Genomic DNA, 72,089 nt, shown 5'->3' on the forward strand with positions numbered 1-72,089 from the left:
CTCAAGTGATCCACCCGTCTCAGCCTCCCAAAGTGCTGAGATTACAGGCATGAGCCACTGCGCCCAGCTATATGTAATTTCTTAACTCACCTCATTTCTTGACTGGGGACCATGGGCATTTGGGCCACTTTCTCATGGAACTTACTTGTGCTTCACGATCTGTTAGGACCCAATCAGGTCCACAGCACTTCCATGACATGCTAGAGTGTTGCTGTGCACACCCACTTAACATCCAGTGTGTGATGAGCGGCTCAGCTCACACGGTAACTTCGTGGCCCCACAGTTGGGCATTTGGTTTCTACTAACAGTCAGAGGCTAGCTGAGAGAGCCTATTGCTCCAAAGAAGAATGGTTATCTGCAGATAACGGCAGGGCCTTGCTCTGAAATCCTCAGGGCCTCCACTGTGATTCGGAATAGCCTGTATCTCAAACGGATGGTCCTGTTTTTCTGCTCTAGTCTTTAGGAACGAGTGGAGCCTTCCCATGCTCCACCACCTTCTTGCATTTTTTTACATTCATTTATTCATTCATTCATGTATTTTTTAGAGAGGGGTTCTCCCTGTGTCACCCAGGCTGGAGTGTAGTGATAGGATCATAGCTCACTGCGACCTTGAATTGCTGGGCTTAAAGCGATCTTCCTCTGCCTCAGCCTCCCGAGTATCTGGGCATACAGGCACCGGGGTGAACCACAACACAGCACAATACCGGGTTAATTATCTTCCTTCTTTTTTATTGTTTTCTTGTTTCTTTTCTGAGACAAGGTCTCCCTCTGTCACCCGGGCTGGAGTGTAATTGTTCCCGGACCAAATTGAAGGTCGGGCTGCTTATTCTCGCGGCCTGATAACGAGATGCAGATGAACTAAAAAAGGAGGCAGTTTTTATTTCTGTGATCACTTACAGAGAGAAGGCCTAAAAATGTCGCCAGACTGACTCAAAATTACAAAGGTTTATAGAGCTTATATACCTTCTAAACTATCTGTCTAAGTGTAAAAGACATCTAAAGATGGAAGCGATTGACTTTTTTTTTTTTTTTTTTTTTTTTTTTTGAGACAGTCTTCCTCTGTTGCCCAGGCTGGAGTGCAGTGGTGAGATCTCGGGGAAAAACGTGGCCGGCCGGAGTCCTCCCACAGACGACAGTGCCTTCCCGGCAGCATCTCCGCCGGGCCCAAGAGGGTCGTGGAGTCGCTGGCTTCCTCCCAGGGTGCGTGTCGCGCCCACGCGGGGCACCCCAAAGCGGCAAGAAGGCCTTTGTGAGAAGGGAACAGGACGCCAGGTTTGAAAGAAGACCTTGAGGCGGCATGGGGCAAAACGCGGCCGGCCGGAGTCCTCCCACGGACGACAGTGCCTTCCCGGCAGTGCCTGCGCTGGGCCTGGGAGTGTCGTGGAGTCCCTGGCTTCCTCCCAGGGTGCATGTCACGCCCACGGGGGGCACCCCCAAAGCGTCAAGAAGGCCTCCGGGGGAAGGAAACATGACGCCAGGCTTGAAAGGGGACGTTGAGGCTGCAAGGGGAAAAAGCGGCGGGCCGGGGTACTCCCACGGACCACAGTGCCTTCCCGGCAGCCTCTGCGCCGAGACTGGGGGGGTGCGCAGCACCGGATAAAAGCGGCGAGGCTGGGGTCCTTCCATGGAGGACAGTGCCTTCCGGCAGCCCCTGCGCTGGGCCCGGGGGTGTCGTGGAGTCCCTGGCTTGCACCCAGGGTGCATGTCTAGCCCATGGGGGACACCCCAAAGCGGCAAGAAGTCCCCCAGTGGAAGGGAACAGGACGCCAGACTCCAAAGGGGACGTTGAGGCAATCCGGGGGAAAAATTCCCACGGAGAACAGTGCCTTCCCAGCAGCCTCTGCCCCGGACCCAGGTGGGTCGTGGAGTCCCTGGCTTGCACCCAGGGTGCATGTCTCGCCCACGGGGGAGGACAGGCAGAGATGGAGAGAGGAATGGAGACACGCAGGGAGGGAGTGATGGACGTTGTTAGGGTGGTAGGGAGGGACAGAGACAGGAAGTGAGGGACAGACAGGGAGACGGAGGAACACTGAGAGAGAGGGAGGGAGCAAGGGACGGAGGGAGGAAAGCAGAGAGAAAAAGCAGTCTTCTGCCTCCAGGAGCAACAGGACCCCCGGGCTCCTGGAAAATGTTAAGCGCCCAGTGGGAGTTAAGGGCTGGGCCGGCGGGGCACTCACTGGCTCTCCGGATCGCCAGACTGGGTTACTTCATCGCGGAGCGATTCGTATGAATTCCATCGCCCAACGAATGGGCGATTTCTTCCAAGACCAAAGAACCAAGACTCAGGTAGCAGCCCGTTTTTCACCCACATGGTTTACAGACTACACATCCCCACACTGAGTACTGCAACGGAGCACGAGGAGGATAGTCCCATCCACACAGGAGTCACTCAGGACGACTGAAGCGTGATTTCGGATTCCACGTTTCTTTGCCCTCTGCAAGGGGGACTGTTGCTCACCTTTCTCCGGCCCCCGAAAGCGTGATCATGTTGTCTGTTTGCTTCCCGAGCTCTGCGAGGACACAAAAACTTCCAGAGAAGCGTGGAAGACCAGCATCGTGTTGGTGCTCTGCTTTCCAGTTTCCAAAACGGCCATATTGGAGACTCCCCATGTTGCAGGAAACAGGAATCCTTCGTGGGGCCGTCATGCTGGGGACGTTTCTTTTCTCTGTGGTTTCGCTCTCGTTTTCTACATGAAAATGAACAAGATCCACATACCTGCATCTGTGAGGGTATCACAGCAACGGCGACACCCACAGGCATTGCCCCCTTCACAGAGAGAGGACCTGAAAAACTCAAGACTGTCGTGGAGGTTCTGTTCCACACTCCACCCTTCCAGGGAGGTTTCTCCCTGAAGACACATGCAAGCCCAGAGAGCGGCTTCCAGTTTCCATAGAATTCCTGGAGAACCCCAGAGAGCCAGCCCCCGAAGTCCCACTTCCTTCTCGGCTCTGGCCCCACACCCACCCACACCACAGTGCCCTGGTCCCTGTGGTTTCCAGCTTTGGGAGGGCTGCTACCCCGAAGCTCCTGCTACCCCGGAGCTCACTCGCATTCATGAAGGGGTGGAACCTGTGGGTCTTTTTTTTTTTTTTTTTAACTTATAAAGAAAAGAGGTTTATTTGACTCACAGTTCTACAGGCTGTACAAGAAGCATGGTGCCAGCATCTGCTGTGGACAGAAGCCTCAGGCTGCTTCCACTCATGGCAGAAGGCAAAGAGGAGCCAGTGTGTCACATTGTGAGAGAGGGAGCAACAGCCTGTAGGTCTTTATAAGAGCCGCTGGCGGGGCTGGCCTCTTGGCTGGACCTGCATGCAGTGCAGAGGTCGACTGAGGTGCACGGGAGCCCGCCGGCCTCTCTCTGCCCGTGTCTGTCCAGGAAATTCTGGCCAGGTCTCACCACGATGTCTCTCCCAACACCTTCCGACAGTTGTCTCCCTGCGGAAGCCCGAGGACGAGGATGGCGAAGGAGACTCGTTTGGACCCCGAGTGAAAGGGAGGCCCTGTGAGCATGCTTTTAGTGGAACCTGTACCCAGGCATCGCCACCAGAGAACAGCTGGCCCAAGCCATTGGCATTCCGGAGCCCAGGGGCCAGATTTGGTTTCAGAATGAGAGATCACGCCAGCTGAGGCAGCACCGACAGGAATCTTGGCCCTGGCCTAGGAAACGCAGCCCGCAAGAAGGCAGGTGAAAGCAGATCGCAGTCACCGGATCCCAGACCACCCTGCTCCTCCGAGACTTTGAGAAAGATTGCTTTCCAGGCATCGCCACCCAGGAAGAACTGGCCAGAGAGACAGGCCTCCCAGAGTCCAGGAATCAGATTTGGTTTCAGCATCAGGGCCAGGCATCTAGGCCAGGGTGGCAGGGCACCCACGCACACTGGCGGCCTGTGCAACGTGGCCCCAGGTGGGTGTCACCCTCCTTCCTCGTCAGTCGCCTTCACCCACACCGGGGCTTGGACAACAGCACTTCCCGTACCCCGCATGCCCTGGGCGCCTGGGGCTCCCCCACAGGGTGCTCTCGTGAGCCAGGCAGCAAGGACCATCGCCCTGCTCCAGCCCAGCCAGGCTGCGCAGGCAGAAGGAATCTCCCAACTGGGCCTGGTACTCTGGGATTTTGCCTACGCTGCCCTGGCTCATCCAGAAGCGGCGCCCTCCAACCCTCAGGTTCCTCGGTGGCCTTCGCACCCCAACAAATGCCAGGAGGACCAGGACCCACAGAACGGCGGCCTGCTGGGTGCTTGCTCAGTGGGACAGCTTAGGCCTGCTCAAGCTGAGTCAAAAGGGTGAGGTGTGCTTGTGCCACACACATCCTACCCGAGTCCGTGGTGGAGCTGGGACCAGGGGCCCCATGTCGCCAGGGCCGCGTGGGAACCTGAAGCTGGGGCACCTCCACCTCCAGAGCCCGCGCCTCCGGAAGCCTCCGTGTCACAGAAGCAGATGCAAGCCATCCAGGCACCCTCCCAACCGCTCCAGGAGCCGGAGTGCTTGTCTGCAGTCACCTCTAGCCTGTTAGATGAGCTTCTGTCGACCCCAGAGTTTCAACAAAAGGCACAACCTTTGCTAGAAACGGAGCCGCTGGGGGAGTTGAAGGACTTGGAAAAGCCCGCGTCGCTGGAGCCACTTTTTATGGAGAAAGTATGCCGGGCTCTGCTGGAGGCATTTATGACCCGGGGTTTGGGTGGATTGGGGTCAGGTTGGTGTCCTCACTTTCGCAGTGAATATCTGGCTTGGTATGGAGAGGCGTGTCTTCTTTTCAGGCTGGCTTGTCTAGGATCCCTGAGTTCTTGCTTCCTCGAGAGACTATATACAGATGAGGGGTGTCATTCTTTCCTGAGTATTCCAAGGATTTCAGAGTCCTCCCAGGTACCAGGTGGTGGGCGGTCTCCTTCACATGTGAGGGTCCGCAGGCTAGGCTTTGGGACTAGACCAGGCAGAGGTCACATTCCTATTTGTCCAGGCGTTCTTTAGTGGTGTGGGTGGAGACCTTCTACCCATGAAACACCAGCCGTGGCTGCGGTGAGACCTGCTCTCTTTTCTGCGTCTTGCCTCCTCTGCCTCCCGGCTCCACCGTCTTTCGTCCACTGTTGCCCCACCAGCCTCCTAGACTTCACCGTTGGGCAACTCCAACTAAATGTAGACCCTGAGATCTTTCACAAACCAGGTTGCTGTTCTTTCCAGGCAGGAGTGTTGGCAGGCATGAATGGGGAAAGGAAGGGAGACAGAGTGGGAGGGAGAGACCGAGGGAAGATGGAACGGATGGACGGAAGGAAGATAGAACGGATGGATGGAGGAAAAAACGGATGAACCAGAGCAACTTGGAGGGAGGGCGGGAAGAACAGAGGGAGGGAGAGATGGATAGAGGGAAGGAGGGACAAAGGGAGAAAAGGACCAAGAAATAGAGAAAGGAAGGCAGAGAGAAAAGCGTTCTTCTGCCTCCAGGACCAACAGGATCCCACACTTTGCGAATATGTTTGGCGCCCACTGTGGGCTGATGGCTGGGACCACAGCCAGGTCCGCCAGTGAGGCCCTCCAGATAGCCAGCCTGGGTTTCTTCATCCTGGAGCAATTCAGAGGAATTCCGTCTTCCAAGGAATGAGCTACTTACCCAAAGAGCAATGAGCTGAGACTCGGGTGGTAGTCTGTTATTCAACCCCATGGTTCACAGATGACATATCCCCACATTGAGCCATGCAACAGAGTGGGACGTGGATGCCCCCATGCACACAGAGTCACAGGGAGACTGAAGCGTGATTTTTGGATTACACATTTCTTTGCCCTCTGCAAATGTGTCTGTTGCTCACTTCTCTCTGGCCTCTGAAATCGTCATCATGCTGACTCTTTGTTTCCTGAGCTCTGTGGGGATCTAGACACTTCCAGGGAAGCATGGAAAACCAGTGTCGTCTAGATGCAGTTTTTTCCAGTCTCCAAACAGGCCATATTGATTGGAGGCTCCCCATGTTGCAGGAAAGAATCCATTGTCAGGCCATGATGCACGGTAGTTTGTTTTCTGTGTGGCTTCGCTCTCATTTTCTACATGAAAATTAACGAGATCCACACAACTGCATGTGGAGGCTATCATGGCAACTGCAACACCCACTCTCTGGCAATAGAGTGGGCAGCCTGACCCCAGGAAAAATAGACTGATGGACATCCAGACACACCCCACCATCACCACGAGCAAACCCACCCCCTACACACAGACACATATGGGCCGACGGGTGCAGGCACATACACACACACACAGAGACACACAAAGACACAGACATCTTGAAGGAGAGCAAAGGAGAGAGGGATGGAGACATAGAAACGTAGGGAGAGAAAGAAACAGCAATAGAGAGCAGGGAGGGGAGAGAGAGAGAAGGCAACAGAAAGAGCACAAGGTGGAAGGAGAATAAGAGAGAGCTGGTCAGGGAGCTAGAGAGCGAGAGAGCCTTTAAGTGGGAGCGCTCTGCTCTGGTAGACAGGGCCCCTTTGAGCAGACCAAGGTAGTGTGGAGTTTTCTTGGGCCGGGCCAGAACAGGGGTTCAAGGCCGCCCATGTGGGAGGATCAACGGAGCCCTGAGACATGTTTTTTCTTGGATTTGTTGGTTGCTTTGGGGGTGTTTTCGTAGGGTCCTCGTTTGTTGGCTCCTCTCTGTCCTCTTGGTGCAGTGGGCCCCGAGAGTTGTAGAATGCACCAGTCCTTCTGGCGGGAGCCATGGTGCCAAGCGTGCCGATGGTGCCTGAGGCCTGGGTCTCTCTCATGTCCTCGGGATTGGAGTTTACACGAAGTCCATGGCAATGGGAATCCGGGTGCACAGGGACGTTTTCCTCATGGCTGGTGAAGGCAATGTCCTTCCCTGGAAAATGCAGCCCATGCATTCTGGAGGAGGTCTTGGCTGGTGTCTGTGGGACCCTCTGCCCCTGCCCACCCCTTCCCCAGGCTTGGATGTTTGTGGTGGCACCAGATGAGTGAATTGAATTGCCTGGGCGTTCGTGGAGCAGGAAGACAACCAGGATGGCAGGGAACCTGGGCCTGCGCCTTCTGGGTCTGGTCCTGGCCCACCCTGCTCTGGCTAGAGTGGGGGATCTGGTGGAGCTGCAGTGAGGTAGAAGAGGTAGGATGCTGCTGCCTGGCGGTGCTGCAGTGGCGGAGCCCCAGGAGGAGGTCTCCAGCTGTGGTGGGGGCGCAGGCAGGTGGAAAAGGGGTAGCAGAGTCAGGGGGTGGTTGGGAAGCAGGGCGACAAAAAAGGGAAAGAGGTAGGGAGCGGGAAGCCAAAAGCCTACAGCACCCGGTATTCCCAGTCAGTCTCCCTTCCAAGTACTAACCAGGCCCCACCCTGCTTAGTTTCACAGACCAGAGAAGATCAGGCGCCTTCAGGGTGGTATGGTCATAGACACCAGCAGTGATGCCTGGATGACAAAAGAGCCTGGCCCAGCCACGCCTGCCTGACTCCAGGCTTCATCCCCACTCGGAGGCCGCGGGGCTCGGATCAGGGACCCCTCAGCCACTCGCCCCCTGCCGGGCTGCTCTCCCCCTCCACGCCGGAGCACTGTGGGCCGCTGCGCTGCGCTTTCCGGCCTCCAAGAGCCTCCCGCCATCGCCGGCGGCAAGGGCGTGCACTGGATCACCGCAGCACCGCCCTGCTGTTGAGTGGGGACGCCAGAGGTTTCCATCCCCTGCTCAGACTTTGAGCTCTCCGGGAGGCCCCCTTTCCTCCGACGCTCCAGTCCTTCCCCAGTCTCCTGAGCTCCCAAGCCTCCACCACATCGGACCCACTCAGGACGGGTTGTGCTCCCAGGCGTGAGGGTCCTGGGCCCATGGTCCTGGGATCCCCTCCTGTCCTCCTCCTGGCCTTGGAGGGATTGTTTTGGTTCCTAGCTGCCCCTCCTGCAAGGCCCCCTCTTGCCCCACCCACCCAGAGATGCCAGGGCTGCCCAGGGGCGAACAGCCGGCCTACGCCTGCGGGCCTTTTCTCTCACAATGTCCCTAAAGGGTCGCTTGTCCCGACAAGGACATGGCCCGTGGCCAAGTGAGTGGGGCGGGGGGCAGGGGGGTGTTGCTTTGCCCCGCCCTGCCACTAGAACCGGCAGCCTAATCCCAGGAGAGAGAGGCTGACTGTCAGCCAGACACACCCCACCACTACCACGTGCAAAACCACCCCACCCCCACAGACACACATGGGTGCACGCTTGCGGGCACACAGACACACACACACACACAGATACAGACAGCTTGAAGGAGAGCAAGGGAAAGAGGGATAGAGAGAGACAAACAGCAATAGAGAGAGAGACAGAGACAGAGACAGAAAGAGCACAAGATGGAGGGGGAAGAAGAGAAATAGAGGGGTGAGAGAGCTAGAGAGCCAGAGCAATAGAGCCTGGGAAAGGCCAGTGCTCTGCTCTGGTAGACAGGGCTCTTTCGAGCAGGCTGGGGTAAGGTGCTTGAGCCAGGCCAGAGCAGGGGGGCAGGGCAGCCCATGCAAGAGGGCCAACAGAACCCTGAGACGTATTTTTTCTTGGATTGGTTGGTTGCTTTGGGGGTGCATTTCGTAGGGTCCTTCTTTTGTTGGCTCCTCCGTGTCTTCTTGGTGCGGTGGGCCCCGAGATTTGTAGAGTGTATCTGTCCCTCTGGTAGGAGCCGTGGCGCAGAGCGTGCCCATGGGGCCTGAGGCCTGGGTGTCTCTCGTGTCCTCGGGACTGGAGTTTACTCGAAGTCGGTGGCAATGGGAATCCGGGTGCACAGGGACGGATTTCCTCGTGACTGGCAATGGCAATGTCCTTCCCCTGGGGAAAGAAGCCCATAGGTCCTGGAGCAGAGGTTTTGGCTGGCATTTTTGGGACCCTCTGCCCCTGGCCGCCACTTGTCCTGGGCTTGAACTGTTGTGTGGCGCCGGATGAGTAAACTGAATTGCCTGGGCATCCCGGGAGCGTGAAGACACCAGGCACCTCAGGGAACATATACCACCCCGCCCCAGCTGGAGCCAGGCTCCTGGTGGGGCTGCAGCAAGGCGGAAGAGGTGGGATGCTGTTGCCTGGCAGTGCTGCAGTGGTGCACCCCCACAAGGAGGTCCCAGGCTGCTGTGGGGCCGCAGGCGAGGGGAAAAGTGGGAGCAGAGTCAGGGGAAGGTTGTGAAGCACGACAAAAGGGGGAAAGAGGGAGGGAGGGGGAAGGCAAAAGCCTACAGCACCCGGCATTCCCGGAGATCCTCCCATTCAAGTACTAACCACTCAAGGCCTTTGGTCTCTACAATTAGCCAGCCATGTCTATGTTCTTTCCTTCAGGGCAGTGAGTTCTCTCAGTCCCTGGCTGGGTCCAGAAGTGCCATTCAGAAGTCAGGGAGTAGAGTCAAACATTTTAGAAGTAAACCGGACATTCTATTGCATTGCAGCTGAGTTGGCATTGAAATCACAAGACACAGTCCTTCCTATTCCTCCTTTCCTTTTCCAAAGGCACAGTAGCCACCAGGACTCCAGGCCACAAGGAGTACTGCCAGGCTACCACCAATGTCCCCTTAAGGCCCAAAGCCTCTTGTCAGCTTGTGATGAATGCTGCCTGGCCTGGGACTTGTGGTTTTCAGGGCAGTGGGCTCCTCACTGGCCCTGGGCAGGTCCATACATGCCAACCAAGAATCAAGTCCTAGAATCAGGGATTCCAAAAGCTTGCTTGGTGTTCTACCCACCTCTGGCCTTGCTGGTACCTAAGTGGCAAGACAAAGTCCCCTTTACTTTTTCCCTCTGCTTTTCCCAAGCAAAAGGAGTTTTGCCCTTTAGCCATCACAGCTTGTAATGTGCTGAGTCTCACCTAAATCTAGCAAGACTATGAGGCTCACCCAAGGCCCTTGATGTAGTATCTGGCTATGGCTCCTGGTTATTCAGGGCCCAAAGGTTGTTAAGTTTGCAGGTGGTAAATGCTGCCAGCACTGGGTTCTTTCCTTCAAGGCAGCAGGTTTCTTTTTGGCCAGGGTATGTCTAGGAATGTCTAGACAGGAGCCAGAGCCTGGAAAGGAGGCCTCAGAACTCTGACTAGTGTGCTATCTTGCTGTGGCTGAGCTGGTATCCAGTCCTCTCTACTCTTTTCCTTCCTCTCCTCAAGCAGAAGGATGGGGTCCCTTTTGGAGCCATGAGATGTGCAGCCTGGTATTAGGGGAGTGATAATGCCAGAACTCCTTTGGCTGCCCCAGCTGGTGTCTCAGTATGTTGCATGCCCTCTCCACCCCAGCCCACTGTTCCTGGGCCTAGTTCAGCCCTAGGCCTCACCTGAGAGTTGCAGTCCTGATGGCCTAGGCTGTCTTTCAAGCTTTCTTAGATACAAAGAGTGCTGGAACCCTCAGTTGCCAGGTTTCCAAACACTCAAGTTCCAACCACTGGAGTCTGATTCCCCTCTGGCTAGTGCTGCTTTAAATGATCTCTCTGTGGATGGGCATTAACAGCTTTTGGTCTGGTTTTCATTTCTGCTCTAACAGGACAGCACTGGGTTCTTTGCCTCACAATTGCTGTGTTCTCCCTCCTGCAGAACTCAGAGTTGATCTCTGCACCACGCCATCACTGCCGGGGGTGAGGAAATTCTGGCACCAGTGATTCAGCACTGTTTTTTTCTCTCTCTTCAGTGCCTCTTTCAGTGATATGAAGTTAAAACCAGGTACTTTGAGTACTCACCTGATTTTTGGTTCTTATGAATGTGTTTTCTATGTAGATATTAATAGTTGTTCATCTGGTGCCCTTGCAGGACGGATGATTGGTGGAGCCTTCTTTCTGCCACCTTGCTTTACCCTCACACCCAAGAATCAGAATGCAGAACTTTTAATAAGAAAAGCTTTCAGAACTCAGGAAGGACCAGGAAGATATTCTGGTTCTCCATGCTTAACATTGGACTGTTTCTTCAACTTAGGTGCATAGCACTGACTAATCAGGGATTATCATAGATAATTTGACTTGGACTATGGAGTTCATTCAAATACTTTAGACAATTTTAGTGCTGGCTGACTTGGCAGGAAAATCTGGCAAAGTATTTTCTTGGTATTCAATTGATTTTTATTCTGCTTGGGTTAGCAGTTTTATAAAACAGTCAGTCTCTTCATTAAAGTTCTGGGAATTCTTACCTAGTTCGAATGATAATGATTCTAAAGTTCTCAAAAATCTGTATTCAAGAGTGCTTCTCAGGACATTTTCCATCCTTTCATGAAACTCCTTAAAGATACAATATTCTAGGATTTTGCAAGCTTGTAAATTTTTAGAAATTAACTCAGAATTAAGCAATTTACACTGGACATGACTTTAAATTGTCATAGTTAGACACAATTGACAAGAAAATTTTATTTACAGGCGTGAGCCACTGCGACTGGCCTCTGAAGTTAATTTAATAAAACTTCATAAATAAATGTATCAAATGTGTCATCTTTTCATCCCAGATTTTTGTGAATCTATGCCTTGCATTTTCCCCCAACTTTCTATATTTATCTAGTTTTATCTAATTTTTACTTCTTCAATTTGAAACCTTTAAGTAACTTCAAACAAAAAAAATTAAAACAATTTTTTTTGAGATGGAGTCTGGCTCTGTTGCCCACGCTGGAGTGCAATGGGGTGATCTCGGCTCACTGCAAGCTCCGCCTCCTGGGTTGACGCCATTCTCCTGTCTCAGCCTCCCCAGTAGCTGGGACTACAGGAGCCTGCCACTAAGCCTGGCTAATTTTTTTGTATTTTTAGTAGAGACGGGGTTTCACCGTGTTAGCCAGGATGGTCTCCATCTCCTGACCTGGTGATCCACCCGCCTCGGCCTCCTAAAGTGCTGGGATTACAGGCGTGAGCCACCGCACCCAGCAAAACACATTTTTATACCTTTATAAGTTTTCTCATTAAAAGCATATCTTCACAAGCCTGTAATCCCAGCACTTTGGAAGGCCAAGGCAGGTGCATCACTTGAGGTCAGGGGTTCGAGACAAGCCTCGCCAACATGGTGAAACCCTGTCTCTACTAAAAATACAAAAATATGCCTGGTGTGGTGGTGAGCACCTGTTATCCCAGCTACCTGGGGGGCTAAGGCAGGTGAATCACTTGAACCTGGGAGGCGGAGGTTGCAGTGAGCTGAGATCATGCTACTGCATGCCAGCCTGGGCAACAGAACAAGACTCAGTCAAAAAAAAAAAAAAAAGGCCGGGTGCGGTGGCTCACGCCTGTAATCCCAGCACTTTGGGAGGCCGAGGTGGGAGGATCACAAGGTCAGTAGATCGAGACCATCCTGGCTAACACGGTGAAACCCTATCTCTACTAAAAATACAAAAAATTAGCCGGGCATGGTGGTGGGCGCCTGTAGTCCCAGCTACTCGGGAGGCTGAGGCAGGAGAATGGCATGAACCCAGGAGGCGCAGCTTGCCGTGAGCCGAGATTGCACCACTGCACTCCAGCCTGGGCGACAGAGCGGGACTCCATCTCAAAAAAAAAAAAAAAGAAAGAAAAAAAAAAAGAAGAAAAGCATATCTTGCTTTTTATACACCCTGTATGCAGAATTGTTAATTAATTAAGTCTTAGTAACCCCAATTTTCAGTGAAAACCCTAAAGAGTAATTTTCAACTGTCTTATATTTGTGTTTTTAAATAAAAAACCATTTTATAATTTTTAAGAAATATAATTCTTCAAATTATTTTTTATTAACAGAACTAAAGATATTTCGGTTTTCTATACCATATACAAGTAACATGTCATGGTATATAGACCTAATTTTTTATGGTGAATATTTCATTATTTTAGCTTACAAATGACTCAAGACATTTTATAATTACCTGTTACTTAATTTAACATGACTTTAAGGTTTTAAATTACTGAACAGAATTTTGAAACTATGACACAGGTAGCATCCCTAATGTCTTCCCTCAGTAATTCTAGATCCCAAGTAGCCACATGGCACCCAGGCAAACTATGAAGATCAGGGCCTGCCTGAGTCCATTAGGACTAAAGACAGAGCTGTGAAGTCTATACCTGTAGGATCCAACCCCTCCTAAAACAGCAAGGAGGCAAAATAGGAAAAGCAAAGAAAGAAGGTGCCAATTGGGCTTGATTCTGGCTTGTAGCTGCTGGTCTAGACACTGAGAACATGTCTCCAGACTTCATCATGGACACTTATCAAGACCCCCTGAAACCAGAAATTCTCAACAAAAGACATAAGCTCACAGCTAAATCCAGCAAGTATCTAATTATATTTAACAGATAATTATAAAGCCATTTTTATTTTAGTAACAATTTAAGAACGAGTTTTATTTACAAAATATTATCACATACATGTGACACATATAGACATACAAACACACAAGGAGCAGATCTTATAGCTTTCATAAAGTATTTAAAAATTTTTTTATTTTAGGTTCAGGGGTACATGTGAAGGTTTCTTACTTAGATAAACTCATATCACAGGGGCTTGTTATACAGATTATTTTGTAACCCAGGTATTAAGCCCAGTACCCCATAGTTATCTTTTCTGCTCCTCTCCCTCCTCCCACCCTCCCCCTTCAAGTAGACCCCAGTGTCTGTTATTTCCTTCTTTGTGTTCATAAGTTCTCATTATTTAGCTCTCACTTATAAGTGAGAACATGTAGCTGCATAGTATTCCATGGTGCATATGTGTGTTCTGCGAGAGAAATGTGTGAGGAGAGAAGGAAAGAAACACCCAATACTTTTAAGGCTAAACAGACTTTATCCGAATTATATGGCAATACAGATATAATAAGCAAATTATCTAATAAGCAAATGATATAATAAATTGTAATGGGAAGGGGAGAAGGGAAAAGACATATATATAATATATATACATATACATATATACATACATATATATTTACACTCACCAGACGATGGAGGATTCATCACCAGACTGGGAAGCAACAGCTTGTGCTCCAGAGTTGACCAATAGTCCATGCACAGACAAGGAGAGGTCCCATGAAGCTTCGGTGCCATCTGGGAACCTAGCTCTTTTTGTAACATGTTGTTCGACATGAGGCCCAGTTATGAGGGCCCTTCTTGACTGGGCTCAAGGAACACAAAAAGGTCAACTTGTTTTTGCAATTGTTGTTTTTCAATAACTATTTCTCTGAAACAGTGCTGAATGAATGCCTCCAGGGGCTCACACAACTCATTCCGGGACTTAGTGACCATTGTTTGTGTCCATGTTCAATTGAGTTCAAATTTAATATTTAACTTTTCCTCTAAAATTTGCCACATTACCTTTATCCCATCTGTCATCGATGGGCATTTAGGTTGATTCCATGTCTTTACTATTGTGAATAGTGCGGCAATAAACATTTATGTGCTTGTGTCTTTATGATAGAATAATTTATATACCTCTGGGTATATACCCAGCAATGATATTGCTGGGTCAAGTGATGGTTCTGCTTTTAGCCCTTTCGAGGAATTACCATACTGCTTTCCACAACAGTGGGACCAATGTACACTCTCAGCAACAGTGTATGTGTTGTCTTTCTCCACAACCTTGCCAGCATCTGTTATTTTTTGACTTTTTAGTAATAGCCATTCTGACTGGTATGAGATGGTGTCTCACTGTGCCTTTGATTTGCATTCCTCTAATGATCAGTGATATTGAGCTTTGTATTATATGGTGGTTGGTCACATGTATGTATTCTTTTGAAAAGTGTTCATGTCTTTTGTGCACTTTTTTTTTATTTCCATAGGTTTTGGGGCCACAGGTGGTGTTTGGTTACATAAATAAGTTCTTTATTGGTGATTTGTAAAATTTTGGTACATCCATCACCTCATCAGTATACACTGAACCCAATTTGTAGCATTGTATCCCTCACCCCCTTCACCCCTTTCCCCTGAGTCCCCAAAGTCCATTGTGTCTTTGCATCCTTATAGCTTAGCTCCCACTTATAAGTGAGAATATTAATTCATTCCTTTTTATGGCTGAGTAGTATTCCATCGTACATATACACCACAGTTTCTTTATCCACTCATTGATTGATGGGCATTTGGATTGGTTCTACATTTTTACAATTGCAAATTGTGCTGCTATAAATATGTGTGTGCAAGTATCTTTTTTGTATAATAACTTTTTTTTCCCACTGTGTACATAGCCAGTAGTGGGATTGCGGGATCAAATGGTACTTCTACTTTTAGTTCTTTAAGGAATCTCCACACTGTTGTCAATAGTGATTGTATTAGTTTGCATTCCCACCAGCAGTGTAGAAGTGTTCCCTTTTCACCACATTCACACCAACATCTGTTATGTTTTTATTTTTTGATTATAACCATTCTTGTGGGAGTAAGGTGGTATCGCATCATGGTTGTAATTTGCATTTCTCTGATTATTAGTGATGTTGAGCATTTTTCCATATGTTTTTTGGCCATTTGTGTATCTTCTAAGATTGTCTATGACCATGGTGCCAAAAGCAATCTATAAATTCAATGCAATTGCCATCAAAATACCACCATCATTCTTCACAGAACTAGAAAAAAAATTCTAAAATTCATACGGAACCAAAACATTGCCCACATAGCCAAAGCAATACTAAGCAAAAAGAACAAATCAGAAGGCATCACATTACCTGATTTCAAGCTATATCATAAGACCATAGTCACCAAAACAGCATGGTTCTGGTATAAAAATAGGCACATAGACAAATGGCACATAATAGAGAACTCAGAAATTAACCCAAATATTTACAGCCATCTGATCTTTGACAAAGCAAACAAAAACAAAGTGGGGAAAGAACACACTACTCAACAAATGGTGCTGGGATAATTGGCAAGCCACTTGTAGGAGAATGAAACTGGATCTTCATCTCTCACCTTATACAAAAATCAACACGAGATGGATCAAGGACTTAAATCTAAGACCTGAAACTATAAAAATTCTAGAAGATGACATCGAAAAAACCCTTCTAGACATTGGCTTAGGCAAGGATTTCATGACCAACAACCCAAAAGCAAATGCAGGAAAAACAAAGATTAATAGGTGGCATTTAATTAAACTAAAGAGCTTTTTCACTGCAAAAGCTTTTTCACTCTTTACTCTGCGCAGTCAGCAGAGTAAACAGACAATCCACAGAATGGGAGAAAATCTTCACAACCTGTATATCTGACAAAGGACTAATACCTAGCATCTACAACGAGCTCAAACAAATTAGCAAGAAAAAAAAACAATCCCATCAAAAAGTAGGCTAAGGACATGAATAGACAGTTCTTTGGCCACATTTTAATAGGGCTGTTTGTTTTTTCTCTTGTGAATTTATTTAAGTTCCTTGTGTTGAATATTAGACCTTTGTCAGATACCTAGTTTGTAAATATGTTTTCTCAGTTTGTAGGTTGTCTCTTCACTCTATCGATAATTTCTTTTGCTGAGCAGAAGCTTTTAAGTTAAATTAGATCCCACTTGTCAATATTTGCATTGGTTGTAATTGTTTTTGGTGTCTTTATCATGGAATCTTTGCCTGTTTCTACGTCTAGGATGGTATTGTCTAGGTTGTCTTCCAGGGCTTTTATAGTTTTGGGTTTTACATTGAAGTCTTTAATCCATCTTGAGTTGATCTTTGTATACGGTGTAAGGAAGAAGTCCAGCTTCGATCTTCTGCATATGGCTAGCCAGTTATCCCAGCACCATTTATTGAATAGGGAGTCTTTTTCCCATTGCTTGTTTTTGCCAGATTTGTCAAAGATTATATAGTTGTAGGTGTGTGGTCTTATTTCTGGGATCTTTATTCTGTTCCATTGGTGTGTGTGTCTTTCTGTACAAATACCATGTTGTTTTGGTTACTGTAGTGCTGTACTATGGTTTGAAGTCGGGCAATGTGATGCCTCAAGCTTTGTTCCTTTTGCTTAGGATTGCCTTGGCTAATTAGGTTTTTTCTTGGTTCTATATGAATTTTTAAATAGCTTTTTCTAGTTCCATGAAGCAAGTCATTGGTAGTTTAATAGGAATAGCTTTGGGCAGTATGGCCATTTAAATGATATTTGTTCTTTCTCTCCATTAGCATGAAATGATTTTTCATTTGTTTGTGTCTTCTCTCACATGTTTGAGCAGTGTTTTGTAATTTTTATTGTAGAGATCTTTCACCTCCCTGGTTAGCTGTATTCCTAGGTATTTTATTCTTTTTGTGGAAATTGTGAATAAAATTGCCTTTCTGATTTGTCTCTCAGTTTGGCTCTTCTTGGTATATAGGGATGCTAGCAAATTTTGTACATTGATTTTGTATACTGAAACCATGTGGAAGTTGTTTATCAGCTTAAGGAGCCTTTTGGGTCACAACTGTACGGTTTAGCTAGAGAATTATGTTGTCTCCAAACAGAGGCAGTTGGACTTTGCTTTCTATTTAAATACCCTTTATTTCTTTCTCTTATCTGATTGCTCCAGTAAGAACTTCTAATACTATGTTGAGTAGGAGTGGTGAGAGAGGGCATCCTTGTCTTGTGTGGGTTTCAAGGAGAATGCTTCCAGATTTTGCCCATTTAGTATAATGTTGGCTGTGAGTTTGTCATAGATGGCTTTTATTATTTTGAGGTATGTTCCTTCAATAGCTCATTTATTGAGAGTTTTTAACATGAAGCGTTGTTGAATTTTACTGAAAACCTTTTCTGCATCTATTGAGTCAATCATGTGGTTCTTGTCTTTAGTTTTATTTATGTTATGAATCACATTTTATTGATTTGTCCATGATGGACCAATCTTCCATTCCAGGGAAGAAGCCTACTTCACTGTGGCGAATTACCCTTTTGATATGCTGCTGGATTTGGTTTGCAAGGATTTTGTTGTGGATTATTGAATGAATGTTCATCAAGGATACTGGCCTGAAGCTTTCTTTTTTTGTTGTGTCACTGCCAGGCTTTGGTATCAGGATGATGCTGGCCTCGTAGAACAAGTTGGGAGGAGTCCCTCCTCCTCTATTTCTTGAAATAGTTTTAGTAGGAATGGTACTGGCTCTTCTTTGTACATCTGTTAAAATTTGACTGTTAATCTGTCAGGCCCTGGGCTTTTTTTTTTTTTTTTTTTTTTGGTTGGTAGGCTATTTATTACTGATTCAATTTTTTGAGCTCATTATTGGTCTGTTAAGAGACTGAATTTCTTCCTGGTTCAGTCTTGAGGGGTGTATGTGTCCAGGAATTTAATCATCTCTTCTAGGGTTTCTAGTTTGTGTGTGTAGAGGTGTTCATAGTAGTTCCTGATTATTATTTTTATTTCTGTGGGGTCAGTGGTAACATTCCCTTCATCATTTCTAATTGTGTTTATTTGAATCTTCTTTCTTTTCTTCTTTATTAGTCTAGCTAGTGCCTATCTTATTAATTTTTTTCAAAAAACCTTAAGTGATCTTTTGAACAGTTTTTTAGGCTCAAGTTCTTTCAGTTCAGCTCTGATTTTAGTTATTTCTTGTCTTCTGCAAGCTTTGTGGTTGATTTCTTCTTGCTTTTCTAATTCTTTCAGTTGTGATGCTAGGTTGTCAATTTGAGATCTTTCTAACTTTGATGTGGGCATTACTTCTTATGCCCTATTCTAACTTTTCTCCTTCTAGAAAACTCACAACCATGCTTTCTAAAGCAATTCAAACTTTCTCAGTGAATCAACCTGGTCTCCCTGAGGCAAAGTTAGCAATTTTCCATTACACATGGTTCTCTTTCTCTGTAAGAATATCTAATGCAACAATGCAAGTGTTTCATTCCCTTCTGGATATGTGGGGAACTCCTTTTGGCTGAGACCAAGACTTAAAACTTTGTTCTTTCAATATTAATGAAGATCTATTTAGAAAGTCTCCATTTTTACAGAAAAGATATATAAATACCAATGAAAGTAAATATAAAATTATATGACATACAATTATATCGTGGAAAGACTGAATAAATAAGTGTACTAAGCTCTAAGAAAAAAAAAGAAGGTGATACAAAATGATACATAAATGAAAAACCTCGGCTGGTATAGCATAATTAATGTACCAGTAAAGTATGTACATTGCAGAAGTGGCAGGAAAACTGCATGCAGAGTGAGACGTGACCAAAAGCTTTAAGGAAAGGTCAGATCTCTGTTTGGAGACTGGAAGGGGAGACAAGGAGAGGCCAGAAAATATAAATTGTTTGATCTATACCCTTAAAAAAAGATTAAAGTGGACTCAGGAAAACATGGTCCACTTTAGGAGAAGGACACATGTTCCATGCTGGCCAAAGCTCAGAGCATCCCTACCTTCTCCAGGCGGAAAGGGGGAGGCAAAGGAGCAGGCAGATGGCAACATGGCCAGGTCAGCACAGGGTACCTAGGCCAAGCCAGGCGGGCTCCACTCTACAGGTAGTGAGGAGCCACTGCAGGGTGGGCTTTATTCATTAGTTTGTTTTCTTTTCTTTAGTAACTAAGACACATGATCAAAGTTTACCTTTGTAAGTATTGCTGCAGCTCAACATAGGATGGATAAAACTAGTGTTTTAAAAATTATGTTGTGTAGAACACTAGCCCCAGTGAGATATTAGTGAAACACACAGGCACACACACACACACATGCACACACTCACACTGAGCCCAGATTATTCTGGCAAATGCTGGGTTAAGCAAACTGAAAGAAACATCTTTAGTGCTGGACTTCTCAGAACCTAGAATGTGGCTATGTGACTCACAAAACAGCAAGTTTAAGACAGAGCATGTGATTTTTTTTCCAGAAATATTGAAACACTTTCCTTTCCTTGGCTTCAGTATCACCTTCTTTCTCCTCATTCTCCATCAACCTCTTTGGCTGCTTCTTCTTGGTTTCCTTCTTGACAATCTGCTGCTGCTCAGCCATTCTCTTTTCATTCCCCATGGATTTCTTAAGTGTGTTTCTATTCCTGCAGATTAAACTTTCCTTGTTTTTCCTGACACCTCTCCTTGTTTGAACCTCCACCGTTCTAAGACAGTTGTTCCATCTGTGTGCACTTTTGGCATCCCGGGATGCTCCCAGCATGTTCCCTGCCGCACTCCATCAGGTTTTCTCCCCCAAACTCTGCAAGGGCAGCAGGCTTGTCTCCACTGTTCCTTCAATACTCTGCATATAACACAGAAGCCGACTCCATAACATTTAGTTGGCCAACTGAGACTAAATATATGTTCCTCCAGATCTTAAAAAGTTACAATATTCTCACTCATAGGTGGGAATTGAACAATGAGATCACATGGACACAGGAAGGGGAACATCACACTCTGGGGACTGTTGTGGGGTGGGGGGAGGGGGGAGGGATAGCATTGGGAGATATACCTAATGCTAGATGACAAGATAGTGGGTGCAGCGCACCAGCATGGCACATGTATACATATGTAACTAACCTGCACAATGTGCACATGTACCCTAAAACTTAAAGTATAATAATAAAAATAAAGAAAGAAAGAAAGAAAGAAAGAAAGAAAAAGTTACAATAAAAAACATAGCACTATAGTCAAAAAAATTCCCTTTAGTCAGGAGTTCTCTATATATGCATAACAGTTATAAGTCATTATTAGGCAAAGTTGAGAAGTTGTCACAAAGTTCCCTAAGATAAATTATTTTGCTTTAATCTTCAATTCATCATGTGAGATAATCAAGACCATGTGTTGTTGTAAATATTTCTAGCTTACAACATAACAACCTGATTTTTATTGTTCAAAATAACCACATTATAAATCAGTTAAATAAAAATTGCATAAATAATCCTTTCAAATAAAATTCTGTCTAAACTTTACATTACTCATATGTTCAAATGATAATGAGCTCATAGGCTTTTCCAATACCTCAGTCAAAACATTGTACTGATTCCAGCTGTGGGAATAGTAGTTGAGAGTTATGTTACAGATGGGGAAAAGGTACTTACGTGACATTGGCCTTTGCACTACTTTGCCCTTTTGGGTCAGGAAAAAGCTGTTCCCTTAAAATTCTAAAATCTCTTCTGTCAGGTTTGAAGGGTGGGTGGGAAACAGTTTTTAAAATTTTAGCCACAGATGTTTTATTCCTTGCTTAAAGCAGTGACTAGATAAAGGCCACTAGAAGAGCCTCTAATGTTTCTTCAGAAGCAGTGTGCCTGAGAGCATCTTCCTGAAACACTCCCTTATCTGTGCTCAAAATCACCTAGGTAGGAAAGTCAAAACTTAGCAGGCCGAGGAGATCCAAGGGAATCACTGAGCTCTGACGCTTATGAGAGAAGAGAGAGAGTTCTGAGACTTTTCGTGTATAAATTTATGGGTTACAAGTCCAATTTTGCTGTAAGCGTGGATTGCATAGTGGTGAAGTCAGGGCTTTTAGGGTATCCATCACCTGGATAGTGCACATTGTACCTATTAAGTAATTTCTCACTATTCACCCCTTCCATCCCCTCACCCTGCTGAGTCTCCATTATCATTCCACTCTCTATATCAATACCTACACATCTTTTAGCACCCACTTATGAGTGATAAAACATGTTTACTCTGTGTCTGGCTTGTTTCACTTACAATAATGGCGTCCAGTTCCATCCATGTGTCCGCAATAGTTATGATTTTATTCTTTTTTATGCTTGAATATTATTTCATTGTGTATATTTTCTACATTTTCTTTCTCCAATCATCTGTTGGTAGACATTTTGGTTGATTTTATATCTGTGATACTGTGAATAGTATTGCAACAAACATATGAGTACAGGTATCTTTCTGATACATTGATTTCTTTTTCTTTGTGTAGATACCCAGCGGTGGGATTGCTAGATCAGACAGAGCCAATTGATGATCAGCAGGGCCTGAAAACGCCAAAATCCTGAAACAACTGATCTTTGAAAACTTCAACATCCCTGAACGAAACGTCCAAACACATTTATCCACCAATCAAAGACCCTTTATAGTCTGTGCTCTGTGCATCTCAGAAGTCTCTCTTTACCACACTGTCTATATACTGCATGAGCCATTATATGAAACTCCAAAGCATCTTATACTATATATTCAACCATGTATCCCTAGTACCTAGTACAGTCCTGCCATATAGTTTGCTACTAAACATTTGCAGAATGAACTAATTATCTTGTATCCAGGTTCCAAGTTTTAAGGTGATTTCTCACTAAAAATAAAGCATTACAGTTCGCAAACAATGTACTTCCTTTTTTACAAATGAGATCGACTTTAATCTTATCCCCTAATAACATTATTTTCATTTACTTCCATCTAAATATACTGTCCTAAGAGAGCAATAAGAAAGAGAGTTAGAGCTGGAGCTTGAAGAATTGTACATGGTCCACAGTGTGGCCTGACGTGCACTGCTCACCTGAGCTTCATCTGTTAGGTATGTCAGGGAAGATAAGCAGGGCGAGAGTGACCCCAACAGAGGACTCCAGCTCTCTGGCTTCCCCATCTGACAAGTACACTTCAGTGAACAAAGACTTCAGAGCTAGATGACAAGAATAGCCAAAGCAGTCCACCAGGGAAACCTGGGCCCAGTGTACATCAACGCAGAGCATCAAGCACAGCATAACAGGTGTATAGTTGCCTATTCCCGTTCAGAGATAACTGCATCCCACACACTGTAAAATGAGGAAATGCAGAGAAGCAGATGTAACTGAAGAAGACAGCAGGAGCAACAAGGAGGGACAACCATGACCTAGGAGGGCACCATGCCAGAGACGCCTGGACCCCATGCTAGGCTCAGTGCCCATTATACTGTTGGGACCCAGTGCTTCCCTCTCCAACACTTGGCATACTTGGCTTTTTTTTTTTTTTTTTTTTTTTGCTTAAAATAATGTTTTTAGTGTTCACCTTTCCTAGGAGACAGGCCGATCCTGTGACACTACAGTTTCTGGCACACAATAGGTGCATCACAAACATCTGCTGAGTTCACACACTCTTCTCAAACCTTGTCAAGTCTTCAGTGAAAAGGAATTGCTGATTGAGCAAAAATTAAACCTAGAAACTCCTGGATCCACTGAAGTTTGAGAAAAGGTGAGATTTGTTTACTGCCATATTCCTAGCTTACTGTAGTCACTTAATAAATGTTTGTTGAATAAGTGAGTGCATTGATTCATACATCTTACTTAGCTATAAGTTTTCTGAGTAAAATTGATAAATTTAATAGTTTACTTCTGGTATAATTTTACTTTAATTATTCAACAAACCTGACAATTCAGCTAGGTGCCAGGCACACTGCTGCTGAAGAAAAAGAGGTATAAGATACAATTTCTGTCTACATGAAAGCCACAGTCTAAAAAGTAGAAACATATGAACAAATTATAACAATAAATTGGCTAAATTCAAAATCAGAGGGGTTTGTTTCTATTTTAAACAGCTCTAGTCAGGAAGTGTTAAAATAGAAAGTTCTAAACAGGAAATGTTCCAACACACCATCTAAGCATGAAACAGAATCCACCTATAATTGAGTTTGCTACTACCAACCCCAACAGCAAGAATTCCAATACTTCTGCTGCAAAATAAGTGTCACTCTGATTTTATTACTGCTATGCAACCCAGTTTTAGACTCTGGTTGTCAATGTTCTAAAAAAGTATTAAAGAGAAAATATTATGATGATAAGCCTATTCACTGCAGCCATCTCAACATCGTACCAATTATAAGGCCTATGATTTAAAAAGAAAACTGTTTGTTTAACTTATTTATCCAAATATCAGTGTAACATAAACATATTTGCCATCAGACTTTGGATTTGTGGGTTAAATAGCATATAAATATGATTAGAGGCTTAAAATTTACATTTTTCTGGTTCTTTTAATTTTTTTTTCAAAATAGCATATGCCTTTCTAAAAAATTGTTAGTGTATTTTTTAAAATGAACATTACAGGGTATATTTTCCAATAGCAAAATACCCATTGGTAAATGATGGTGTTGAGATACAACAGGCAATTTCTCTTGGGAGCCATTTAATCAGTGCTCACTTTTACACTCTGTCCAAAAATGTCAATGGCTTTAAAATATAGAAGTATATTACACAACTAAACTTACACTTATTTAGTATTGTGCAACATTTAGTACTTATTCTAGCTATCTCTTGATGAATAGTAAGCCATCCCAAAACTTAAGGAATTATTTATTGTTTAATATTGTTTATTGTTATTATTTGTTTAGTAATTTTAACTACCATTATTTCTCATGGTTTTGTGGGCGCTACAAAAGTTCTCTTTTGGAGTCTTTCTTGCAGTTGAAGTTGGTTGGCTGCTGCTGAAGTCACCTGAAAACTCAACTAAGCTAAAGAGCCTAGACGGGTTACTCAGATGACTGGCAGTGCATATTGGCTACTGTGTGTGATGCCTATCTGACCTCTCTACATTACCTGGAGTCCTCACAATGTGGTAGTTAGTCCCAAGACACACAGGCAAATACTATAAAGCTTCTTATGACCTACCCTTGGAGGTTCTAGAATATGACTTCTGCTGCATCCTATTGGTAAAGCAAGTCATTGTGACCAGCACAGGTTCAAGAAATGGGAGAGTAGACTCTACCTGTCAATGTAAAGAGCAGCATGTGCATGCAGGGAGGAAAGAAATTGAGGGCATCATCTTGAAGACTATCATATCACACCATTATTCCAACTAATGAACATCATGTTTTAGATGGGTTGTACTAGCTACTCATGTCTCTCCCAGAAACCCAAGCTAGGCATTAACATACTGAAAAGAATGTCAGTACCATTAAAAAAACTCTAGAAAAATCACATGTGATGACTGAGGTTAATTCAGTCTCTCAATTACATCAATATAATTCCCTTCTAGTAACCCTAAATATGTTAAAACAGAATTGAATTCTACAAAAGCCTTTTGTCTGTTTTCCTATGGAATAATTAACAAACCCAATAAATGTGTAAAGAGTATGAAGTCCAATTTAGTTTAGATTTATCCCTCTTAATTTCAAAGCTTATAGAAATCCAGAGAACAAATCATCGTAATCCATAATGCCTGGACCAGAAGTCATTGTTCTAAGAGTATCCTGTGGCATGCTAAAAATATATTACTAATTAGGAAATTTAAACTCTTTTGTTGGTGATTTTAAGAGAGCTGACTAGCTCATCAGCACAATTCACACATATTAAGAATGGAGGTTACTCTGCTGAGTGGATTCATAATGATCAGAAAAACATTCACAAATGAGAAAAGGAGATAGAGAAGGGGAAACATACTGTCAATCACTAAAATTAAAGTGACTTTTCAAATGGTTTGATTTTGTATTTTTTCAAAGGAAAGGCAGCTTATTGTGACAGAATAAGAATTCCACTTGTATGTCTTCTTTTGAGAAGTGTCTGCTTATGTCCCTTGTCAATGTTTTAATGGCATGGTTTTCTTAATGTTCAACATCACTAATTATCAGAGAAATGCAAATCAATGTAAGACACCATCTCATTATTCAGTATGGCTACTATTAAAAAGTAAAAAAATAACAAATTCTGGTTAGACTTCAGAGAAAATAAAATGCTTATATACTGTGGTGAGAACGTAAGTTAGTTCAGCCACTGTGAAAAGCAGGTTGGAGATTTTTCAAAGAATTTAAAACAGAAGGGCCATTCAACCAGCAATTCCATTACTGAGTATATACCCAAAAGGAAATTACAAATTCTACAGAACAAAACCTTGTATATTCATCATATTGCTATTCACATTAGAGAAGGCATGGAATTAACTTATGTGTGAATCAATAAAATGGATAGAAATATGTGCCACATAAACACCGTAAGATACTATGCACACATTAAAAAGGATACAATCATGTCCTGTGCAGCAACATGGATGCATCTGGAGGCCATTATCCTAAGGAAATTAATACAGGAACAGAAAACCAAATACCACAGGCTCTTGCCTATAAGTGGGATCTAAACATGGGGTACTCATGAATATAAAGATATCAACAGAAGACACAGAACTACTAGATGAAGGAGGGAAGGAGGAGGGCAGGGGGTGAGAAACTATTGGTGCTATGCTCACTACCTTGGTGATGGGATCAATTATATCCCACAATATATGCTCACTACTGTGGTGATGGGATCAATAATATCCCACATAGCTCAGCATCACACAATATATCCATGTAGAAAACCTGCAAATGTACTCCTTGAATCTAAAATTTTAAGGCAGAGACCGAGTAACAAGGCAGAATAGAAGCCTACACCACTCATCCCCATACAAAAACACAAAATTTTCACAACTCACTACATTCAAGAAGCACTGTCAAAGGGACCAAAAATTAGGTGAGCACTCACAGTACCTGGTATTAACTTCATATCACTGAAAAAGACATTGGAGAAGATTAAAAAATGACAGTCTAGAAACACCGATGCCACCTCTTTTTCAACCACCAGTAGTGGCCACATGGTGCAGACATTGTATGTTTGGGAGAGGGAGAGCACAACTTGTGAGGCTTTGCAACAAACTCAGTACTACCATGTCACAGTAAAAAGCAGAACCAAATAATACTCAGCTGACATCTGCCAATAGAGGGAGCATTTGGATTGGCCCTAGCAAGAGGAAAATCTCCCATCTCAGTGTTGGGAGTTTGAGTCTTTACAAGCCTTGCCATCATGGGTTGAAGTGCTATTGGACCCTAAGAGAACTTAAGGGGCAGTCTAGGCCACAAGGACTTCAATTATTAGGCAAGTCATACTGCTGAGCTGAGCTCTGAGCCAGTCGAATGTGGAAGGTGGGGAGAATGTGGCCTACTGAGACAGCAGCCAGAGCAGCTAAGGGAGTGCTCACAACCCCACTCCCCCACCCCCCACCCAGCAGCAGCCACACAACACAGAGAAACCTGTGAATTTGGGAGAGGGAGAGCATAGTTACTGGAGACCTTTACATAAACTCAGTGCTGCCATGTCAGTAAAGACCTGGCAGAATTCATCAGCTGCTGACTAAAGAACCCCTATACCCAGAATAAAAAACAGTGATACCCAGGTAATATACCATGGATATTGGGCTCTGAGAAGTGCTAACTTCAGGTGTGACCCAGCACATTTCCAGCTATGGTAGCTATGGTGAAAGACTTCTGTTTGAGAAAAGCAGGGGGGGAAGTAAAAGGAACTCTGTTTTGCACCTCATATACCAGCTCAGCCACAAGATAGAGCACCAAGCAGATTCTTAGAGTCCCTGAGTCCAGGCCTAGGGTCTTGGTTAGCATTTCTGCACTTGCCCTGGGGCAAAGGTCGAGTCCCAGGCATTGCAGAATTTATCATAAGATAACTAAAATGTCCTTGGGCTTTAAGTGAGAAATTGATGATTTGTCAGAACTCCCCCATGGGCTGGTGGTGTTGGCAGTCATAGAAGAGGCTCCTTTGCCTGCAGACAGGGGAAAGAAGATTAGAAAATGCTTTGTCTTATGCCTTAAGTGCCAGGTTAGCTACAGTAAAATAGAAGAGCAGGTAAATTGTGAAGATTCTATACTTTAATCTCTGGCTCCCAGATAGCATCTATGGACCCACTCATGGCTAGGGGAACTTGCCACCTTATAGGCAGAGACACAAACTTGGCTGGCTTTGCCATCTATTAATCATAGAGTCCTAGGGCTTTCAGTAAACTTATACAGTAGCCAAGCAGTGGTTACAGTGGGCCTTGGGTGAGACCAAGTTCTGTGCCTACTTCAGGTGTGAATCAGCACAGTCTCAGTGGTAGTGGCCACAGGGGTGCTTATGTTACCCCAACTCCAGCTCCACATGCCTCAGCACAGGAAGAGAGACTCTGCTGGTTTGAGAGAAATTAAGGGAAGAGAACAAGAGTCTCTACTTGATAAATCAAGAGAATTTGTCTTCATGTTAATCCAAGGCCACCAAGTCAGTACCTCTATGTGTTTGCATAAACTACTGTGTTATTGGGTTGGGACCCAAGTCTCTTTGAATACCTGGAAAGTGTTCCCAAAAATAATGGGCACAAACAAGCCCAGACTCTGAAGACTACAATAAAGACTGAAGTCTTCAATGCTCAGATATAGATGAACGTCTACAAGTATCAAGACCATCCAGGAAAACATGACCTCACCAAACAAGCTAAATAAGGCACCAGGGACAAATCCTGGAAAAACAGAGATATGTGACCTTTCATACAGGATATCCAAAATAGCTGGTTCAGGTAATTCAAAGAAATGCAATATAATACAGAGAAAAAATTCAAAATTCTATCAGATAAATTTAACAATGAGATTGAAATAAAAAGAATAAACCAGAAATTTTGAGGTTAAAATGCAATTGTCATAGTGAAGAATGCATCATAATTACTTAAAAGCATTGATCAAGAAGAAGATAGATTTAGTAAACTTGAAGTCAGATTATTTGAAAATACAAAGTCAGAGGAGACAAAAAAGAATAAAATATAAGGCATGCCTACAAAATTTAAAAAATAGCCTCAAAATAGCAAATCTAAGAGTTATTGGCCTTAAAAAGGAGGTAGACAAAGAGGTAAGAGTTAAACATTTATTTAAAGAAATAGTGTTAAATAATATTAAACAATTCCCCAACATTCAATATCAACATTCGAGTACAAGAAAGTTACAGAACATCAAGCAGATTTAACCCAAAGAAGACCACTTCAAGGTACTTAACTGAACTCCCAAAGGTTAAGGATAAAGAAACGATTCTAAAAGCAGTGAGAAAAGAGAAACAAATAAAATTCAGTGGAACTCCAATACCTTTGACAGCAGACTTTTCAGGGGAAAATTTACAGGCTGAGAGAGTGGCATGATATATTTAAAAAACTGAAGAAAAAAAAGACTTTTACTTTAGAATAATGTATCTTGCAAAAACGTCCTTTAAACTTGATGGAGAAATAAGAACTTTCCCCGATGAACAAAAACTGAGGGATTTCATTAACACCAGACCTGTCCTACAAGAAATGCTAAAGGGAGTTCTTAATCTCAAAGAAAAAAAGTGAGTGAGCAATAAGAAATCATCTGAAGGTGCAAAACTCACTAGTCATAGCACACGGAAAAACACAGAATATTATAACATGGTAATTATGGTGTGCAAAAATCTCAAATAGAAAGAGTAAACAATAAATCAATAAAAAAACTACAACATATTTCCAAGACATAGACAGCAAAATAGGGAATGAAGAGAAACAATAAAAAGTTTAAAAGAATGACAATGAAATTAAAGTGTAGAGTTTTTATCAGTTGCTTTTCTTGTTTCTTCGTTTATGCAATCAGTGTTAAATTGTCCACAGTTTAAAATGATGTGTTACATTATTTTCAAGCCTTATGATAATTTCAAATCAAAAAGCATGCCACAGATGTACATAAAGTAAAAAGCAAGAAATTAGATTATATTATAAGAGAAATAACCTTCATTAAAAGGAAGACAGGAAGAAAGAAAAGAAGGATAAGATGACAAAAATCAATCAGAAAACAAATAACAAAATGGCAGGAGTAAGTGCTTATCAATAATAACATTGAATGTAAATGAACTAAATACTCCAATCAAAAGACAAATAGTGGATGAATGGATAGAGGAGCAAGACAACAATTTGTGACCAAAAAAAATAAAATATACTTTACCTGTAAAGATACATTTAGACTGAAAATAAAAGGCTGGAAAAAGTTATTCTATCCAATAGAAACCAAAAAAGAGCAGAAATAGCTATACTTATACCAGACAAAAATAGATTTCAACAAAAGACTGTAGGAAGAGATTAAGAAGGTCATTCTATAATAATAAAGAGATCAGTTCATCAAGAGGACATAATAACTGGAAACATATACACACCCAACATTAAAGCACTTAGATAAATGAAGCAAATATTATAAGAGCTAAAGAAAGAGACCTCAATACAATAATGGCTGGTCACATCAACACCCCACTTTAGTCGTTTTATAGACCTTCCAGACAGAAAATCAACAAAGAAACATCAGACTTAATCTGCCCTATAGAACAAATGAACCTAATATATATTTACAGAAAATTTCATCTCACAGTTGCAGAATACACATTCTTCTCCTCAGCACATGGGTTATTCTCAAGGATAGACCATATGTTAAGTAACAAGTCTAAAAACATTCAAAAAAATTGAAGTAATATCAAGCATTTTCTCTGAACACAATGGAATAAAACTAGAAACAAATTAAACAATGAATTTCAGAAACTATACAAACACTTGGACATTAAATAATATGTTCCTGAATAATCAGTATGTCAATAAAAAAGTTAAAAAGAAAATAGAAAAATTTCTTGAAACAAATAATAATTAAAACATAGCATAGTAAAACCTATGGAATATAGTAAAAGAGCTACTATTATGAAAGGAAAATTTATAACTGTAAGTGCCTACATAAAAAACAGAAAAGCCTCAAATAAATAACCTAACAATACACCTTAATTAACTAGAATAAAAAGGCCAAACCAAACTCAAAATTAGAAGAAAAGAAATAATAGAGATTAGAGCAGAAATAAAGTTAAAGTGAAGACAACAATGCCAACGATCAATGAAACAAAAAGTTGATTTTTTTGAAAAGTAAAACAATTGACAAATATTTAGACAGAGAAGATACAAATTAATAAAATCAGAGGCGAAAATGGAGACAATGCAAGTAACGCTTCAAAAAATCAAAGGATCATTAGTGGCTACTATGAGCAATCACATGCCAACAAATTAGAAAACCTAGAGGAAATTACTTCTTTGACACACACAACTTACCAAGATTGAACTAGGAAAAAATCCAAAACCCTAACAGACCCATAACAAGTAACAAAACTAAACCCATAATAAAAAGTCTGTAAGACCAGACTGAAAAATAGATAAGGAAAGAAAATTTCCAAACTCATTCTTTGAGGCTAGTAATAAATACACTGATATCAAAACCAGACAAAGGCACATTAAAAAAGCAAACTACGGGCCCATATCTGAGAATATTGATGCAAAAATTTGCAAAAATCCTAGCAAACTGCATTAAACAACACATAAATAGGTAAGTCATAATGACCAAGTGGGATTTATCCCAGAGGTGCAAGGATGGTTCAACATGCAAATCAAACAATGTGATATATCATATAAACAGAATGAAGGGGTTGGTTGCAGTGGCTCATGCCTGTAATCCCAGTGCTTTGGGAAGCGGAGGTGGGCGGGTCATCTGAGGTCAGGAGTTCAAAACCGTCCTGGCCAACATGGTGAAACCCCATCTCTACTAAAAATACAAAAATTAGACAGGCGCTATGGTGGGCAAATGTAATACCAGCTTCTTGGGAGGCTGAGACAGGAGAATCACTTGAACCCTGGAGACGGAGGTTACAGTGAGCCAAGATCATGCCATTGCACTCCAGCCTGGGTGACAGAAGGAGACTTCATCTCAAATAAATAAATAAATAAATAAATAAATAATAAATAAAACAGAATGAAGGACAAAATCCATATAATCATTTCAATTATACTAAAAATTTGATAAAACTTAATACTCTTTAATAATAAAAACCTTTGAAAACTGGGTATGGAATGAACATACCTCAACATAATAAAAGTCATATATGGCAGACCCATAGCTAGTATCATACTAAGTGGGGAAAAACTAAAATCCTTTTCTCTAAAATCTGGAAGATGACAAGAATATCCACTTTTACCACTGTTATTCAACATAATTCTGAAAGTCCTATCTGGAGCAATCAGATAAGAGAAAGCAATAAAACCATCCCAATTGGAAAAGAAGTCAAATTATCTTTTTTGCCAATGATACAATCTTCTATTTGAAAAAAAACATAAAGACTCCCCTGATAGGGTTTGAATGTGTGTCCCCTCCCACATTTCATATTTAAATGTAATTCTCAATGTTGGAGGTGGGCCTGGTGAAAGGTGATATAACCAACGGGGTGGAATACTCATAAATGGCTTAGCACCATCCCATTTGGTACTATCCTCATGATTGTAGGGAAAAGAAAGAGAGATCAGACTGTCACTGTGTCTATGTAGAAAGGGAAGACATAAGAGACTCCATTTTGAAAAAGACCTGTACTTTAAACAATTGCTTTGCTGAGATGTTGTTAATTTGTAGCTTTGACCCAGCCACTTTGCCCCAGCCACTTTGACCCAACCTGGAGTTCACAAAAACATGTGTTGTATAAAATCAAGGTTTAAGGGATCCAGGGCTGTGCAGGATGTGCCTTGTTAACAAAATGTTTACAAGCAGTATACTTGGTAAAAGTCATTGCCATTCTCTAGTCTCAATAAACCAGGGGCACAATGCCCTGTGGAAAGCCGCAGGGACCTCTGCCCTTGGAAGCGGGATATTGTCCAAGGTTTCTCCCCATATGATAGTCTGAAATATGGCCTCATGGGATGAAAAAGACCTGAGTGTCCACCAGCCCGACACTGGTAAGGGGTCTGTGCTGAGCTGGATTAGTAAAAGAGGAAAGCCTCTTGCAGTTGAGATGGAAGAAGGCCATTGTCTCCTGCTTGCCCCTGGGAACTGAATGTCTCGGTGTAAAACCCGATTGTACATTTGTTCAACTCTGAGATAGGAGAAAAGCTGCCCTGTGGTGGGAGGTGAGACATGTTTGCAGTAATGCTGCCTTGTTATTCTTTACTCCGCTGAGATGTTTGGGTGGACAGAAGCATAAATCTGGCCTACGTGCATGTCCAGGCATAGTACCTTCCCTTGAACTTAATTATGATATAAATTCTTTTGCTCACATGTTTTTTGTTGACCTTCTCCTTATTATCACCCTGCTCTCCTACTACATTCCTTTTTGCTGAAATAATGAAAACAATAATCAGTAAAAACTGAGGGAACTCAGAGGCCAGTGCCAGTGCAGGTCCTTGGTGTCCTGAGTGCCGGTCCCCTGGGCCCACTGTTGTTTCTCTATACTTTGTCTCTGTGTCTTATTTCTTTTCTCAGTCTCTTGTCCCACCCAACTAGAAATACCCACAGGTGTGGAGGGGCAGGCCACCCCTTCAATGATAGTGAGTGAGTTCCCATAAGATCTGGTTATTTAAAAGTGTGTAACAACGTGCCTCTCTGTTTTTTGTTCTTGCTTTTTGCCCTGTGATGTGCAAGATTCTGCTTCAACTTCTGCCATGACCGTAAACTCCCAGAGGCCTCCCCAGAAGTGTATACCAGTGCTACATCTTCTCTACAGCCTGTAGAATCATGGGCCACTTAAACTTCCTTTTTAAAAGATAAATTACACAGTCTCAGGTATTTATAGTGATGCAAAAATAGATTAATACAGAAAATTCGCACCAAGGAGTGGAAAATTGTTATAAGAATACCTGAAAATGTGGAATCAGCTTTGTAATTGAGTAAACAGGCAGAGGTTGGAAGAGTTTGTAGGACCCAGAAGAAGACAGAAAAATGACAGAAAGTTGAGATTTTCTTAGAGACTGGTTGTATGGCTGTGACCAAAATGCTGATAGTGATCTGGACAGTGAAGCCTGGGCTGAGGAGGTCTCAGATGAAAATTAGAAACTTATTAGGACCAAAGCAAAGGTCATGCATGTCATCTTAGCAAACTGGTTGGCTGAATTTCTGTCATGCCCTAGGCATATATAAAAGTTTGAATTTGAAAGTGATGATTTAGGGTTTCTGTTGGAAAAATGTCTAAGCAGCAAAGCATTCAAGATGTGGCCTGGCTGCTTCTAACCACCTATGCTCAGATGTTGGAGAAAAAAAAAAGTTGTAACTTATACTTACAAGGGAAGCATAGTGTAAAATCTTGAAAACTTTGCAGCCTAGTCAAGTGGCAGAAAAATAAAAAGCTTTTATAAGAGAGGAACTCAAGCAGGCTGTGGAAGAACCACTTATTAGAGAAATTTGTATAACCTAAAAAAAAAAAAAAGAAAGCAAGTGTTGATGGCCAAGGCAATGGGAAAGAGGAATTGAAGGCATTTTATCTACCTAAGAGGCAGCCCCCCATCACAGGCCCTGGGGCCTAAAAGAAAAGAATAGTTTCTGGGACCAGGCCCAGGACCTGCTGCCTTGGGTAGCCTTGGAACATGGCTCCCTGCATCCTGGTCACTGCTCCAGCTCCAGGTGTAGTGCAAATTGGCCCAGTTACAACTATAGTCACTGCTTCAGAGGGTGCAAGCCATAAGCCTTGGTAGCTTTCATGTGATGTTAGGCCTGAGGGTGTACAAAATGCAAGAGTTGAGATTTGGGAGCCTCCACATTTATTTCAAAGGATGTATGAAAAAGCCAGAGTGTGCAGGCAGAAGCATGCTGCAGGGGTGGAGCCCTCATGGAGAACTTCTACTAAAACAATGCAGAGAAGAAATGTGGGGTTACAGTCCCCATGTAGGTCCCCCACTGGGGCATGGCCTAGTGAGGAGAGGATCTGTGAGGAGAGGATCACTGTCCTCCAGACCCCGGAATGGTAGATCTAGCTACAGCTTACACCTTGCACCTGGAAAAGCCAGAGGAACACAAAACCAGCCAGAGGCACACAATACCAGCCCATGAGAGCAGCTGTGCAGGCTGAACCATGCAAAGCCAAAAGGTCAAAACTTCCCAAGACATTAGTGTGCCCTGGAAATGGGACATAGAGTCAAAAATAATTATTTTGGAGCCTTACAATTCAATAACTCCCATTCTGGGTTTCAGACTTGCATGGGTGCTGTGGACCCTTCCTTTTAGCTGATTTCTTCCTTTTAGAATAGGAGTATTTACCCAATGCCTATGTCCCATTTTTATCTTGGAAGTACCTAACTTTTTTTTTTTATTTTATAGGCTTATAGGAGTAAGAAACTAGCTTTGTCTTAGATGAGACTTTTGACTTTTGAGTTAAGGCTGAAATGAGTTAAGACTTTGGGGATTATTGAGAAGTCATGATTGTATTTTGAAATATGAGAAGGATATGAGATTTGGAATGGCCAGTGGCAAAATGATATAGTTTGGGTATGTGTTCCCACCAAAATCTTATATTGAAATGTAATCCTCAATGTTGGAAGTGGGCCTAGTGGAGAGGTGATTGAATCATGAGGGTAGGATTTCCATGAATAGTTTGGCATCATTTCCTTTGGTGCCATTCCCACAATAGTAAGTTTTCAGGAGAGCTGGTCATCTACAAGTGTGTGCAGCACTTTTCCCCTGCCCTCACACTTACCATGTGATGTGCAAGCACCAGATTTATTTTTCACCTTGATTGTCAGTTGTCAGAGGCTTCCCCAGAAGCAGAAGCCAGTGCTATGCTTTCCGTACAGCCTGTAGAACATGAGCTAATTAAACCTATTTTCTTTATAAATTAACCAGTCACCAATTATTTTTGTAGCAATGTGAGAATGGTCTAATATATCCACCAAAAAACTATTAGAAGAAATAACGAGTAAATTTGCAGAATACAAAGTCAACATATAAAAATCAGTAGGATTTCTATATGCCAACAGTCAACAAGCTGAAAGAGAATTTAAAAAATATTCCTATTTGCAATAGCCACAAATAAAACATAATGTATGGGAATTTACCAAAGAAATAAAAGTTCTCAACAATTAAAACTGTAAAACACTGAAAAAAGAAATGAAAGAGGACCCAAAAAAAAATGGAAAGATATTTCTTTGTTCACAGATTGGAAGAATCAGTATTTTTAAAAATGTCCATACAATCCATAGCAACCCATACATTTCATGCCATCTCTATCAAAATAACAATGACATTCCTCACAGAAATAGAAAAAAAATTCTGAAATATATATGGAACCACCAAACACCATAATAGTCAGAGCTATGCTGAGTACGTAAAATAAAACTGGAGGAATCCCATTACCTGGTTTTAAATTATACTATCAAGCTATAGTAATTATACTATCAAGCTATACTATCAAGCTATAGTAATTAAAACAGCATGACACTAGAATAAAAACAGACATAAAGACAAATGGAATGAAATAGAAAACTTAGAAACAAACTCATACAGCTAAACTAAACTTATTTTCAACAAAACAAACTCATACAGCTAAACTAAACTTATTTTCAACAAGAACATACAAGAAAAAATAAGACAGTTTCTGTAATAAATAGGGCTGGGAAAACTGGCAAGCCATAGGCAGAAGAATGAAACTAGAACCCTATTTCTTGCCACATACAAAAATCAAATTAAAGTGAATTAAAGACTTAAACCTAACACCTCATACTATCAAACTTCTACAAGAAAACATTGGAGAAACTCTCTAGGGCATTGGTTTGGGCAAAAAAATTCTTAAATAATGCCCTGTAAGCACAGACAACCAAAGCAAACATGGACAGATGGAGTTACAGCAAGTCAGAAAGCTTTTTCAAAGTGAAGGAAACAATAAACAAAGTGAAGAGAAAATCCACAGAAAGGGAGAAAATATTTTTAAATTACCCATCTGAAAAGCAATTAATAGCTACATGATATGGTTTGGCTTTGTGTCCCCACCCGAATCTCATATTGAATTGTAATCTCCAGGTGTTGACGGAGAGACCTGGTAGAAGATGATTGGATCATTGAAGTAGTTTCCCCCATGCTGTTCTTCTGATAATTAGTGAGTTCTCCTGAGATCTGATGGTTTTATAAGGGGCTCTTACCCCTTTGCTTCACATACATGCTGTCTCGCCTGCTGTCATATAAGAGGTGCCTGCTTCCCCTCCTGCCGTGATTGTAAGTTTCCTGAGGCCTCCCCAGCCATGTGGAACTATGAGTCAATTAAACCTATTTCCTTAAAAATTTTTCACCAGGTGCAGTGGCTCACACCTATAATCCCAGCACTTTGGGAGGCCGAGGCAGATGGATCATAAGGTCAGGAGTTCAAGACCAGCCTGGCCAAGATGGTGAAACCCTGTCTCTACTAAAAGTACAAAAACTAGCTGGGCATGGTGGGCGGTGCCTGTAATGTAATCCCAGCTACTCAGGAGGCTGAGGCACAGAATTGCTTGAACCCAGGAGGCAGAGGTTGCGGTGAGCCAAGATCATACCACTGCACTCTAGCCTAGGTGACAGAGCAAGTCTTCATCTCAATAAATAAATAGATAAATAAATAACCCAGTGTCTGTTTTTTTATAGCAGTGTAGAAACAGACTAATACACTGCAAAATATTGAGTTCAAAAAATTCTACAGAAAAAATGTAGTAATCTAATTAAAGAGTGGACAAAAAATTTAAGTAGACATTTATGGAAACAAGACAGACAAATGGTAAACAGGCAAATGAAAAGGTGCTCCACATTACTGATCATCATAGAAATGCAAATCAAACCCAAAATGAGATATCATTTCACCCCAGTTAAGGTGGCTTTTATCCAGAAGTCAGTCAAAAACAAATGCTAGAAATAGCCAAGATTTGGAAGAAACCTAAATTTCCATAAACAGATGACTGGATAGAGAAAATGTGGTACATATACACAATGGAGTACTATTCAGCTATAAGAAAGAATGAGAGTCTGTCATTTGCAATAACATAAATGGAACTGAAAGTCTTTGTGTTAAGTTAAATAAGTCAGGTACAGAAAGACAAATGTCACATGTTCTCACTTATTTGTGGGTGCTAAAATTCAAAACAATTGGTGTCATAGAGATAGAGAGTATAAAGGTGGTTACCAGAGGCTGGGAAGGGCAGTGGGGGTAGAGGGGAATAGTGGGGATGCTAAATGTGTGCAAAAAGTTGTTAGAAAGAATGAATAAGACAGTATTTGATAGCACAACAGGGTGATTATAGTCAAAAATAATTTATACATTTTATAAAAACTAAAAGAGTATAATTGGATTGTTTATAACACAAGCTATATATTCTTGAGGGGATGGATACCCCATTTTTTATTATGTATTACTCATTGCATGCCTGTATCAAAGTATGCCATGTACCCCCATATATATATATACACTGGCTATGTACCCACAAAAATAAATTAAAAATTAAAATTAAAACCAAAGAGAGGAGGAGAGTATAATGAGGCATGTGTGACCCATGGCTTGAACTAGTTTTCAGGTTAACTTTAAAATGTCCTTATCCAAGAAGAGGGGTCCATTTAGTCAGTAGGGGCTTAGAGATTAATTTTTAGTTTATAAGTGGGAAAAAAGAAGAATTTTTAATCCTGAGCCATAGCTCTCAGTCAATCAATCCCTGCAGGGAACCCCTTTCTTTACTCTGGAGATAAACACTATTTTTCTTTTCCACTGAATGACGCCACATTTCAAAATGATGGGAAACATCTTGAAACTAAGAGGTACAGCCTTATTAAATTTGATTTGGTTTCAATTGTAATTAATTTAATCACATGTGTTCCAGAGTTTCTCCTCAGTCTTCTACTTTAGGCCCATGATCTGTTGAATTTGCTCAGCTCCCTGCTCAACAGCAGGAAATCAGTTAGAATTATTTAAAAACTTCATTGTGGCTGGGAGTGGTGGCTCATGCCTGTAATCCCAGCAATTTGGGAGGCCAAGGTGGGCAGATCACTTTTTGTCAGGGGTTTGAGACCAACCTGGCCAACAGAGTGAAACCCCGTCTCTACTAAAGATACAAAAATTAGCTGGGTGTGGTGATGCATGCCTGTAATCGCAGCTACTTGGGAGGCTGAGGCAGGAGAATCGATTGAACCTGGGAGGCAGAGGTTTCAGTGAGCCAAGATGGTGCACTGCACTCCAGCCAGGGCAACAGAGAAAGACTCTGTCACAAAATAGTAATAATAATAATTAATTAATTAAACTCTCATTGTGTTTCAAACAAAATTTCTTTTGAATATCAACTGTATCAACTTGCATATTAACTATAATCACTTTGTTTACTTTAAATCCAATCCTGAGAAATCTTTGAGGACTAATTTCACCCTTTTCTGCCATTTTGGTAAACATACCAAATTCCAACAAACAAAATGCACAAAATTCCTGAGAAATACACTTTGTCCTTGAGAAGTAGACTTGCTGTGTTAGAGGAACTCATGGTTACCAAGCTTCTAGTTTAATAAACATGACTAGAATATTCAATCTTAATATGAGTACCTAGGTACTCACAAGGCATCTAGAAGGTTAATACTTATGGTCTGAAAATAGCCACATTTTTTAGCTGGCCATAAATTACAATTGCAGAACATTTATGGCCATATAAGACATCTTCCACCAAGCCTGAAAAATGTGTAAATGTCCTAGGAGTGCAGCATTTTTTCTTAAAGATAATATAAATGAGCTAGCTTAGGTCAACAGGTTAATGGTCATTGTTAAAACCAATAGCCCCTGACTTTAGTGAGTACATCTGCACCTTCCAAGTTTAATTAGAATTCTTTCTCTTTATAGTTACTTATAAGTAGAGACACTAACAAAAGACAACACATTCCTGCTCTTGTTTTCTGAGGGTGTCCAACTCTGTAATGGAGTCATTTCTAATAAACTTGCTTCTTTCACTGTGCTCTCTGACTCACCTCAAATTTTTTCCTGCACATGATCTAAGAATCCTACTTTGTGCTCTGTATCAGGACACTCTTCCAGCAACATTTTTCAGCAACACCATGAAGGGACACCAAGACAAGACCCCTACTCCAAGGAAAACATTCCACACAGAATCAATCAGCTGGCAAGTGGGCCATCTTTTAGAGTCGTGAAGCCATTCAGGTGGGCAAGAATGATTATCCACCATTACATTAAGTGAGAGACCCTAGGGTATAATGTTCAGGTGAGAGACTCAGTCCAAAAAGTTAGAGAGTTGGGGGTGTCATACTCAGATTAGAGGCCAAGCTTACAAGGTTAGAGTCCCTGGGGTATATTGAGAAGAACAGATTTGGCTAAACAAGATGTTTGCCACTTTCTCTTTTTGGACTGTCCACCTTGTGCTCTCTGTCCCTCACCTGAGTGCTCTGCATCTTGTCACCTTTCTGCTCACTGCCTGTGTTTTGTGGTAGCCTATAGGCTGCCCCAGGAAAGAGGCCCCAAACAGTTTAGCTTTTACTTTCCTCAATGACCCTCTGACTTTTAGCTGATTGCTTATTTAATTTGCCACTGATTCAAGTGACACTGAAAAAAAGAGATGTCTTGGAACCTAGTATTTTTGTACCTTAATTATCAGAAAAAATCAGCAATAACCTCTCCATCGTTATGACTAGAAGTTGGAATGTGATATTTAACAGCCTTACATGATAAGTTCATATATGCCTGTTTAGTGACAGCCTCTTTTATGACAATCCTCTGCAAATGATTAGCCTCAAGATGGAGAACATGAAACTTTTTCTTAACAGTTTTCTCTCATTTCTTAACCATAAGGTCATCTTTGACGAGCTGGTGTAGCGCAGCTGGACCCTACTTTCTAAACCCAGCATGTCACTTTTTCCCTGAAAGATTTTTGTCAGTTTTGTCATGGCCGTGCGAAAATGGACTCATACATTACAATACACAAGTTACAGCCTTCTCATTTCCCCTGTTTGGTCTGACTCCTTTTTTTGAAGCTTAATTAGTTTTACAGAAGAGAAACTAAGTGGGAGGAAATATATTATATACAGGCTTCTCTAATGCTTGGTCAGGATAAAAAATTAAAATGGGCTTCTATATGTTCGATGGAGGAAAAGACAAAATAGGGATGGCTCATAACTGATTACCCTTTTCATGCAAGTGCCTCTTAATATTAGGCTTTTCTTAGCTGGGGCTGATCTCTCCCCTGCCAGTCCAAGCACCCAATAAGAACACAGTCAGACTCCTTCCAGTTCTGTTGAGGTGTGCAACATGTTATTAATTCCTTCTAGTATTCCAGGGTTATCTAGTGTCCAGTCATCATCTTCTCCCTGCCCTTCGAGTCGTGTCTTACATACATACCCCGCTCTCGAAACACCCGAGCGTCACAAGAACAACCTGCAGTGGGCCCTCTTATCAGCTGACAAAGTTGAATTTTTGCCCTCTCTGGGAAGTGACAGGTGATAATAGGGACACTCTATAGGTATATGTACCCTTTACTGTGTCTGAATTAGCCATATGCAAGGAAAGACTAAAATAGTTTTCAGAGGTTCTAGGAAAATTCATAGACAAATTTAAGCAGGCAAGATTTGCATATATTTATGTTTACCTGCTGCATGATAGAAAAGCAGTGTATTATGGGAGTGGCTAGAGCTAATAGGGTGGCAGCCTGCAACCAGGTACATGGCACCTATCAAGTAGGAGGCACAGCAGTGCCTGACAAGGACCCAAAAGACAACTAGAATCTAGAAAAGAGAAATGAACTGGGAAGAAAGTGGGATATATAGAGAAAAAATAATGATTATTTGACTCCTTGAAGGAATAAAAAAAAGTGTGATAAAGCTTTTTAATTTTTATAAAGTCTGGAAAATTACTCAGGGAAAAGATGAAATCCTAGCCTTATTACAAGGGTGGATAATTTAGACCTTGAGGAAATACACTAACACTGCCCCTGACTCCAAGAAGGGACAGGCATTGCAGCATTGCTAGTTTATTTTATAGTCCAGGCTGCTTCTGATATCTGCAGGAAGCCGCCAAAAGCAGTCTTAGGCTTCCAGACTCCCACGGATCAGCTTTTAGACTTGGCTTTTGCAGTTTTCCATCACAGGAATAGGACAGAGAAAACATAAAATAAAGCAAATCTCACAAGAGGCCCAGCTTCTAGCTGCAGCCTTGTGCTCTCCACCACTTCAGAGGCAGCCCCTTAACCCCTGGCCCTCACACAGGAAGTGAAAAGGTAAAAGCCCCAGTCTGTACCTCTGGGCCACTATGCCTTGGATATAAATCAATGTGCCTTCTCTAAGAAGGTCAGCCACTGCCGAAGGAAATGCACTGCGCTTCCAAGGGAGCCATCATCAGAGCCCAGCAGATCCCAAAGTGGTAGGGCCTGATACTTCTTGCCTCCGCTCCCATTGGACTATTAGCTATCCAGAGATGGAGGAGCCTCAGGTGACTCTTGAAGTGGCAGGTAGGAGTATTAACTTCTTATTAGGTGTGGGAGCAGATGACTGTTCTGATTCAATACAAGGGCTCCTGTCTTCTCATGATGGACAAGCCCAGAAACACTGCCTTTCTTATCTTCTAAGTTGTCCTCCAGGGCCTCTGGGTTTCTCACCTGCCTTTTTAGTACTTTCTGAATGCCTGACCTCTTACTGGGGAGAGGTTTATTGACTCAGGAGACCAAGTCATGGTCACCTTCACAGATCATAAAGCAGAGAAAGTGTTACTTTTGTTCCTGACCCCTCAGGGGAAAAAAGAAGTTAAGAATGAGCTGTCACATTTACCACCTGAGGTGTTGTCTCAAGTAAATCCTGAGGTTTGGGCCACACAGGCTCTGGGAAACGCACTAAACACCTCCCTCATCCAAATCCAACTTCAGCCTAGTGCTCCTCGCCCTCAGAAGAGACAATACATTTTAAGGCAAGAAGCATGCGAGGAAATTCAAATCCTTGTGGTTTTTTTTTTTTTTTTTTGAGACGGAGTCTCACTCTGTCACCCAGGGTGGAGTGCAGTGGCACAATCTCGGCTCACTGCAAGCTCCGCCTCCCGGGTTCACGCCATTCTCCTGCCTCAGCCTCCCGAGTAGCTGAGACTACAGGTGCCCACCACAATGCCAGGCTAATTTTTTTTTTTTTTTGTATTTTTAGTAGAGACGGGGTTTCACCATGTTAGCCAGGTTGGTCTTGATCACCTGACCTCATGATCTGCCTGTCTCGGCCTCCCAAAGTGCTGGGATTACAGGAGTGAGCCACCATGCCCGGCCTCAAACCGTTATTGCTAAATTCTTGCCATATGAGTTATTAAGGCCATGAGAGTCTCCTTACAATACTCGCATGTTACCAGATGAAAAGCCTAATGGCAATTATAGATTTGTCAGAAACCTTAGAGCATTAATAAATGCAGTTGTCTCCGTACACCTCATTGTCCCCAATACTTACCCAAGTCCCAGGGGATGCAAGCTGGTTTACATTATTAAACCTGAAAGACTCATTTTTCTGCATCTCAATGCATCCAGATTCACAATATGTTTGCCTTTGAATGGACTGATCCAGATACGCATTCAGCCGCAAAATTAACCTGGACAGTCATCTCTGAAGGGTTCTGGGATAGCCCCCACTTATTAGAAAATGCTCTAGCTAAGGACTTAAGAAATCTACAATTGGAAAGGGACACAATTATTCAATATGTAGGTGACTTGCTCATTGCTAGCCCAACTAAAGAAGACTCAAATAATAATACTGTTAAACTGGTAACTTTCCTGGGAACTTACAGATATAGGGTATCACCATACAGGGCTCAGATTTTGACTAAAAGACTTAAATATTTGGAATCTGTCTTAACCTCTGGAACTGATCAACATCCCTAGAAGATAAAAAAGTTGTTTTAGTCATCCAAGGGTCCCAGTCCAACAAATGACTGTGGGCTTTTTTAGGAGATGTCTGGGTACTGCTGCTTATGGGTGCCCAGATTGGGACATGTAGCCAACCCTTTATATGATACACTAAAGGGAATGATTTACAGCTCCTAGAATGTAATTAGAACTGCAAGCAAACCTTCAATACTCTCAAGGAGAAATTGGGCTTTGCTGCAGCTGTGGGAGTCCCCAAGTTGGATGAACCATTTTTGCTTTATGTAGCCAAAAAGCAAGACACAGGCCTTGGGTAATCTTGTCCCAAAATGGGAACATTCCAAGGCCAGTAGCCTAATTTTCTAAGCAGATAGACCAGGTGGCCTCAGGATGGCCTTGATGTCTTAGAGCTATTGCTGATACAACTTTTCTAGTAGGCAAAGCTAATAAACTAACATTAGGACAGCACCTACAGGTTTTTGACCTCACACCAAGGGAAGGTGGTCCTGGAAGATAAAAGTCACCAGTGGATAGTAGGAGAATATTTATGAAAGTATCAGGCCTTATTGCTAGACACTCCAGACATAACCTTTAAAGCCTGACAAACCATAAACCCAGCTACTTATCTGCCAGAGTCCACAGGTGCTCCCAGCCTTTCTGGCATACAGGTTGTATTAGTCTATTCTCATGCTGCTAATAAAGACATATCTGAGGCTGGGTAATTTATAAAGAAAAGAGGTTTAATTGACTCACAGTTCCACATGATTGGGGAGGCCTCACACTCATGGCAGAAGGCAAATGAGGAGCAAGGTCACATCTCTTACATGACAGCAGGCAAAAGAGCTTGTGTAGGGAAATTCCCCTTTATAAAACCATCAGCTGTAATCCCATCGCTTTGGGAGGCCAAGGCAGTGGATCACCTGAGTCAGGATTTCGAGACCAGCCTGGCCAACATGGTGAAACCCCGTCTATACTAAAAGTACAAAAATTAGCCAGGCGTGGTGGTGGGTGCCTGTAATCCCAGCTACTCGGGAGGCTGAGACAGGAGAATCGCTTGAACCCAGGAATCAGAGGTTGCAGTGAGCCAAGATCATGCTACTGCACTCCAGCCTGGGCAACAGAGAAAGACTATGTCTCAAAAATAAATAAATAAATGAAAACCATCAGATCTCATGAGGCTTATTCACTGTCATGAGAACAGCATGGGAAAGACCCATCCCCCAATTCAATTACCTCCCACTGGGTCCCTCCCATGATATATGGGAATTATGGGAGCTACAATTCAAGATAAGATTTGACTGGGGACACAGCCAAAGTATGTCACGGGTTATAAAACAAATTTATTATAGGAGGCCAGACTTAAGAGAGATGAGCCCCTTGACCATCCCAAGGAAGAGTGGTTAACAGATGCAAGTTGTTTTATGCATCAGGAAAACAGAAGGACTAGATATACTATTATTAGTCAGCACAAGAGAATCAAGGCACAAGTATTGCTGGTCTCTACCTCAGCTCAAAAAGCTGAGTTAATTGAACTTACTAGGCCCCTGCAGTTGGGAAAGGATTTAAAAGTTAACATTTACACTGATTCCAAGTATGATTTTTTAGTGCTTCATGTTTACGCTGCAATTTGGAATGGATAGGGACTCCTGACCTCCAAGGGCTTTTCCATACAACATCATTCAGATTTTGAGCTTGTTAGAATGCTGCTTTGCTGCCAAAAATGACTATAATTAATTGCAGAGGACCTCAAAAGATAGACTGACCACGTAAAAGGAAATGCCCTTGTAGACACCACAGCCAAGGCCCCTGCACTGAAAGGGCCAAAGAAGCTTATGGGCATGCTGGTCAGCATACATAGAACTGGGCCGGAATACTCTGAAGAAGAACAAAAATGGGCCAGGGTTTGCAGTTCAGTCCAGGACCCCTGTGGCTGGCTGAATGATGGTAATAAATTACTAATGCCAAGTACCAATCATAGGAAAATAATTCAGCACTTTCATGATTCTTTTCACCCTAGAAGGGATTTTTTGTTTCTGTTAATGTCTCATTTGTTTATGGGGGTAAATCTTTTCAAGACACTAAAACAGGTGACTCAGTCCTGTGAGCTCTGTGCTGACATGACCCAAATGGCCAGCAATTTTCTCCTTCTCCAGTTAAACCTGTCCAACACTGAGGAACCTATCCAGGTGAGAACTGGCAACTCTAATTTACTCAGATGCCTTTCTGCAGGAGATTCAAATATTTGCTAATGCTTACTGATAACTTCACTGGTTAGATCAAGGCATTCGCCACCCATCTGAAAAATGTTTACCAGAAGAAATAATTCCTCAGTTTGGGTAATCTAAAAGCCTGCAAAGTGGCAATGGCCCATCTTTCACAGTAGGCATATCCCAATACCTATCCTCAGCTTTAAGAATCCAATATTACTTTCACTCTGCCTGGAGACTGCAGTCCTCTGGAAAGGTGAAAGGGCTAATCCTACTGTAAAGAAGACTAGCTAAATCAAAGGCCTGACTATCTCTGACCCCCATAGCTTACTGAGGGTTTGAACTGCTCCAAAGTTAAACTTATAATTAAGTCCTGTTGAGTTAACATATGGAAGGCCTTTCCTAACCACAGATCTCCTAATAGATGAAAAGACTCATCAATTACAAAAATATGTCACCAATCTAGGACAGGTGCAAAGGCACTCTGTGAATATGGAAACAAGAGTCTTCCCCTCCCCCATGGGAGGAACATTCAGTTTCAGCTCAGCTAGGGATTTAGTCTTACTAAAGACATGGGAGGAAGTTCTCCAGCTGACCAGCTTTCCCCAACGTGGAAAGGACAACAGCAAGGCCACCTGAGCTCTCCAACAGACGTTCAACTCCAAGGGATTCAGAGGTGGGTACACCTGTGAGGAAGTAAAGCTGTTGCTTATTCTGGGAGCCCAATCCGAGGTTGAGGGAGGTGGGCGTGGGGCTATTTCAGCGTTGGCGGAGGGCGGGCTGGGTCACTGCGCGTCTGCTCCTCCTCGCGTTCCTCCTGCCGCCCTAATCCTGCCTTGGCCATGAGGGAGATAGCGTTCACGCAGACTGGGCAGTGCGGGAACCAGATCGGCGCCAAGGTTGGCAGCCGGGGCTCTGAGGGCCCAGCTTGGGCCTGCCGGGTGGCCAGAGAAGATGTTGGTAGTGGCAGTGGCGGGGGTGGCGCCCCTGCGTTTGCGGCCCCTGGGCTCCCTGCTGGGGACGCGGTGGAACTGGCCGGCTGGCGAGACGGCCAGTGTGGACCTCAGGGACACTGCGGCCTAGGGATGGGGGTGCGGGTGGGGGTGGGAGAGGGACTGGGGCGCCTCCGGCGTCCTGGCCTCCTGACTCAGCCCTGGCTCGTCTGGCCCCTCCAATCTCTTGCAGTTCTGGGAGGTGAACTCTGATGAACATGCCATCGACTCTGCAGGCACCTACCACGGGATCAGTGACCTGCAGCTGGAGCGTATCAACGTGTACTACAATGAGGCCAGCGGTGAGACCCCAGTCCTTCCCCAACCACTCTCCTGGGAACGGCGACCCTCCCCTCGCTAATGCTCTCCGGTCCCACTCAGGTGGCAGGTACGTGCCCCACGCTGTGTTCGTGGATCTGGAGCCAGGCACCATGGACTCTGTGCGCTCAGGGCCCTTGGGGCAGATCTTCAGGCCAGACAACTTCATCTTTGATGAGCTGCGGGTGAGGACTGGGGTGCAGCTCCTTAGCCAGGGTAGCTCAAAATCTAGGAGTGCCCCAAGGTCATCGTTGTGGGAACTGTGGAGCCAAGGCCACTGAACACCCTCCTATCCTCCCACTAGCTCAATCTGCCTCTCCTAAACGGGCTTTGGGAGGAACCCCCAGGTGTCTCCTCAAGGTGAGGAGCTACTGATGTAAACTCCCTTTAGGCAGCTGAGCTGGGGCCGTGGCTACTGCCTTCCCTGGAAATGGGCAGGAGCCACCTGCAGTGAAGTCTGTTAGCCTGTCTCAGGTTTGGCTCCTGATTTAATTTCTAACAAGGGAGGCTGCTGTCCTGTAACTCTGGGGTAGGGGGTTTCATTTGCTCCACCTGCAGGGTGAATGGTGCTCTCACCTCACACGTGACACTTGGAGCATTTTGCATTGTGGTGACCACTGATGACCATATACCTGGCCATTGAGTGACTGGCTGTACTGTCTTACAGGTCAGTGTGGGGCCAGAAACAACTGGGCCGGGGGCCACTACACAGAAGGCGTGGAACTGATGGAGTCAGTGATGGACATTGTCAGAAAGGAGTCTGAGAGCTGTGACTGCCTGTAGGGTTTCCAGCTGACCCACTTCCTGGGTGGGGGGACTGGGTCTGGGATGGGTACCCTTCTCATTAGTAAGATCCAGGAGGAGTATCCAGACAGGATCATAAACAAATTCAGCGTCCTACCCTTGCCCAAGGTGTCAGACATCTTTGTAGAGCCCTACAGTGCTCTCAGTCCACCAGCTCATAGAAAATGCCCATGAGACCTTTTGCATAGATAACGAAGCTCTATACAACATATGTTCCACTACCCTAAAACTGCCCACACCCACCTATGGTGACCTGAACCACCTGGTGTCTGCTACCATGAGTGGGGTCACCACATGCCTGTGCTTCCCAGGCCAGCTGAATGCTGACCTGTGGAAGCTAATGGTGAACTTGGTCCCATTTCCCCAGCTGCATTTCTTCATGACAGGCTTTGCCCCACTGACCAGCCGGGGCAGCCAGCAGTACAGGGCCCTGCCCGTGGCTGAGCTTACCTTACCCAGCAGATGTTTGATGCTAAGAATATGATGGCCACCTGTGACCCCCGCCATGGCCATTACCTAATGGCAGCAGCCATTTTCAGGGGTCACATCTCCATGAGGGAGGTGGATGAACAAATGTTCAACATTCAAAATAAGAACAGCTACTTTGACTGGCTCCCCGATAACAAAAACAGCCGTCTGTGACATCCCACCCCAGGGGCTAAAAACATCGTCCACTTTCATTGGAAACAACACAGCCATCCAAGAACCCTTTAAGCGTGTCTCAGAGCAGTGTACAGCAATGTTCAGGTGCACGGCCTTCCTCCACTGGTACACGGGTGAGGGCACATACGAGACAGATTTCACGGAGGCCGAGAGCAATGTGAACGACCTTGTGTCGGAATATCAGCAATATCAGGATGCCACAGCTAACGAGAAGTTTGAGGAGTATGCTGAGGAGGAGGTGGCCTAGAACTTTCCTTTCCTGGGTAAAGGGGGGAAGCAGTGTGGATTCTTTACCGTGTCCTGACAGCCATATGTCACTATGCACTTGTTCATTTTTGTCTTCACATCTCCTCCTGCTGCATTTTGAAGCACTTTTATAGTATGCGGTTTTGCCTAATAAAGTATTCTCATAGCATCTGGTTTCACCTCCAACTTCTTTCTATAGGCCCTGTGGCTACTGCTGCCAGATGTGCATAGTTGTCCTGCAAGGCTGAAGCTGTCTGGGCTTATCACATGCCCAGGAACAAGCATTCCAGTGGCTCCAGGAGGGGTCAGCATGGGCTGTGGACATGGCAGGCAGGCTTCACACGAACTTGGGGATGCCCTAGGTCTTGGGCAGCTATGTGGCAGAAAACCTGTTCCTGAAGGCAAGCCTTGGCTTATCCCATGTACCAAACTTCCAGGGGAACAGCTTGCCCTCTGTTTCTGGAACTTTAAAAGTGGTCAGTGACCCTGGTGGACAATGTCCCCAAAGTCCCACCTCAGGGTAGGGATGTGGTCAGACAGCTGGTTCTGAACCAGCAATGAGGGGTGGGCAAGTAGGACCCCAGCCACTCCATCACCATGAAGGCCTGGGTGTGTTTGTATGGCCTCATTCTCTTAATGAGATAGGCATGGGATATCTGGCAGGGACTAGTGGGTAGGAATCGAACCCTATGTAGAAGGGGATTAGGTCCTGGGGGCCATAGATGGCAGTTGCTGGGCCTGTGTGCTCGGGGCAGTCTCTCCAAAGGCACAGATGGGGTTTCTGAACAGGATCTGAGGAGACAGGCAGGTGCTCACAAGTGCTGCTTCCCCCAACTGGCAACCAGTGAGAAAAACGTCTGAGTGGAGGTCTGACCTGCCCCAGTCTGGATGGCTGATGCTCTCTGGAAAGGTGGCTAAATGTGCAGTGTCTGCTCTCTCCCTATCCCCCACTCCAAAACTTCAGGGCAAAGATAAGATTGTCAGGATGAGACTGGTGAGGCTGGCACCTTTGGGGATAGGCCCTTTAGCCTGGCAGAGTCTCCTCCCCAGGCTTCTCAGGGAGCCTGGACTTCAAAGCCTGCTTTGGGAAAGCTTCAAATAAGAGATGTGTGTGTGAGCTGGGTGCTTGGCAGCATGCCAGGACAGTGCTGTTCTACCTGGCTCTTGTAGAACTTGTTCACCGCCTGTGTGATGACCTCTTGGTAATTCCCACCCCACCCCCATCACACAGAAAAGATGAAGCCAGCATAGCCTGGGGGTGGGCAGATGTACAGGTTCTACCCCAGGACCCCCGGACATACACCTGCCTAAGATGTGTCAGAGAAAAGAGGTGAGTCTCCTTTCTTTTCTCTGAATGTTGGCAATGGCCTATTGCAGCCAAATGGGAACAGGCTGGCAGGAGAGTGCCTCATCTCGAAAGAAGTGGCTCCTGGAAGCAGCTGGGAGGAGGGAGAGGTCCACCATACTCCCCCAGCCTGTTCTCAGAGCAGGCAAAGGGGCCTCTGTAATAGCCCTCCTCAATGGCTCTCACCCTCTGAGGGGTGTCCTTGCCCACTCCAGGTGTGCACCCATCTGAGATGGCTTCCCATGGATCTGTTTGGGAAGGTTCAGCTGCAGCAACCACTGGAACCTGCCCACACCTAGCGTCTCCACTCACATGTGGGGTCAGATGTTCCTCCCTCCTGTAGTGGTACAGCCAGAGTGGCAGAGGCGGCAAGTCACGGCTGCAGTTCCCACCTGGGTCTGAGTGGGGGGGTCAGGCTTGGTACCCATGTATTTCCTAATTACGTGGTTCCATCTGGGGCACAGGAGTAGTGCTTTTCCAGGCCTCTTTTCCATATGCCAGCTACAGGCCCAGGTTTCCAAAGTTTCTGGAGCCCCCCTTCCAGCCTGGCAAGTATGGCATGTTGTGGGGGAAGGACATCAAGCCTACAGGCAGCAGAACCTGTCTGGGTATGTTCTCTACACCTGGAGGCCCCTGGTTGTTTACCTCTTTGGGTGAAAGTCAGCTTAGGACCTCAACATTCTTGCAGGACTTCAGAACTGTACAGACAAGGGCCCAGGAGGGAGCAGGGGCTGGGACTGGCAGCTAACCAGTAGTTGGGGGTTGTAGGGCTCAGTTCGGTCTTGCAGGGAATTCACGGAGGCTTGGATTTGTGGAAGCTCTAGACGAGCTTGGGCTTGGATATGGAAATAGCATAGAGCCCGGGCCCTTCTGCATGCTGCAGTCTGAGTAGTTGCACCCTGGTGCATCCATAGGTGTTCCCCACCTGGAGCACAGCTGTGGATAGAAGCCAGGAGAGCTGGGGAGGGAAGAGGAGGAGGAGGAGGAGGAGGCAGAATGATTCTCAGAGCAGCCAGGCAGGGCCTCTGCAAGTGAGATGCAGATCTAGCCTCTTGGCCACTTAGCAGCTGTTTGGCCAGATGCAGGTCACCTGACCCCTGCTCACCAGTAAATGGGGGTTGCAGAAGCACTTACCTTCTGGGACTTCTGCAGCTTGAAGGGACAGCACACACACCACGTGCTAAGAAAGTGCCTAACTCAGGCAAGCTTCTCCAAGAGCACCACATCAGGTTAACATCCAACCTGTACAGGATACCAATAAATCTCCTCATCCCTCATTCCAACTGTAAGAAAAGGGAGTCTCTGTCCTAGGGGAGCAAGCACAGGTATATCGATGCAGTGGGCACATGGCCCAGGTTGGGGAAAGGCCCCTGGGTACATGCTGGTTTCACCAACAATCTCTGTGGTGGATTTGGCCTGGATCCCTTTACCCCAGGAGGCTAGTACCCCCCTGCATGGGACAGGACTGGGAGGTGGGTGGGAGGGCTGAGCTTTGAGGGAAGCCATTATTTGGCCTCATGGGAAGTGGTGCAGGTGGTTGTTGGTAGCTCAGTTTTGCAGGACCTGGGTGATCACCCACGGCGTGAAAATTGCCTCTTTTTTTAATGAGAAATTGCCAAAATTGATGATAGCTCATCAGTTGAAAAGGTGAGTAATGCTGACAGTCGGTTTCATCTGCCCCTTCACCACAAGTAACTGGTGTTCAGAGGTGGGTTTGGTTCCTTTCCAGCCTTTCCCCTTTGCATGAAGCTGTGTGCATGTACTTTGGTGTGTACACACACATGTTCCCTGGAGGGGTTACTTCTTTTTTTTATTTGGAGGGATAACTAGTGAGGCAGCCTGACACTTGCTTATCTTGTCTTTTAAGTGTGGAGTCCTCTGTGGAGTGGGCATTGGGTACTTACTAGCTGGCCTCTGCCAGCTGTTTGGCTGCCCCAGTTTCTGCCCTTCACAGACATGCTGGCCACCTGGTGTGACATTCAGTGGCCTGGTTTTCAGCTAGTATGATGAGACAAGTGGATCAGGTACATTATAAAACTGAAAAAACACACAACATGCAGAGGGAAAGGAATAAATGACCATGTGTGTACTGCTCTGCTAAAGTCCACATCACATGACTGAGATGACATTTTTTCACCTAACATTTGGGCCCTGAGAAAGGGCATTTATGTTTTTATTTATAACAGAGTTAGAGGAAATACTACCAGGATTTCTTTTCCATTATCCCCAACTCCCACTTTACCCCCTCAAGTTTACCTACCTCAGAGAGAAAGAGGAGCTCTCCTGGTTAATGAGAACCTGAAATTATTTGAGTCAGGTCACTGTGTAAAGGTCACACTGCTTCTGTCTCCTTGTGCATCACTTACTCAGCTCAGATATTTCATAGCTCCCTGTATACAGGTAGATGTGTTGCCCTCCTAGCTGCTTTCTTGATTTGATACATGCCTGAGAGCATGTGAGAGCACTTAAGGTCTAGGCTCATGGGAGCACTGTTCTGCCCACCCCAGCTCATCTCTCCAGCTCAGCCAGCATGCATGCCTTCCTCCATCTGATTTCAGAGTAGGCAATGGGAGGTCTCAAACTGACCTCAAGTTTATGTGACTTTTTCCACCTCTGCTTTCCCAGACAGCCTCTGCTGTGGGACTTGTAAGGAGATTTGTGAAGTCAGTATCTATTTTTCTTGTGTGGGTGTTTTATAAATTAGAGCCCTGGAGGGGAACAAATTTTAAAGGTACTCCAAACCCCTAACCTATAAACATCTAAGCCTGGCCCTTTTTTGGTGGTAAAATATATATAACATAAAACTTAACATTTTAACCGTGTTTAAATGTACAGTTCAGTGGCATCCAGTATATTCACAGTTTTGTAAAATCATCTCCTTTATCCATATCTACAACTTCTTTATCATGCTAAAGTGAAACACTATGCCCACAAAGAAGTCTTTGAATAGAAGACTAATGAATTTGACTCCATAAAAATTAAAACTTTCTATGAGAGAAAAATGTCTCAAAGTCAAAAGTCAACAGATTGGGGAAATAGATCTGCAACATACATGACAGACAAAAAGCTAATTTGGGTTTTATATATATATATATCTCATTTATATTATAAATACATATTATATATATATATATATATCCTAAATTATTAAAAGATGAGCAGCCAAATTGAAAAATGGACAAGGGATATAAATAGTTCAAAGAAACACATAGATTTTTAAATATTTGCTATTTTTTTTACTGTGGTAAAATATGTGTAACAGAAAATTTAAGTATATTAAGTACAAATACATTGTTGTGCAACTATCACCACTATCCAATTCCAAACCTGTTTCATCATCCCAAAGTGAAACTCTGTATCCACGGAACAATAGCTCCCCATTTCCCTTCCTGCCATCCCCTGGATCCACATCCTACTTTATGTCTATGAATTTAACAGCTCTAGGTACGTTACAAAAGTGGAAAGCATAGAGTATATGAATTTTTTTTTAAATCTTTTCAAGGTTTATGTTGTAGCATGTATTAGAATTTGTTTTTAAGGCTGAATAATATATCATTGTGTGTATACATCATATTTGCTTATCCATTCATCTGTAGATGGACTTTTGGGCTTCTTCTACCCTTTGGCTATTGTGAATGCTGCTATAAACATGGGTGTGCAAATTCCCACTTTCAGTTTTTTTGGGTATATACCCAGATGTGGACTTACTGGATCATATGGTGATTACTGTTTTCCACAGTGGCTGTGCCCATCTTACTTTCCCACCAGCAGTGTGTAAGAGTACTGACTTCTCCACATCCAGCATTTGCTGTTTTCTGGGGTCTTGTTGTTTGTTTTGGTTTGCTGGTGGTGGTTTTTTTGATGGTAGCTATACTTACATGTGTCAGTTGGTATTGCATTGTGGTTTGGATTTACATTTTTCTCATGATAGTGATGCTGAGCACCTTATACTGTGCTTACTGGTCATTTGTATATCTTCTTTAAAAAAATGTGTATTTTAAAACCTTTGCTCATGTTTAAATTTGAGTGTTTTGTTGTTGTTGCTGAGGTCTTTATATAGCCTGTATATTAATTACTTATCAAATATATAATGTGAATATTTTCTCCCCCTCCATGAATTGTGTTTTCAATCTATTGATTGTATCTTCAGATACATAAAAGCTTTTCACTTTGATGAAGTTCTTTTTACGTATTTTTGTGGTGGTTGTTGTCTGTGCCTTCACTGTCATATCCAAGAAATTATTGCCAGATTCTATGTTACGAATGTGGGTTAAATTTTGACAAATGCTTTGATTAAAATGATTACATGAGGGTTTTTTCCTTCTTTATGTTAATGTGATATTACACGGATTATCATGTTTTGGAACATACTTTTATTTCAGGAGTCAATTATACTCATTCATAGTGTACTCATTCAATCCTTTTAATGTACTGCTAAATTTGAATTGCTGATATTTTGTTGAGGATTTTTCTATCAGCATTTGTAAGGAATGTTTGTTTGTAGTTTTCTTATGCTGTCTTTGTCTGGCTTGGTGTCAGGGTAATAAGTAGCCTCATAGAATAAGTTAGAAAATGTTACCCCCTCTTCAACGTTTTGAAAAAGTTTGAGAAAAACTGGTGTTAATTGTGCTTTAAACGTTGAGTAGAATTCAACAGTGAAACCATCTGGTCCAGGCTTTTCTTTGTTGCTGGGTTTTTGATTACCGATGCAATCTTCTTGCTGAATCTCCTTGCTGAATAGGTTTATTCAACTTTTCTGATTCAGTCTTAGTAGGTTTTTTGTTTCTAGGAATTTGTTCATTTTATTTAGATTATTCAATTTTTAAGTGTACAGTTTCTTATGGTAGTCTCTTACATTCTTTTTTTACTCCAAAAATTTGGTAGTAATGTACCCATTTTATTTTTGAGTTTTGTAATTTGAGTATTCTTTTTTTTTCTTAGGCAATCTAGTTAAAGGTTTGGCAGTTTTGTTGAAATTTTTCAGAGCAGAAACTCGGTTTTGTTGATTTTTTGATATTGTTTTTCTATTCTCTATTTCACTTATTTCCACTGCTATCTTTATCATTTTTTTATTTTGCTAGCTTTTAGTTGTTCCCTCTTTTTACCTCTGTTTTTAGTTCATTAGGTATAAAGTTAAGTTGTTGATTTGATATCTTTTTATAATCATTTGTAGCTATAAATTTTTCTCTTATGGTACTTTTTTGATGTATCTCTTTTTTGGTATTTCATATTTTTCATTTGTCTCTAGATATTTCCTGTTTTCTCTTGTGATTTCTTCTTTTATCCATCCCTGAGTGTTTAATACCTATATTTTTAGACATAAAAGGTGTAACCTACAGAATTCTCTTGATTTGTTACAATTTTATTTGTTGTAAATTTTTATTTCAGAATTAAATGTGTGTATCAACATTTGTTATATTCTCTTAAATTTGTAATACATGGAGATTCCTGGTCCACATATGCAAGCCTTTACATGAATATTGCTTTGAAGCATTTAACCTTCTGTTTTAATATTGCAAATGTCTATATGAAATTGAGGTCTTGGTTTCTGAGATGAAATTATGGTAGGTGACTGAGAAATTCTTAAAAATTAGTGAAAACTCAAAATTAAGTTAAAGTTTACCTTCAAGATTCAACCTGAATGAGTCACTCTGTATTGCTGGTAATAAAAATAAGTCTTTAATGGTATAAAAGCAAACTTCAGAGAATGGTTTTTTCCCCCACTTGACATCTAAGTTAAAAGTTGTAAAAAAAGTTTTATGGCCTTAAGCACTTTTTACTTTAGAATTCCAACTTTTTCTAGTTAAAAATTTTCTAAACAGATTCCTGTGTATTTGAAAGACAAATGATTTTTTAGTTGAAATGCTTAAGCAGTTTTTAAGAAGTTAAAGCTGTTGTGCTTATACTTGCTTTAAATAGTTTATTTAATATAACTACATTTTAAGAGTTCGATTGTTAATTTTCTCTAAACTTTGGTGAAGAAGTAGAAAGCATTACATAGATTTTTGACATATGTTTTCAAGGAATCTCTTTTAAAAATATTAAAGGTAGAACTATTTAACATAAAATTTAATCTTTAATTATGTGTTTGCATAATTTGAAAAAGTATGTCTCATAGCCCAAGTATGATACATATTTTTCCTTAGTAATATGAGGATAATAATTGTAGTTACCATGAGCTAACTATATGCCACATGACATGCTAAATTCTTTATGTACATTTATCTCCTAATCTTCAGAATCATCTAATAAGTTTGTCAGTTTTATTGTCTCCATTTTTATAACCATTATTCTTGATTCATTATATAGTCTCATCATTTTTCTGTGCTTGATTTTTTATGTATGTTTGTTTCTTCATGTGCTTTTATTTCTAATAATAAACATTTAGAAATTAGAAATTAGAAAACTGAGATTTAAAAATGGAATAAATTGTCCACGGGACACCCAGCTATAAGACGCAAAGCCAGGATTAAAACTGGCATCTGTCTGACTCTAAAACCTGTGATGGTAACCATTGTAATTGCAGAAAAACTTCCTTGATCATTCTACATGAATTAACTTATCTCTCTCTTTTTCTCTCATTCTTCATTTTTGTTCTTAGTACTCATTACAACTTGACATGCATGTGTAGATTTTTTTTATAGAGATGGGGTCTTGCTTTAATAATCATACATGTGTATTTTTAATTTGCTATCTTTCTCTCTTGCTCTTTCATTCACTGTTCTCCTAAAACAATTCTAGGCATTTGTATTGGTTTGTAGGTATTTGTTGATACTTAAATGAATGTAATTAGTGTATTCTGTACAGCATCGGTGCATATATTATTAAAGGTGTTATAGATTTTGTGTTCTCTTTATATTTTTCTTTCTGTATTGCAACAGTCCCCAATCTTTTCAGCACCAGGGACTAGTTTCATGGAAGACAACTTATCCATGGACTGGGCAGGGGAATGATTTCAGAATGATTCAAGTATATTACATTTATTTCATACTTTATTATATTGCATTGTAATATATAATGAAATAATTATACAACTCACCATAATGTAGAATCAGTGGGAGCCCTGAGCTTGTTTTCCTGCAACTAGACAGTTCCATTAGGGGGTGATGGTAGACAGTGACACCCAAAATGTGGTGCTTATGTCCAGTCTACTTCATAATCTTGCTCTGATTGCTGTCACTGCCAAAAAAAAAAAACAAACAAACAAACAAAAAAAAACCTGCTTCACAAAGACAGGATTTTGGAAATGGGAGCAGGAGTTTCAGTGATACTATTGACAAAGAAATGTCAGTGCTAGAACAGCAATGGCTTCACTATCCTTAAATTTTACATAACATGTGCTATTATTGGTCCTTCTCCCTGTTCTTTATTTCCTGATATCTCTCCTCTTAAATGGTACATATAATCCTGTTATTTTATTTCTAAATTTTTAAATTCTTTTTTCAATGCCTGCAAGTCTTTACTGAATACCTCTATAATCATTTAACTCTAATTCTATTTCAATAGCTAAGCTGCCCATCTGGTATTTCCATTGGTTATTATACCTATCACAAACTTGATAAATCTGAAATTCAGTTCTATAGATAATTTTCTTGTAATAGTTTAAAAATGTCTTCAAAAGTTACTTGAAACTCTTCAAAAAGTATGAAGGATCTTCAAAAAGTTCATGGGAAATGCATATTATGAAGAAACTATGCATAGATTTCAAAAATATTTTGCAATTAAACAAATTTGTACTAACTTTGTTATAACATGTCTGAACAGGATCTAATTTGAGGAATTATAATAAGGAAACTAAGACACCACTTTGAAAAGAGATCCTATTAGAGCAACATGAATTCTGCTAAAATTAAAGCAAGAATAAACGTCAAATTTTTCGCAATTTGGGGTGAAAGAATGGTAAAATCACTGATTCTTTATAACAACTTATGAGGACAATGCCCCCCAACATTCACAAGCATACAAATGAATAACACATTTTAAGAAGGGATGATAAGGTGTTGGAGATAAAGCCTGCAGTGGCAGACATTTCATGTTAATTCACCAGAAAAGAAATTAATCTTGTTCATGCCCTGCTTTAGGAATGACAACAGTATAAACAACAGTCAACACAACAGCCATCTCAATTTGTTAAACTCTTGTTCCTAGATCAGCTGCAGACAAGAGCAGAGCTTTCAACTGAAATTGTTCATGAGTGTAATCAGGATCCTGAAGCATTTCTTCAAATAATTGTGTGAGGAAGTCAAACACAGCTGTTCCAGTGAAATTTTCAAGACAAAACACAATTAAAGCAATGGCTACCAAGAGGTAAAAGTGGTCCAGTCTCAGCAAAAGGTGACTGGTCTAGAACAAAGCTCATAGCAACAGTGTCTTAGGATGCTCAAGGCGTTTTTCCTGCTGGCTTTCTAGAGGGCCAAAACAAACCAACAAAAACCCCAATAACACATGCTATTATGGAGTATTTTGAGAAAGTTAGCCAAAGCTTTAGAAGAAAAATTTCCAGAAAATTTCACCAGAGAATTCTTCACCACAACAGTGTTCCTCATCATTCCTCTCACTTAAAAAAAGACAATTTTGCCTGAGTTTGCATGGAAAATTATTAAGCATCCACCTCTTAGCCCTGATTTGGCTCCTTCTAACTTCTTTTTCTTCTCAGATTTTAAAAAACTTTAAAGGATACCCATTTTTCTTCAGTTAATAATGTAGAAAAGACTTTCTTGACATGGTTAAATTCCCAGGACCTTACTTTTTGTAGGGATAGACTAAAGGCTGGTATTATTGCTTATAAAAGTGTCTTGAACTTGATGAAGCTTATGTTGAGAAATAAAGTTTATATATTTTATTTTTGTGTTTTACTTTCATTTTTTCACAAACTTACTGAAGTCCTTTCATAGACCCTAATTCTCTTCTTCTTGAAGGTATGTCAAGCTTAAAAATCCTTTCTGGTGAATAGAATGTAATGGAAGTGACCACGTGTGACTTCTGAGTCTAGATCATAAAAGATTTTGCCACTAATGCATTGCTTTTTCCTAAGCCACTCACTCTGGAAGAAACCAGCCGCTATTTGGTGAGAACAGTCAAGCAGCCCTACAAAAATATCCATGTGGAGAAAACCAAGGCCTTCAATTACAAATCCCACCAATTTGCAGGCCGTGATTGTTAGCAAACTTGAAAGTGGATCTTCTAGTTTTGGTCAAGCCTTGGATGACAGCCCCAGTTGAAATCTGACTGTAACCACATGAGATGTCCTGAGGCACAACCACCATGATAAATTGTTATTGAGTTTCTGTAAATGAGAAATTCAAGTAGGTAATAAATATTGTGATTTCATGCCACAAAGTTTTGGGGTTACATGGTATGAAAAAGTAGATAGCAATTTTACTCTCTCAACATCCATTATATTTTTTAAATAATCATGCATTTTTAATGGGATATATCTTGAGAAATGCACCATTGTGTAATATGATTGTTGTGTGAACTTCATAGAATGTACTCACACAAACCTAGGTGGTATAGCCTATCACAGACCTAGACTATATGGTACAGCCTATTGCTCCTAAACTACAAACCAGTACTGCATGTTACCATGCTGAATACTGCAGGCAATTGTAACACAGTGGTCAGCATTTGTGTACATAAACAGAAAAGGCACAGTAAAATTATGTTATAAAAGATTTAAAAATGGTACAGTTGAATAGGGCACTTACCTCAGGTGGTCTTCTAATTTTCATGGTCACATGAAGATTCCACTGAAATATATTCTGCACTACTCACTGCCATAGGTGACAGCCTTGATTGACTATGTGCACCACCCATGAAGGTGCCTTTACCTTGCTTTTCCTGACTTGTCAAGTGCATGATGATGAGGTAAGTCAGCACAGGAGCTGAACTCTGTTCTCTTTCTATGGAGTTCTGCAGCTATTTATTCTCAGTTTGGTACCTAGACTTTGTAGACCCCATTTCATTGACATTCTTGGTAGAATCAGGCCATCTTCATCCCATTGTGCTATCCTTGTGTTATTGTTATGTGTTATAATGCCTAAAGTTATATTTTTATAAGAACAAGCAGGGTAGACCATAGGCATAGGACTTTTGTGCCTATTGTTTCAGCCAACCTCACAGAGGGGACAGTTAGTGGTTTTCCCTCGATCAGCATCAATTTGGATAAACGTTGCTGTCAGTTACTGTGAAACTGGTTACATTCTCCTTTCACTTTTTTCATGTTAAAAAACATCTTTAATCCATAGAGCATGTTTTCTCTGGTTTTATACCCACTAGGGTCATAGGCTTTTTTCTGCTTTATGATATGGCCAGCCATTGCATTAGGGCTGAGATATTAGGTGCACAGGATTATACACAAACTGTACTCTAAACACTTCATTTTAGGATAAAACTATTGGTACTTCTATACACTTTAATTACAATTCTTACACTTATTTATCTGAATAGCATTCTTCATCAAGGATTATTTGAGCCTTTAATGGCCACATTAATGAATGTTGACTTAGAGAAACATTGTTCCTTTGAGAGGCACTCTAGGAAAACAAAAATTTCTCAGGTCCAATGGGCAGTATTTTTACTTGGTAGGCAGAAAACTCTACATATAATTCTGAATTAAACATTTCTCCACTAAAATATTATGTGGCTAAAGAGGCTAAAGATGAAAAAATTTACAATCAGAAGCAACAAAAACTAGAGACATTTTTTAGTAAATCCTTCCCCTCCTAGTCCTTCGGTTGCCTCCTGGCATGCAGCTCTCCCTCCGGCCCCTTATGATTCTGATCTCTCTTCTTTTGCCCCACCATTGACTTCTCCTTCTTGCTGCTTGTTCTGAAATTATTTTCCCAACTGTCATAAATTCCCAAATTGTTTGTTTCATCTAAAGATCCACCTTTACCATGAGCCAGATATGTAAGCAGCTGCAGAATTTAAATTTATTGCATGAGTTCAGAGTTGTACATGAACTAACAAGTTATAATTAACAATTTTTAAAAACTAAAGAAAATCAAATATTCATCAAATAATTTAGAATTATTTAGGGCACATATGGCCCACAGTTACTTGACATATCATCTTCTACACCTGTTAATTGGAACACCAAATACTAAATCCTGGATGACAAAATGTGATTGGCCTGACCTGGTAGAAAACTTGTAGAATTCCTCTTTCCAAAATAAATATCAAGGTCAAAATTATTCATAAAAACAAAAAATTATTAATCTATAGAAGAATTTGGAAATAGACTATAAAATTTGTCAGAACTCAGAGTTAAACAGTTTTTCATTAAAAATCAAAAGTTATAAAACGTAAAGTCTTCATAGGGATGATTATATAATAAAAGCTATCACAAATAGGAAACTTCAGAAATTATAATTATTTTGCCATTTATGTTTTAATATCAACTATAATTATTGTTTATTAAAAGAAAGATCATGAGGTGATCAGAAGCAGACAAGGAGGATAGACATTTCCTCATTTATTCACTCAGCAACTCTGCCACAGAACTAAACCTATGCCAAGTGCCCTGGTGGGCCCAGCATGAGGCTGAGAAATGATTGAGTGGCCCTTTCCCCCACTCAAGGAGACAACAGTCTGAGGATATATGGATGAAAACACTAAAGCAAGTACATGTAAAAGAAGAGTAAATGCTGTAATTAAAATAAAGTAGGATGTTGGGAAGGAGGGCAGAGGGCCATAGCATTCCAGGGACCCAAATGCCTCACTGAGGTGACATTTATGCCTTGAACAGGGTGACAACAGAGGGCCAGCCCTGCACAAGTCTGGGAACAGTGTGTCAGGGAGATGCCACTCCTGGTGCAGAGACATGCAGGCAGAAGTGACTTTGGCAGAGGATGTGAGAAAGAGGCTGGTGGATCTAGAGGGAGCTGGAAAAGGAGATGGGAGGAGGACTCTGGGGCCTGGAAGAAGAATAAAGTGATCTGCTTCTCTCTGACAACATTGTCCCCAAACTTAGCACCTTTAACAACAAATGCTTACTATCTCATGGTTTATGTGGCCCTGAATCTGCAAACAGCTTCACTGGCTGCCTGCACATGGGGCTCCATGAGGCTGGGGCTGTGTTCTCAGCTGAAGCTGGGCTGTGAGAGGATTGACTTCCAAGCACACTCATTGTGGGTATTGGCCAGATTCAGTGTAGACTGAGAGTCTGAGTGTCTCCCAGTGCCTGGGCACTCCCTCATTCTCTGTTGTGTAGGCTGCTGCATAGGGCAGTTCATAACACTGGAGCTTGCTTTCTGAACTTTAGGAATGCAGTAGAAAGACAGGCAGAGAGATACATATTGACAGAGAGAGAAAGACACAGGCAGAAACTGAGGGAGAAAACACTGGACATAGTAAGTAGAGAAGAGAGAAATCGAGAGAGAGATTGAGGGAGGAAACACGGAAGAAAGTGACTAGGAGAAAATGAAAGCTTGTTTGATAATGACATAATGAGAGTTGCAATAGACTGAACATTTCCCCACCAAAAACTGTGTACATTGAAATCCTAGCCCCCATTGTAACAGTACTAGGAAGTGGGAGGTAATTAGGTCCTGAAGGTGAAACCCTCAGGAACGGGATTACTGGCTCTATTAAAACAAAAAACAAAAAAACCCAGAGAGCTCCCTTCTCCACTATCTGTCAGGTAAAAATACAATGTAAAGTCTACAGTCTGAAAGTCAGAAGAGAGAGTTCTCACCAGAGCTCAACCATGCTGGCATTCTGACCTTCAACTTATGTCCTCTAGAATTGTGAGAAAGAACATTCTGTTGTTGATAAGTGGCTCAGTCTATCTTTGCTATAACAGTCTGACCTAAGAAGTGTTATCCCATCATGTTTATTGCATTCCATTTGTCAGACGTGAGCCACAGACCCCTGAGTGTTGTGAGCCTTCCTGTAGTCTGCCCACCACATAGGCCAAAATGAAGGACATGGGTCTGATTCTGAATATAATGAGAAGTCACTCTAAGGAATAATGTCAGAAAATGACAGCATCTGAATTTCATTTCACCTCAAACTCTTACTGGTGCAGAATGAAAAATGAGGCTGAGAGGGGAAGCGACTTTTCAATATCACATTGCTGGACACAGGCCTGTTTGAGTTGTATTCTATGCTACCTCCCATTCCTTCTTATAATTCTTTTATCTCTAAGTGTGTGCATTATCTACATGGGATGCCACACCATGAGTTTTACAAGTTTTATCTCATACCTGATGAGGAAGGAGATACCCTAAAAAGGAGAAGCTGGCATGTTACCCACTGTACAGGTCGAAAGGCCCCAAAATCCACAATAACTTTTCTAGTGTCACAAAACTAATAAGAAAAAGTTGGTTCTTACTCCGATCTATGACCTCACACCTGAGACCCTGGCTTCATTCAGGTCTTCAGGGAACTGAGGAGGGCTGTGCTTGCATAATTGTTCACAGGTAAAGAGTTGACATGCAGGGATAGTGAGCTGTCAGTAGCCTAGCAGGACCTTTGGATGGGTTTTATGGAAGAAAGCAAGGAGTCCAGAGGATGAAACTTTGAAAAAGTGATCTTACTTCCTTGGTGACAGACCCCAACAGAACTTAGAACTCTGGTAACCAAGCACCCACATCCTAGAGACAGCCTTGTATCCAGGTCACTTGGTGGGAAATGCCTAAGAGGACACAATATGCTCCTGCTAGATCTCAACGCTCTTAGGCTCTTGCTTCAGGAAGACCTAAAGTGCAAACCTTTTCTGAGATGCTGACATTGGCTTATTCTTCACCCCAGATGTATCTGGAGATTTTGTAGGGGTTGCCCAGAGGTAACATACCATAAGCCTAGGGAAGGCCCCTCCAGCCTGGGTCTCACCAGTGCTTTCATTTCCCTTTGAATTAGAATGTAAGGAAAAATCAGGAATTTAAAATAGCAAAAATTGACCAAAAGTACATTTTTGTTAGATTCCCTAAGGTTCTGTATTGGTGGTGGTGGTGGTGGTGTTTTGTATGTTTGAGATAGGACCTCACTCTCATTCAGGCTGGAGTTCAGTGGTACAATCATAGCTTGCTGTAGCCTAGATCTCCTGAGCTCAAGCAATTCTCTCACCTCAGCCTCCCAAGTAGCTGAGAGACTATAGGTGCACACCACCACACCTGGCTAATATATATATTTTTTATTTTTAGCAGAGATAAGGCCTCATTATGTTGCCCAGGTCTGTCTTGAACTCCTGAACTCAAGCAATCCTCAATTTTTGATACATAGATGTGCTAGGTGTAGGATTCTTAGTCGACAGTTTTATTTTTTTTTCTGTGAGCACTGACCAAGGAACATTTAAAAAGAAGAAATAGAGAAACTTCAAATAAGGCAATTAAATGAACAAATAAAGAGCTAAGAAACAACAAAGATTGAGTATTGAGGTTGTAGTTATGGCAGCTAATGATAGAATGGATCCAGTCAGAGAGTTCAGGCAGAATTGTATTTGCGGAGAGTAGAAGTCTGAGGGTGATGGTGTCCTAAATGAGGCCAATTGGAAGACTTTTTTGTTATAGAATCAAAGACAACGCATGGGAACATACCATGCCAAACCCAAACAGGCTGAGCTGGTGCTCTGTGCTAAGATATATAGGTTTATGGGAAGAAAAGCTACCATTATAACATCGTGTTTTTTTTATTTAAAAAAATCATAAATGTGGCAATTATAATCAGGATTAAGTTTGAAGTTATATTTCAGGTTTGGTTGGTAGGTGTCACAAAGCAAAAAATGTGTCTGTTGCCAAGAAGTGGGCATTCTAGTTTGTGAAATAAAATATCCCCATGACTAGAGACAGTAGATAAGAAAAAGGGATGGGATGGGCCGGGCGTGCTGGCTCACATCTGTAATCTCAGCACTCTGGGAGGCCGAGGCGGGCAGATCACGAGGTCAGGAGATCGAGACCATGCTGGCTAACACAGTGAAACCCCGTCTCTACTAAAAAATACAAAAATTTAGCCGGGCGTGGTGGCGGGTGCCTGTAGTCCCAGCTACTCGGGAGGCTGAGGCAGGAGAATGGCGTGCACCCGGGAGGCGGAGCTTGCAGTGAGCTGAGATTGCACCACTGCACTCCAGCCTGCGTGACAGAGAGAGAGTCATCTCAAAAAAAGAAAAAAAAAAAAAAAAAAAGAAAAAATTGATGGGATGGCAGACACAAGTTCTTGGAAATTTATGTCAAAATAAAGTATATAAAGAAGGACAATGTGCATCTCAGTCATCAATGCTGCCTGCAATGGAGGTGTTTTTTTTCTGCCCTTGATAAATATACCAGGCCTACTATGTGAGAGGTGAAAAGCAGCCTACATTCTGCTTCCCGTGCCAGATGCCTTGACTTGGGGCTCTGTTCCCAGGGAGAAAAAACACATCTTTTAAGTAATTTTGGGGCATGAGGTATCTTCCAAATTCCAACAAAGTAGCTTATATTTCTAGGTGACCCTGAGACCACTGAAAAAGAAATAAATGAAAGCCATGAAACTTTCTTGAACTGGTGGGAATCCATGAGAAAATCTGACATTATGTTCTATTCTCTTGGAAAGTAGAAATACTGTTTGACTTCTGTTTTGCTGACAAGAAATGTGGTCCTGAGCAAGGCTACCTGGGACAACGGCCTCATACATGGAAAACGTTGGAGCCCATCTCTTTCCAATCTGCTGTTTTCCAAAAATTAGGGGAGTTCAGTTTTCCCTTTGATACTCTCTGTTTCTAACAATCCCAATGCCAGGGCTGTCCTGCTTCTACAAGTGACAATGACAAATACAGGCCTGAAGAAAGATGAGCTGATGGCATTCCCAGCTTATTACCACTCCTTGGGGCCTTGTCTCACATACATGGATTCAATTCATAGACTCAGCTGGGTGAGTATCTATTATTTAGCTGCATTAGAAGTGACTGCTTAGGTCGGGCGCGGTGGCTCACTCCTGTAATCCCAGCACTTTGGGAGGTCGAGGCAGCGGATCACGAGGTCAGGAGATTGACACCATCCTGGCTAACACAGTGAAACTCCATCTCTACTAAAAATGCAAAAAATTAGCCAGCGTGGTGGTGGGCGCCTATACTCCCAGCTACTCAGGAGGCTGAGGCAGGAGAATGGCATAAACCCGGGAGGTGGAGCTTGCAGTGAGCAGAGATTTCGCCACTGCACTGCACTGCACTGCAGCCTGGGTGACAGAGCGAGACTCTGTCTCAAAAAAAAAAAAAAAAAAAGGAAGTGGCTGCTTAAGACTCAGGTGTGTGGTGAAATGAGGCAGAATATTCTCAATGGAGTGTTAGAATTTTCTCCTCATAATTACCATCTTACTATCACTAAATCATAGCTAAAATAAGGAAATTATTTAAGAAGAAATAGAAATATAATCTTATGAGGACATAAATTTAGAGATTTATGGAAAGGTCTTCATAATTTTATGGTGTTCTCTTTGAGCTGGGATTATAGTTGACATTTCATTGTGATATATTAGCTATACTAGACTTTGTGCATTTATGTAAAGTTTTTTTTATTATACTTTAAGTTCTGGGATACATGGGCAGGGCGCGCAGGTTAGTTACCTAGGTATAGACATGCCATGGTGGTTTGCTGCACCCATCAACCCGTCATCTACATTAGGTATTTCTCCTGATGCTATTCCTCCCCCAGCCCCCCACCCTCAGACAGGCCCTATTGTGTGATGTTCCCCTGCTTGTGTCCATGTGTTCTCATTGTTCAACTCCCACTTATGAGTGAGAACATGTGGTTTTTGGTTTTCTTTTCTTTTTTCTTTTGTTTTCTTTTTTTTTTTTTTTTTTTTTTTTTTTTTTGAGGTGAAGTTTTGCTCTTGTTGCCCAGGCTGGGGTGCAGTGGCATAATCTCAGTTCATTGCAACCTCTGCCTCCTGGGTTCAAGCTATCCTCCTGCCTCAGCCTACCAGGTAGATGGGTTTACAGGCATGTGCCACCACACCTGGCTAATTTTTTGTATTTTTAGTAGAGACCTGGTTTCTCCATGTTGGTCAGGCTGGTCTCAAACTCCCGACCTCAGGTGATCTGCCCACTTCAGCCTCTCAAAGTTCTGGGATTACAGGCATGAGCCAGGGTGCCCGGCCTGATTTTCTTTTCTTGTGTTAGTTTGCTGAGCATGATGGTTTCCAGCTTCATCCATGTCCCTGGAAAGGATATAAACTTATCCTGTTTTATGTCTGCATAGTATTCCCTGTGTATATTTGCCACATTTTCTTTATCCAGTCTATTATCGATGGGCATTTGGGTTGGTTTCAAGTCTTTGCTATTGTGAACAGTGCTGAAATAAACATGTGTGCATGTGTCTTTATAGAAAAATGATTTATAATCCTTTGGGTATATACTCAGTAATGGGATTGCTGGGTCAAATGGTATTTCTGGTTTTAGATCCTTTAGGAATTGCTACACTGTCTTCCACAATTTTTGAACTAATTTAAACTCCCACTAACAGTGTAAAAGCGTTTCTATTTTCCACACCCTCTCCAGCATCTGTTGTTTCCTGACTTTTTAATAATCACCATTCTAACTGGTGTGAGATGGCATCTCATTGTGGTTTTGATTTGCATTTCTCTAATGACCAGTGATGATGAGTTTTTTTTTTTTTCATATGTTTGTTGGCCACATAAATGTCTTCTTTTGAGAAGTGTCTGCTTGTTTCCTTTGCCCACTTTTTGATGGGGTTGTTTTTTTCTTGTAAATTTGTTTAAGTTCTTTGTAGATTCTGGATATTAGCCCTCTGTCAGATGGATAGATTGCAAAAATTTTCTCCCGTTCTGTAGGTTGTCTGTTCACTCTGATGATAGTTTCTTTTGCTTTGCAGAAGCTCTTTAGTTTAATTAGATCCCATTTGTCAATTTTGGCTTTTGTTACCATTGCTTTTGGTGTTTTAGTCATGAAGTCTTTGCCCATGCCTATGTCCTAAATGATATTGCCTAGGTTTTCTTCTAGAGTCTTTATGGTTTTAGGTCTTATGTTTACATCTTTAATCCATGTTCAGTTAATTTTTGTATAAGGTGTAAGGAAGACGTACAGTTTCAGTTTCCTGCATATGGCTAGCCAGTTTTCCCAGCGTGATTTATTAAGTAAGGGATCTTTTCCCCATTGCTTGTGTTTGTCAGGTTTGTTATCAGATGATTGTATGTGCATGGCCTTATTTCTGAGTTCTCTATTCTGTTCCATTGGTCTATATGTCTGTTTTTGTACCAGTACCATGCTGTTTTGGTTACTGTAGCCTTATAGTATAGTTTGAAGTTGGGTACTGTGATGCCTCCAGCTTTGTTCTTTTTGCTTAGAATTGTTTTGGCTATTTGGGCTCTTTTTTAGTTCCATAAGAATTTTGAAATAGTTTCTTCTAATTCTGTGAAGAATGTCAATGGTAGTTTAATGGGAATAGCACTGAATTATTTTACAAATTACTTTGGGCAGTATGACCATTTTTATGAATTAATTCTTCCTATGCATAAGCATGGAATGTTTCTCCATTTGTTTGTGTCCTCTCTGATTTCTCTGAGCAGTGGTTTGTAGTCCTTGAAGAGGTCCTTCATTTCTCTTGTTAGCTATATTCCTAGGTATTTTATTCTCTTTGTAGCAATTGTGAATGAAGTTCATTCATGATTTGGCTCTTTGCTTGCCTGTTGTTGCTGTATTGGAATGCTAGTAACTTTTGCACATTGATTTTGTATCCTGAGACTTTGCTGAAGTGGTTTATCAGCTTAAGAAGCTTTTGGGCTGAGATGATGGGGTTTTCTAGACACAGGATCATGTCATCTGCAAAGATAATTTGACTTCCTTTCTTCCTATTTAAATACCTTTATTTCTTTCTCCTGCCCGATTGCCCTGGCCAGAAACTTCAATACTATGTTGAATAGGACTGGTGAGAGAGGCCATCCTTGTCTTGTGCCTGTTTTCAAGGAGAATACTTTCAGATTTTGCCCATTCAGTATGATATTGGCTGTGGGTTTGTCATGTATGGCTCTTATTATTTTGAGGTATGATCCTTCAATAGCTAGTTTATTGAGATTTTTTTTTAACATGAAGGGATGTTGAATTTTATTGAAGGCATTTTCTGCATCTATTGAGATAATCACATTGTTTTTGTGTTTAGTTCTGTTTATGTGATGAATTACATTTATAGATTTGCCTATGTTGAAGCAACCTCGTATCCCAAGGATGAAGCCATCTTGATCATGGTGGATCAATGTATCCTTATCAGTCTTAGGTTTAGTCTTTTTACATAATCCCATATTTCTTGAAGGTTTTGTTCATTCTTTTTTGTTCTTTTTTCTCTATTCTTCTATTCCTGTCTTATATCAGACAGATAGTTTTCAAGCTCTGAGATTCTTTCCTCCACTTGGCCTATTCTGCTAATGATACTTGTGGTTGCATTGTGAAGTTCTCATGTTGTGTTTTTCAGCTCCATCAGGTCAGTTATGTTCCTCTCTAAACTGAATATTCTAGTTATCAGCTCATGTATTTTTTTAAATGATTCTTAGCTTCTTTGCATTAAGTTAGAATGTGTTCCTTTAGCTCAGTGAAGTTTGTTATTACCCACCTTCTAAAGCCTACTTTCGTCAATTCAGCCATCTCAGCCTCCAGCCAGTTCTGTGCCCTTGCTGGGGAGGTTGTGTTGTCATTTAGAGGAGAAGAGGCATTCTGCCTTTTTGAGTTTTTAGTATTTTTGTGTTGATGCTTTCTCATCTTTGTGGGCTTATCTACCTTTGATCTTTGATGTTGCTGACCCTTGAATGGGGTTTTTGTGGGGTCTTTTTTGTTGATGTTGTTGCTTTCTGTTTTTGACAGTCAGACCACTCTTCCCTAGGGCTGCTGTGGTTTTCTGGGGGTCCACTCTAGACCTCAGTCACCTCAGTCTCTCCTGCACCTGGAGGTATCACCAGTGAAGCCTGCAAAACAGCAAAGATGGCAGCCTGATCCTTTCTCTGGGAGCACCATTCCAAGGGGCTACTGACTTGATGCCAGCTGGAATGCTCCTGTAGGAGATGTCTGGAGATCCCTTTTGGGAGGTCTCACCCAGTCAGGAGGAACAGGATCAGGGACTGCTTAAAGAAGCAGTCTGGCTGCCCCTTGGCAGACAGGTGTGCTGTGCTGACCCCCGGGAGTCTCTAGAGCCAGCAGGCTGGAAAGGCTAGGTCAGCTGAACCGGGGAGACAGCAGCTACCCCTCTCCCTGGGGACTTCATCCCACGGAGAAATCAGAGTTATGTCCATAGAACTCTGGCTGGAGCTGCTAAAATTCTGATGGGCAGGTCCTGTCCAGTGAGGAGGGATGGACTGCGTTCTCACTTAAAGAAGCAGACTAGCCACAATCAGGCACAGCACCTGTGCTGTGTTATGGGGAACTCCTCCTGGTCCTTGGTGCCAACGGGCTAGAGCGGCCAACTCAAACCACAGATATAGCGGCTGCCCCTCCCTCCGGGAACTCGGTCCATCTCCGGCTGTCTTCAGCCTGCTGCTGCTGGCCAGCTGGAATTCTAAGCCAATGGGTCTTAACTTGTGACGTGCTGTGGGAGTGGGGCCCACAGAATGAAGCCACTTGGCTCCCTGGATTCAGCCCCCTTCCTAGGGGAATGCATGCATGTATCTCCCACTTTGCTGGAATTCTCAGGGCAGAGTATGCAAAACTCCTGGGTTTCGGTGCATGCCCGAGTGAGCCAGCGAGCACTCCGCCGAGACTCCACACAGCTCTGTGCTGCAGACCCAAGGCCGTGGTGGCTGGGCCCACGAGGGGATCTCCTAATCTGCAGGTTGCAAAGATCCGTGGGAGAAGCATGGTTTCCCGCACAGAGTCGCACAATCACTCACCGCCTCACTTGGCTGCGAGTGGGGGCTCCCCTAGCTCCATGCCACACCTGGGTGGGCCATCACCCCACTTGCTTTTCCTCACTCTCTGTGGGTTGAGCTGTCTGCCTAGTCAGTCACAATGCAAGAACCTGGATACCTCAATTGAAGGTGTAGAATTCACTCACAGTTTTCATTGCTCTCCATGCTTCTGATCGGCCAGCTTGGCCCCATCTAAAGTATGATTTCTTAATACATGAGCTGTTTTAAATACATAACAATAATTATATTTATCACAAATAATGTTTTGTCTCAATGTGATATAAAAATTGCTAATCAATTCTTTTTTGATTACCACAAAACTATCTGGAAAGGTATCATCTGTCATTTATAAAGTTTTTGTAGAGTTAATAGAACTTTACCTGAAGGGAGGCTGGCAATATGCATCATGATTTCAAATATTGTATTAATTGTTTTGTAATTTTGTGTTTTTTAAAACTAAACTCATTGTATTGGTTATATATTACTTTAAGTAACACTATTTGGTGATGAGAGAATAATAATTTGCAAAATATTAAGAATATAAGAGTTCCTTATTATAAAAATGTCCTCTGTTTTATATTACTATCATTTCCTCTGAAAGTTTAGAATTGTAATTTTCTAATTAAAACATATATTCAAAAATGTGACTTGTAAATGTTACTATTTATAATTTTTTTTTTTTTTTTTTTTGCATTTGGTAGGGATAGGATTTTCTGGTGTCTATTCTTCAAAATGAAAGATAGAGAGAATGGAATCAGGAAAGGTTAAAACACAAAGGAACACAATGATGATGATAGAGATTACTCATTTGCGGCTGGCCAGGGCCTAAAAATATCAAGAAGAAACATGATCAATAGAAAACCTGCATGTCCCTGAACATTATGGAATTTTTACTTTCTCTTAAAATTATTCATGATAAAAATCTCTGTTCTTTGCGCATTTAGGAAAGAGAAAATCAGAGTGCAGGGACCTCCCCTGATCCTGATAAGAGCATCCAAAGTACAAAGAGTGTGTCTTAATCTCCTCCCAACTCCATGGTGGAAACAGTTGCTCTGGGTATCTTATTACAGTGATCCACAGGGACATGTTGGCCAAAGAGCTTGCGCACTTTAAAAAAGAAATGTTGGCTGGGTGCAGTGGCTCACGCCTGTAATCCCAGCACGTTGGGAGCCTAAGGCCAGTGGATCACGAGGTCAGGAGTTTAAGACCAGCCTGGCCAAGATGGTGAAACCCCGTCTCTACTAAAAATACAAAAATTAGCCAGACGTGGTGGCAGAAACATGTAATCCCAGCTACTCTGGAGGCTGAGGCAGGGGAATTGCTTGAACCAGGGTGGTAGAGGTTGCAGTGAGCTGAGATCGAGCCACTGCACTCCAGCCTGGGTGAAAGAGTGAGACTCTTGTCTCAAAAAAAGAAAAAAATTATGTTGAGATTTTAAAAATAAATGACATGACTTGTCTACAGATCTTCATTTCTCTACCTCACTTATATTAAATTTATGAACAACTTACATAATATAACACTGGGCTTTGATTATTAATATTATTGTGATAATTTCTTTGTCAACACCATTTTTACCGTATTGTATAAACAGCATTGTAAGACCTGTGACTGGTCATTGACAATATATACAATATGTATA

General features: G+C 42.3%; 1 long non-coding RNA gene and 2 pseudogenes across 1 annotated transcript; 2 read left to right on the plus strand and 1 right to left on the minus strand.

Moving 5' to 3' along the window:
• Positions 1-1,624: 1,624 nt before the first annotated feature.
• On the plus strand, positions 1,625-22,016 carry LOC129136647 (uncharacterized). The gene is made up of 3 exons (XR_010148049.1): positions 1,625-4,636; positions 10,497-10,622; positions 21,622-22,016. It is a non-coding gene; the product is annotated as an uncharacterized LOC129136647 (long non-coding RNA).
• LOC112205153 (5S ribosomal RNA) lies at positions 7,261-7,379 on the minus strand (annotated as a pseudogene).
• Positions 22,017-46,067: 24,051 nt separating the features above from the next.
• On the plus strand, positions 46,068-48,437 carry LOC473352 (tubulin beta-8 chain-like; annotated as a pseudogene).
• The last annotated feature ends 23,652 nt before the right edge of the window (positions 48,438-72,089 follow it).

The sequence above is a fragment of the Pan troglodytes genome, chromosome 10 (genome assembly GCF_028858775.2).
Source record: "Pan troglodytes isolate AG18354 chromosome 10, NHGRI_mPanTro3-v2.0_pri, whole genome shotgun sequence".
NCBI lineage: Eukaryota > Metazoa > Chordata > Mammalia > Primates > Hominidae > Pan > Pan troglodytes.